A 59108-nucleotide genomic window follows, 5' to 3' on the forward strand; every position below is an offset into this window, starting at 1 on the left:
CAAAACCATGCATTAGCAAGTGGTGGTGCGGTTCTCAGCTCGTGCATGCAGCCCATAGTTTGGCACTTATATGGCCGTTGGTTCTCTACTTCTCTTATTGCTAGTAAAAGGCCGTGCATCTTCAAGCTTAATGGATTATTACTACATTCAATTCAATACTATCTGTTCCATAACTTTGAACTCCTTAGGTGGATAGTTTTTGTGTTCACGATGTAGTCACTAAACTTACGGACCAAATGATGCACGGGTCAGAACCCGAATGGATAATTCAAGTATGACATAGCGGAAACCTGCTACTTCTACTCGGGGAGATCACCGATAGAATCTCCAAGTCCGAGCTCGTATATCCAATTAACCCATGTTCACTAAAAAAAGAGTTGTGGGCCAAATATGATAAATATTTCTATATGTATATGTATGTATATATATTAATATTGTTATGAAGCTTTGCATTAACTCATTTTTATAGAGATAACTTGCAATATTATAGGGACAAACGTTAAGCATCTGATTTGCTATTTTATCAACATGCTTTACCATTGTTTTCATCGACAACATGACCATGGAAGGGCATTAATTACTAGGACTTGTTCGCCGCGGAAGATGCTGGTGGAGACTTTATAGTATATGTCGAGTGCAACTTGGTGCTGGTATTAGAGCAATATTCAACAGGAAGCTACGAATGCCTGTGTGTACCTCTTGCTAGTGCGGACACATATGTATGTCAAAATCAATATCGATTGGCACAATCTACTCAAGTGGACACATAGTACAAATGCCCTAACTTTCATAAAACAAGAACCACATCGTGAGTCCTAACGCTAATAATTAACTTGCATTTAAGTAATATTTGATTGCATCCGTATAGTTTTATCTATAGTATGCTACTTCGTGGATGTTTTATATGGTGGATACTTTGCATCTGTAAATTAATATTCTCATTCAATCCCGCGTTGTTTTAGCATTGTAGATAGCTAGTAGAACAGTAATGCACGTCATCATATTCATGTTGAGCTTGTAAAGAATTCTTCTGATCATGGCTTGTCCGATACAAAGTTTAAATTTGACTTGCATCTGATTCTTGGTGTTGCAGGAATTACTATAAGTGCTCGAGTGGAGGGTGCAACGTGAAGAAGAGGGTGGAGAGAGATAGGGACGACTCGAGGTACGTGATAACAACGTACGAGGGCGTCCACAACCACGAGAGTCCATGTCTTGTGTATTACAACTACAAGCAGATGAGGCCTGTCGTGGACGCTGTCGTTTCTGGCGCTTGGGATCCGCAGGGCCCTCCTTCACATTACTTTCCCTCCTCATAGAGGCACTTCATCAAGCCCTCCTTTTGCCATACTTCAATTGGTCTCAACATGTATCTACTCGCACGAGAGGCTCACGTGAGTAACGTCGTCTCTCTTGATGAGTATTGTGTAAAAGTTTCTTTGCCTTGACCCCGATTCGTTATAGACTCGGTGAATCGCGATATGGTTGTCTTGCCTGATCTAATGGCACTCGCATTTGAATGAGTGCGTTTCCCTTTCTCTTGTTAATCTTGAATTATAAAGTTGGAATTGGCATTTCACAATGGAATGTGTAGCTAGGAAGGGACATTTCTTCTTTGAGGGGAAAGAGTTGCGCCTATTGCATTCAAAGCCAACAAAAGGCAAAAATCAACTCTGCAATTATTTCTGACATTAGTTGTTCTCTCTCTTATACATTATATGATATCCTTTATCTCTCTTTTTTTTTTGGGTCAAAATATGATATCCTTTATCTCGCACAGTGCTCTTCTCAATGTTTTCACAAATCTCACTATATTACAACCCGCTCCTTTTCCTAAATTAAATGATTGAAAAACGTCGAATCACCAATGGGAGTACCGTGCGAAGTAAAGAACTAGTGTCTTTCTAATATGATCATTTTGTACCAAACATAATGTGATAGCTATGATTTTTTGTTTTTGGTGAATAGATCCCATCGGTGGAAGAATTTCTTGTTATGCGAGACTCTTTAACGTTTAGCCATGTAATCAATCTATAAAAAATGGTGAAGGGATTTTTCAAGTTATAGGAAGGAGGGTGTAGGAGTAGGGAACTAACGTAAGTGGGCTTTGAACTTTTTGCCCGCTGCCCACTGCCCAGTTATATTATTTTTATTTCCTTTTAATAGACTGTTCTGCTATCTTAAAATATAAGATTAATATTACGAAAATACCAAACCGATACAGCTGTGATAATTTTATCTCAAACTAATTTTTTGACCACCAAAAATCTCAAACTGGTACACCTGTGATAAATTTACCCCAAACTAATTTTTTAACCATAAAAAACCCCGAACCGATACAATTATGATAAATTTATCCTCCGTTAGTTTCCATTAAATTGAATTAATACCATAAAAAATCATAAATTGGTGCGTCTGTGACAAACGGAGGGTAAAACATAAAATTGGTACATCCGACAATTGCCGCATGTCATTTAACAAAGCAATTTGACTGTAAAATATAACGAAAATAAACTGAGGGTAAATTTGTCACAGGTGTACCAGTTTGGGGTTTTTGATGGTTAAAAAATTAGTTTAGGGTAAAATTGTTACAGGCATACAAGTTTGGGGATTTTTGCAGTATTTACCCTAAAATGTATCTTATTTAACCTTTTCTTTTCATTTTTCGGCCCTTTATTTTTTTTATTTTAATTTTTTATTGTTTTAATGTAAATTTTTAACACATAAGTAAGTTTTGACATATAAAACATGATTTCACACATATCCCATGAATGTCTAATATTTAAATCAAGATATCTCATTGTCATCGATTAAGGCTTGTCGAGGACGACGAGACGAAGATCGAGATGCAACGTGGAGCTCTGTTATGAGCGATGAGCTCGACACCAATTTGCATTGGAATTGCATGTTGGAAATTATGGGCCAATAAGCACAAGGACATAGGACAGATGAAAGATTTGCTATACCATCAGTAGAATGCAGACAAGTTTCATTTTAATAAGTGACCTAAAAAATGGAGATATATGTGCATTATCATGGTAGGTCATAAATTTTCAGTTCGATGTTCCTTACAAATATCCCAAAAAATGGAAATTAGGGTTTATCTTGCCTAAAGCACCCGTCCAAAATTGCTTGTATAAACAGTTTTTTTAAATTTGATCATGGATGAAGTTAGATCAAACGTGAATAAAGATCTTGAAATTGCATGTTGGAAACATGTCTTTCCTTCGATGATGGGTAGAATAAGTACTCGAAAATTGGGAAAAGTACCAACAAAGTTATAAATTTAATACATTTATACCAATTCAATCCTAAACCTTTGAAGTGTGGATTGAGTCATAAACATTTTAACGATTTGCCAATATAGTTCATTCGGCCAATTTTGGCCGTAAATCGCTGACATAGATACCAACTGTCCTATATGGTACAACCAGCGCTGACGTGACTAATTTTTTTCTGAGTTTTTTGTTACTTTTTTTTTGCTTTTTCTTTTCTTTCCCTTCTTTTCTTGCCAACCGTGGGTTGGCGAGGTTGCTAGCCGATCCTCACCGGCACCCTTGTGCCCTCGCAGGTCATGGGCAAGGCATTGGGCTCTTGCCCAAATCCAAGAGAGGGCCTTGACCCTCACCTGGGTTGGCAAGGGCCATGATGCCCTCACTTGGATCTAGGCAAGGGCCTGATGCCCTCGCCTGTGGCCATTAAGGGCCTTGATGCCCTCGCCTAGCTAGGCGGCCGGTGACCTTGTCGGCCTAAAGTTGTAAAAAAAAATAAAGAAAGAAAAGAAAAGAAAAGAAATTAATAAAAAAAATTCAGAAAATTGTAAAATTTGTCAGCGTCACCGTCAATCATGCCATGTAAGACGCCCGGTGTCCAAATCAGCAATTTTTAGCCAAAATTAATTGGATGGACTACATTGGTAAATATTGAAAATGTTTAGAACTCAATTGGCACAATTGAAAGGGGGAGAATTATCAAAATAGTCTTAACCTTATTACAATTGTGCCAATTCAGTCATAAACATTTTTTTTTGCCAATTGAGTTCTAAACCTTTTGCATATGTACTAATTCAATTTATCTAGCTAATTTTAGTCGAAAATGACTTACATGGACACCAAGCATCCTATGTGGCGTGGTTAGCGCTAACGTGGATATTTTTAAATAATATTTTAATTTTTTGAATTATTTATTTATTTTCTTTTTCCTTTTTTTTTCTTTTCTTTCTATTTCTTTTTTTTTCTTCCCTCCTTCTTCTAGCCGATCACTGACCGGTGATTGGCCAAAGGTGAGGGCCAGCGAGGGCCCTCACCGATGGCTGGGGGAGGCTTGACCTTGCCAAATTTGGCAAGTTCGAGCCTCGCCCAGTAAAGGCAAAGGTCTCCCTCGCCCAACGACGGCAAGGCGAACCTTGTCAGTGGCCAGCGGCCATCAAGCTCGCCATCCCTTATCTCTGGCCAGTCGCCGAGGTCCGATTGATCGACTAGAGGAAGAAGGGAAAAAAAAAAAGAGAAAGAAAAGAAAAAAAGGGAAAAAGAAATTAAAATATTCGAAAAATTATTAAAATATTATGTAAAAATGTTTATGTTAGTGCTGGCCACGCCACGTAGGACGGTCGACGTCCATGTCAACGATTTTTGGCTAAAATTGGCCTAATGGAATGAATTGGCACAAATGCAAAAGTTTTAGGATTGAATTGGCAAAAAAAAGGTTTAGGGCTAAATTGGCACAAATAAATTAGGTTTAAGACTTTTTTTATACTTTTGCCCGAAAATTGTATATATAGGCATATTTAGGCTATTTTTGTCTCAAGGAAAATGAATGAATCGGAAAACATTTTCCTAAAAACGTTCGCTTGATAAAATAGTCAATGAAAATATTTTCTTTATCGATAACAATTTATTTCTAATTATTTTTGCGGACGATATAAATATTTTCATTCATTCTTTTTTGTAAGCGATACAAGCGATTATTTTTGGAATTTTTTTTTCAAATTATTTATTTTTCGGGAAACAAACGCATACAGTGGACAATGGACTTGTTTCGTTTGATAAAGGACATAGCAAGTACTAAAAAATTTGGCACTTGGTATGGGACGTGATAGGTATAATCAATGACAGTACAAATTCAAACGTATACTTTTAAAGGAGTCTAATATGAATCTCATTACTTCTTAAATGTGTGATCGGTGTCATCCTAAAAAATAAGCCTAGGTCTCTAACTATATTGGACCGCCGATGCATATACTTGTTCGTATTCCTAAATGCTAATGTCTAATCAAATTGAGTTCAATATTGCACGCATGCCACTTCTCGAATTTGCATTTTTTATAATGTTGTCAATCATTCAACTTTCTAATCGCTCAAATCCCGCTAGGCTGAAGAACCCTTTTTTTTCTCATAAGTGATAAAGTTAGACACAAAGACCCGAAGTCTAGAACCCTATTGTCATTTACACACACTCGATCCCACTTAAAAATCTTCTGATGGCGTACAGTCTCATAGTCTCAAGGACTACATTGAGACCGGTGTATCCTGGACTTTCAGCTCCTGTCTGTTCGAATCACTTGACATTTCAAGTAATATCTCTTCAAGAAAGACAAACATCGTATTTATGATATAAACTTGGTCCTATCCAAAGCAGGAAACTCATTACGGAACATTAACCTTTCCTTATCATTCTCCAATAGGGTGCAAATTACACTACAAAAAAACAAGGGATTAGCGACGAATTTTGCGACGAAAAATTTGGAAAAATCCGTCGCAAATCAAATTTGCGACGAATTTAGCGACGGAAAAATTCCGTCGCTAATAGGTAGTCGCAATTTCCTCGCAAATAATTCGTGCAAAATTCGTTGCAAATAATTAGTCGCAAATTAGCCACGAACACTATCCGTCGCAAAATTAGTCGCAAATTTCGTCGCGAAATTCGTCGCAAATAATTCGTCGCAAATTAGCCACGAACTTTATTCGTGGCAAAATTTGTCACGAAATTCGTCGCAAAATTCGTCACAAAATTAGCCACGAACTTTATTCGTCGCAAAATTTGTCGCAAAATTTTGTCGCAAAATTGGTTGCAAAATTCGTCGCAAAATTAGCCACGAACTTTGTTCGTCGCAAAATGTATTCGTTGCAAATTAGCCACGAACTGTAATGGTCGCAAAATTCGTCTCTAAATATTCGTCGCAAATTTTACACAATTTCGGCCATCAAATCTTGTCCATATCAATAGCTACGCATTAATGTACATTATGTAATACATTGAAAACAATCAAAGGACACGAGACAACCATAGATTCCGCCTCAGAAACAGAAAACGAACAAACCAGACACAATGCCATATAATTGAAAAATATAACTGAAGGAAAGATGCTAGTCCGCAAAAAATAATGATATATGCAAAGTTGCAAAGTCTGACATGATGCTTTTTGATATCCAATCTTATAATACATTCAAAATATTCATAGGAGACGGGACAACCATAGATTCTGCTTAAAAAACGAAAAATCGACAAACCCGGACACAAGATTGGGCAGCTTTGGTACTCGGCGGGACACCAAAGCGAGTCACTTTGTCGACACACGATGAAATGTGGATACATAAATAAAGATATTCAATCAGTCCAGAATATAAAAGAAGTGTTTATGCATGGATGTGGAACTAGGTATAAAAAAATAAGTAAGAGGGTTAACAAAAAAACGTTTCAGGACGAACATCAATGTTCTTACATATGAATATGAGTCAACTTTGACATCCACTGTAGTTTTTTCACCCTTGTAAACCGTATTTCTGTCACCTAGGAAAAATTAGATCCTTGTCCAAACAGCATTCAACAGTTTAATGACTTAGAGAGGTGAATTACCAACACCAATTCCCAGGAAGAGAGGACTCAAAGTCAATTAAGGCATGTATTTCTACATTGTTCAAATATCATGATTTTTTTTAACAAGCATGTCATCATGGGATCTCTAAATTTTCAGTTTTTCGCAAGCAAAGAACCTAGTTGTAAGAAAGTTGTGCACAAAAAGTAATTGTAGGGCAGGAACATATTGGGTGAAACTTCACTTATGTCATAAAAGATTGTGAAGCAAGCTTACCCCCGATTTTGGGAATTTTAACTAGAAAGGACCGAGAAAATTATCATCATCATCAGCAATCTCAGCATCATTGTGTCGCTCATCATTATGCCCATCACCTATTGGATTGGCGGGAGGTACAGGAGGAACCTCACCGCGATTGAGGTTGAGGTGTCGCATAACGATTTGCATTTGTTGTTTCAAGTCATTTATTTCTTCGTCCCTCTCTACAATTATATTTTTCAGTTGGTTCACTTCTTGGGTCAATTGCTCGTCATGTCGTGTCCTCCTTCGACCAGCCGCATTGGATGATGAAGTTCCAGCATGATTCGGCATGTACATCCTTGACAAGGATCCCATCCCAAATATTTTTCCTTTTTTCATCCCACCCGTTGCCTCCACCCATAATGCCATACTGTCAACTGATGGCTCAGACGCAGCACAACCATCACTACCACTAGCATTGCTCATTAAAAGTTCATCATATTTTTCCTACATTAACAATATAGATGAAAATAAAATAACTTCATATATATATATCTATCATAAATATTAAAATCATTCACGGTTTTCATTCTAGTTTCCATAAAGCCCAAAGTATAACCTTACATACCTTAATAGCTTTTGCTCGATCGCCAGCCCATGTCTTATCTTTCTTTTGAAATGCGCGTTCAAATGTAGCTGCAAATGTCGGTTCCGTCCCCAATTCATGTGCCTACAAAATGTAAACATGAGTAATTGAATTAAATTAACTTATAACTTATTTAACAAACTTACCAGTCGTTTGCGATGCTCCCCAATGTTGATAGAGCCCCCAGCATATGTGGCAGACCCTTCACTAGAACTAGAAGATCGATTCTTTTTATTCTGCTCACTGATTTGCTGACTCTTTTCAGTTTCCCAAATTCTATTAATTTCCGTCCAATTGTCAGCTGTAATGAAAGCCGGCTTCACTTTCTTGATCTTCGCTCTATTCATCACATTTCGTATGTGATCACTGACTTTTTTCTAAAAAATTCTTCTCACTTCATTCTCTTCCTCTTCATCCCACCTGAACTTCCGCTGCAATCAATACAAGAAAAATTGAAAGTTATTATGATGGTCACATATCCATTACCATGCACCAGACAATTTAGCGATAGATTTTGTTAAGTTCATCTCGGGAAAAATATCTGGTCCCTTTAGTACCGAAAACTAAAGAGTTGTTCTAGTCCCTTTACATCATTCTTGACCATCAATATACTATACCGAACTTAGTTGGTGAGAAAATAGAATATCTAAAACTTACCTTGAACTCATTCCACCACAAATCTTTCACTTCTTGTGGAATACTTCTGTAATTAATATACTGCCCCATCCAATAGTTTTTGACTATTTTATTCAGTTCCCTCACAACAAATGGAGCATCCGTGAATCTACAAACATACGGATATTGTGCAACATCGATAATTCAGTTGACATCCATATCTAAAGCCATAAATATTACATATACTAAGAAACAAAATGAAGTACTTATGAATCTCCAAATGGGCATATCATGAATCGGTTGTCTTCTTCACCTGTGTTTCCGTCATTATTCGATTGTTCCGCTGAATAATAAGGTGGATCGGAAGGAGATGGATCTAAAGGAGATGGAACTGGAGGAGATTCAGTTGGCATGTGGCCAAGTCCCCTAACATGTTCTTGAGTGTTGGAAGAAGGGCCAACGTGTCCATATTGTCCATCAGCATATAGTGGTTGAGGGTTAGATGAAAGGACAGGGGAAGAGGAAAGGGACGAGGACGAGGACGAGGACGAGGACGAGGAAGGGGCTGGTCTTCTATGCATGTGACCTCCACGTTTATACTGACAAGTAGGAAGATTAGACAAATATGTAAAAAAATATGAACACGTATTACAGACACATAATGACGTACATGACGAAACTTACCATTTTGGTTCAGAAGCAGAAAATGTTCCCTCTTAATTAGCCAATGCCGAGTGTTTATGACGTGCAATTTCCTACGAACAAATATACTATGAATCGCACTCATTTTGATATCAAACATCAATATATGAGCACGATATGCCATGCTAAACCGACAATAGCCATAATTAACCACACGATCCACTTTCAAACCACACGATAATTCATCAAGTACAAGAACAACCATGAAACATCAATTTCAGCCACATGATCTTCGTTCTCGGCCACACGATCATCAATCAAAGTGGGTGGCCACATGCATTATAAGTCATTCTGTGAAGTTTTGAAATTTTTTATTTTTTTTATTTTTTAATTTTTTTGGGCACCTACAAAAATTTAAATTTCACTCAAAGTGGGTGGCCACAGGTATTCTAAGCCATTATGTAAATTTTTGAAATTTTTTTAATTTTTATTTTTTTTGGGCACCTAAAAAAAATGTAAATTTCACTAAAAGTGGGTGGCCACAGGTATTATAAGCCATTCTGTGAAGTTTTAAAATTTTTTATTTTTTTAAATTTTTTTTGAGCACCTAAAAAAATTTAAATTTCACTCAAAGTGGGTGCCCACAAGTATTCTAAGTCATTCTGTGAAGTTTTGAAATTTTTTATTTTATTATTATTTTTTAATTTTTTTTGCACCTAAAAAAATTTAAATTTCACTCAAAGTGGGTGGCCACAGGTATTTTAAGCCATTTTCTAAAGTTTTGAAATTTTTTATTTTATTATTATTTTTTAATTTTTTTGGGCACCTAAAAAAATTTAAATTTCACTCAAAGTGGGTGGCCACAGTTATTTTAAGCCATTTTGTGATATTTTGAAATTTTGATTTTTTTTTATTTTAAAAAAAATTCACCAAATTTAATATTTTCCCAAAATCTGACTTTTTTTTTAATTTTCTGGAAATATTTATGAATTTATCTAGAATTTATCAATTTTAACGCATTTTTTAAAAAAACGCTTAATCAACCACACGATCGTCATTGAACGCTTAATCGGCGACATAATCGACAAATTAACCAGGCGAACATCGATCAAAGCCACATGCAATCCTGAAATTGGCCTCTAATTTAGCCAACCAATTCGACACTAAACAATCCCTAAACAAGTCCAATTAATACTCATTATACTAAGTAGGGTTTATAGAGTCGCTTACTTGGTTCAAGGCTAAGAAAAACCAAACAATAATAATATTTTGGTAGGTCGGCCAGTGGGGGCTCGTCGCGGGCCCAGTGGTGGCTAGTCGGCCAGGCGCTCGGCTACGGCCGGGCGAACGACGGTGGAGCTGGGCGGCGACGACGTCGGGCGGCGGCTGGGCGGTGGGGACGGCGTTGGACGGCGGTTGGGCGGCGACGGCGACGGCAAGTCCTTGGGCGAGGGCCGGGCGGCGACGGCGCGCCCGGCGAGTGCTGGGCGGCTGCGAGGCGGGTGAGCGAGCCGCGCGCGGCGAGCCGGGCGGTACCGGGCGGCGACGCGGGCCGAGCGGCCGCTGGGCGGCGGTGAGCTCGGGGCGAGGCCGGGCGGCGGCGAGCTTGGGCGAGGCCGGGCGGCGATGGCTTTAGTCGGCCGGCCGTGGCTGGGCCGCGAGGCGCGCGGCGAGGCGCACGGCGAGCCGGGTAACGGCGGCGAGCTCCGCCAGGCGAGCTGCGAGCACACGCGCGGGCAGGCGACGACGGCGACGGCGATGGCGGCGACGGCGACTGCGTTGATGGCGACAACGGCGACAGGGGGCTGGCGCAAATGGTCCACTGTACTCGGTGACGACAACGGGAAGAAGAAGAAGAAGAAGAAGAGAAAAATAAAAAGAAAAAGAAAAGGAAGAAGGGACAAAGTCTGAAAAGAAGAGTGGACGTGACGTGGGCATGTGCACATGCAGGGGGAGAGAGAGAGAGAGACGGGCGAAAAAATTTGACACGTGCGCGAATGTGGTTGCGACGGAATTTGCGACGGACATCAAAAATAAAGGATCCGTCGCAAATTTGCGACGCAATTCCAAAAAATAAGGGCATTTTCGAATCCCGTCGCAAAATTGCGACGGATTTTTCTGTCCTTCGCAAATTTGTGACGGATTTTTCATTCCGTCACAAATTTGCGACGGACATTTTTTGATCCGTCGCAAATTTGCAACTGACATTTTTTGGTCCGTCGCACATTTTTTTGTCCGTCGCAAATTTTGGACGTAATTTTTTGTCCGTCCAAAATTTTGTGACTGAAAAATATGGTCCGTCGCAAATTTGCGACGGACCAAAAAATGTCCGTCGCAAATTTGCGACGGACAATATTTTTCCGTCGCAAATTTTAGACGTAATTTTTTTTCCGTCCAAAATTTTGCGACAGAAACATATTGTCCGTCGCAAATTTGCGACGGAATTATTGTCCGGCGCAAATTTGCGACGGAATTATTTTTCCGTCGTAAATTTCTGACGGATTTATTTCGGATTCCAAAAATAAAGGACATTTTCAAATCCGTCGCAAATTTGCGACGGATTCGGAAAATTGCCGTGAATTTCACTTCCGTCAATAAATCTTCGATGAACAGTAGCCACGAATAAGTTATTGTCGTAAAATGAGCGACGGAATTAGCAACGATCCAAATCCAATGGAAAATAGAATATCGCAAATGTCATCGCACGAATAATATTTGAGTTGTCGTCATTTAGCGACAAATTTTCCGACGATCAATTAAATTAATAAGAATAATCGACAACAACAATAATAACAACAACAATAATGATAATAACAATAACAATAACAATAATAACAAGAACAATAATAATAATTATGACAACCAAAATAACACTTGTCGCAATAATAATTACACATCATTAGTGTTTTGTCACAAAAATTTTAATCTTCATCTTCGTCTTCGTCTTCGTCCTAGTCTTGATCTTGATCTTCATCTTCATCTTCTTCATGAGCATCATCTTCATCATCTGTCTCAAAATCAGATTATGAACCATCTTGTACATTTAATTCGCAAATTTCAGTTGGATCCACATCTATCATTGCTCCACATGGATCTCGTAAAGTTGGAATGTTATATTCCTCAGTTTCAACCGTGTTACAAACTTCCTCTTGTTGATAGGCTCTATCCTTCTAGTGTTCCTCGATTTTTCTCCGTACTTTGATTTTACATACAGCCCACCAATCAGCTTTGTCACGTTTCAAACTAGGATATGATGCATAACATACTTGAATTGCTTGTTGTGCCAAGACAAATGGTTCATATTTCATATACCTTTTCTTGTGATTTATTTCAACCAAATTAAACTTCGTATGCACCTTCATTCCTTTGACGGGGTCGAACCACTTGCACTTAAATAACACAACTGGCATCATTAAAGGTCCAGGGTACTCTATCTCTATGATTTCATCCAACAAGCCATAAAAATCATCTTTTGAACTGCAACCATTGGATGACCGAACACACACACCACTATTCATTGTGGCTTTTCCCATTCCATATTCTTGAGTGTGAAAATTATATCCATTTATGAAATATGCTGGCCAACTTCGTACTTTTAACTGTGAACCCCATGACAGATGATATTGCAATCCTTGCTTTCCAAGTTCATCATGATTACTGTGAACCTAAGGTTACACATGTAAGGCCAATAATATATATTTCAATAAATGATGTATAAAATTTAAATAACTTGGTTTTGGTCCATAGGCAACTTACATATGTTTTGAACTATGCTGCAAATTGTTCATCGCACAAACGGTCAAACTCATTTGGTGGTAGTCCATACATTGAAGTTTGGAAAATCCTAGTAATAAATACCATTTATATATTAGCAAATATTTGACACACAATACATATATTTGCAAATTTACACTTACACGAAGTATGACTTGACTTCTGGGCAGTTCAGTAAAATATATGTATGGCTGCATGCAATTCTTCGCCTGTTAAGTAACGAAACTGACATGCACCGCTTGGTCGACCTAGATAATTGAAAATAGAGAATGCTTTGCAATTGAGATCACTGGGGCCCTCATCATTTCTGCCTGCTCTCCGCCTCTTGCACTGCATGTGCGGCTCAAAATAGTATGACGCAAATGTTGTCACTTCTTCCACAATATATGCATTACAAATTGAAGCTTCAACACATGCCTTATTCTTCACTTTTTTCTTCAAATGATATAAGAATCTAGTTGCAATAGAAAGAAGCTTATCGGAACATAATATATAATAAAGTAATTTTAACTTTATTTAAAAAAAAATTACCTCTCAAATGGATACATCCATCGAAATTGGACGGGACCTGCAAATTTGGCCTCATAAGGCAAGTGAACTAAAAGATGCTCCATCTAATCAAAAAACGATGGAGGAAATATCCTTTCTAAGTTGCAAAGAATAATTGGAATATCTCTCTCCAGTTTCTCTATGTGTGATGCTTTTAATACTGTTGAGCAAATATCATGCAGGAAATTACTTAACTCTGTAATGGCGCCCCATACAAAGTTCGGTAGAACTTCCTTGAAAGCTATTGGAATTAGTCTTTACATCAATATGTGACAATCATGACTCTTCAAACCTGTCAATTTGCATTCATTCAAATCAACACATCTCCCGAGGTTCGAAGCATATCCATCAGGAAACCGCACAGATTTCAACCATTGACAAACAACTCGCCTCTGCTCCTTATCCAATGTATAAACTGCTTTTGGTTTTGGTCCCCTGCTGCTTGCATCCACATCTAGTGTTGGCCGATCACAAATATCTCTCATATCTTTTCTTGCGTTCAAGTTGTCTTTTGTTTTTCCGGTGACATCCATCACAGTATTTATGACATTGTCGAAAACATTCTTTTCTATGTGCATGACGTCAAGATTATGATGAATAAGATGGGCCTTTCAATACGGTAGATCCCAAAATATACTGCGTTTTGTCCACTTATGTGTACTTCCGTACGCAAAAGTCGTACCGTGAGGGTTTTGAACAACAGTTGGAAAGTCCTGCACCCGCTCCCAAATTTGCTCGCCGGTCAACCTCAATGGTGGACGTGTTCTTTCAGTCCTATTCTTGATGAACTCTTTTTTATTCATTCTGAATGTATGATTTATCGGTAAAAATTATCTGTGACAGTCAAAATAGCTGGGCTTCTTTCCATGTTTTAATCTAAATGACTTTGATCTCTCCAAACATATCGGACATCCTAAGATCCCAGCTGTACTCCATCCGAGATAACATTCCGTAAGCTGGAAAGTCATTTATCGTCCAAAGAAGAGCAGCCTTCATTACAAATGTTTGATCGGTAGAAACATCATATGTAAGGACACCTTCCTCCCATAGCTGTTGTAACTCTTCAATCAATGGTTGCATATAAACATCTATTAACTTTTTTGGATTTTGCGGGCCAGTCACGATCATTGTCAAAAACATATAAGGTGTCTTCATGCACATACCAGGTGGAAGATTGTACGGCGTTAAGATAACTGGCCAACATGAATAACTTTTTCCTGATTTTCCAAATGGGGCAAATCCATCGGCACAGAGACCTAACCTGATGTTTCGAGGCTCTATCGCAAACTCAGGGTATGTTCTATCAAAATGTTTCCATGCCTCTGCATCTGAAGGATGACACATTAGACCTTCTTCTGTTTCATGATTTGCATGCCAAGTCATGTGTTCAGCAGTGGCTTGAGACGCATAAAGCCTTTGCAATCTAGGGATTAAGGGCAGATAAAACATTTGCTTGCATGGTCTACGCTTCTGATTACGACCCGGCCTCCTGTTAATCTTGTACCTGGGTTGGCTACAGAATTTGCAAGATTCTGCATTTTCATCATCTCTCCAATATAACATACAACCCCTACTACATATATCAATCCTTACAACCGGAAGACCTAAGTTATCCACTAGCTTTTTCATATCGTAAAAATCACTTGGCATGATGTTATCATGAGGCATTGTTTCCCGCATTACTTCAACAAAAGAGTTGAAGCAATCCGCAGACACATTATGCTCTGCCTTGATATTTAATAGTCTTGCTGTCACTGATAACTTAGTGTGGTTGTCACAACCTGCCCATAAAGGTTCATCTGCTGCTTTCATCACTTCCCAGAACTGATTAGATGAAAAAGCTCCATTACACACATTCTCATCAAAACCCGTTACTCATATCTCTTCCAATTGTGATGCATGACTAGTACCCACTTGTTCAAGTGTAGGAGTAAAACTAGTACTTGCATGGTTCGATTCTGAAACAAAATTCTGACCAGTTGCATCAATCACTATCCTCTCGTATGGGTTCAATTGGTCATAATAGCTACATTCTTCCCTAACTAAAAATTGGTCACTTCTTCGATATCCTTTATCAGATATAAATAGTTCACCATGGCAAGTCCAATTATAATAATTCGGAGTAAACCCAAATTTACAAAGATGGTTTCTAACTTTATCACACACATTAAATTTACCATTACTGCACTTTTTACACGAACACCTTAACTTATTTCCATCCATGAACTCATATTTAGAACTAGCAAAGTCTAAAAATAGTTCCAACCCAGTACAAAACTCATCGGTCAATCCTCGACGTCTAGATAAGTTCTTATTATACATCCAAGCCCTGTCTCTTTGCATTGTGTCTGTATTAAAATAAAAAAAAATCTCGTAAAATATTTAAAATATCATATCTACTATTCTTAATTAAAACCATAAAATTATCAAAATTAAAATTTTGTTTTTCACGCAACAATTACTTTGAAATTGAAAAAATTACCATGTAAAGAAGACTTACCCAGATATTTGACTGAAATCTTGGTAGTAGAAAGTGGTCAATTGAAGAGAATTGCAACGTTCACTTGGATTGCGAGACCTTCAATTGGACACATACCTAAATAAAAGCAAAATCACTTAACATTCATTTTTAAATAATTTTTTATTTTTTCCGAATTTTTAAAAAAAAAATTTTCTTCTTATATTTTTCTCCGGTCGCCGGCGAGGCCGAGCGGCCTCGCCATGGCCACCAGTCCGGCGACCTGCTAAAGCCGGTGAGGTCGAGCGGCCTGGCCGTGGCCGCTTGGCCTCGCCCAGATCTGGGGGAGGCCGAGCGGCCATGGCCAGGCGGCGCGGCCTCGCCGTGGCCGCTGGTTAACCTCGCCGTCGCCTAGATCTGGCCTCACCTTGGACAGATTTGTATAAAAAGAATTGAGTAGCCGTTGGATGACAAAGTTTGAATCCCGCTGATTCTGGTCGCCCATACAATCAGAATCTTGGTTTCCATAAGTAGAGTTTTATCCGTTGTAATGCATACTTGTCATAGTATTTGATTGTCAATCAATTATAGCCTTAGATTGAAACAATCAAAACTTTCCTTCTGTGAAATCCATACCAGATCACTAGCTGTTATGTTTCGTTCTGAATGAGTTTTGCTTCTGCGTCTGAAAGACTTCTGCGTCTGCGTCGGCATAACTTCTGCGTCTGCGTCTGTTTCAGAACGTAGATTAGTGTGGGTCTTCGGTAAAGTCTGAACTTCTCATTTTGAGTTTGAACTTTCTCGTTCTGAGTCTGAACTTCTCGTTCTGAGTCTGAACTTCTCGTTCTGACAGCTTGTAAAGTCTGAAAAACTTCCTTCTGAGTTTCCAGAATATATATACATACCTGGAATAAAATAGTTCAGAATAAGTATCAGATTTACAATAACATGGAGGGTTTTGTCAACTTCAAAATCAATAGGAGTTTTCCTCAATAATCTCCCCCTTTTTTTATGGTGACAAAACTTCCTTGCAGATTGAATCAATTTGAAATTAATTTGAAATAAATAAGCATATTAAGCGCATGAAGCACAGATTGAAATTGAAAGAGCAAACTCTATTGAGATCTGTGTCTTTTTTTTCCTTTGTATATAACCTGCATATGATCTGCATATTAATGTTAGTATGGCAAATCTGCATATAATTTCTCCCCCTTTTTGTCATCAGCAAAAATAATATGAAATAGAAGAAAGCATTGATATAAACCATCCAAACAGTCTAACAAAAAGAATGGTAAAAATATTACAGGACCAAATGTGAAAAAGATGGTTTTGAAAGAAAGGATAAAAAGCAAGCTATTTTTTGGAAGGGGTTCGAATGAGTTGAAAGTTTTCCAAAATAGAGACAGCTTCCTCAATCTTCGAAGAGCATTGACCCATAGCTTTGTCCATGTTGGTTGAGCACAGAGCAATAACTTCCTCAAGTTCTGCTTTGTCTTTTGCTGCCTGAAGATGTTGAGTCTTGTTGTTTTCCTCAATAATTTTCTGTAGATTCTTCACGTCTTGTTCAAGTGCAGCTTGCTTAACTTTGATTTTGAGCAGAAGAGTTAAGATGATCTGATTGTCTGAGGGCTGTTCTTGGACATTAGCTTGTTCAGTCTGATCGAACTCAGTTTTCGCTTCTGATGGAATCTCCCCCTGAAAAGGTGCATGATCTGCAGAAGCATGTTCTTCAGAATCAAGAGAAGATTGACTTACATTTGTCCGCGGTGGAGCAATGTATGGAACTATCTGAAGCAGATTAGAGTCTTCAGTTGTTGGTTCTGAAACATGAGCATCAGGTTCTGAAGAAACTTGTTGTCTCTGAACATAGTCCCGGCAAGCATTTTGTCCTAGGTCAAGATTTTCTGATTCATCTTCTTCATCTATAAGGAGAAGTTTTCGACGTTTTCTGTATACTTGAACAGATCTTGTTGGAATGAAGTCTTCCTTGACTTTCTCTTTTCCTCTGCTACTTCCTTCTTTCTTCCTTGCTGGTCTTCCTTGAGGAGATGATGCTTCAGAATGATCTCCAAGGGTTTCTCTTGGTCTTTGTCCTGGTGTCTCTCTATTTTCTCTGGCAGCAAACTGCTGGAAATTCATTTTGGCCAACATCTTTCTCCAACAAACATTAGAGGGACAAATGTCTTGCACAATTCATCAGGGACAGAAATGTGCAAATAAACAAATATCCTGGATATTAATGCACCATAGGGAAGCTGACCTTTGTCCTTTAGCACAGTTCTGTACATATGAAGAATAATTGTGTGTGGAAGAGAGAATGAGACTGCATTCAGAATTGCCCAAATAAGTTTGACCTCAAATTTGGACAAATCAGTCTTTGATGATGCTTTGGGCCTAAGACAATTGATAATGATCTTATGTAAGATCACTGTTTTCTTTGTCAAATCTGGATAAGTAATCAGCCTTTTTGAACCTCTGGAAAAGTTTGGGTTTTCTGAGGCAGCTTTAGAGGCTTCTTCTTCACTGACCTCTATAGGAAGAAACTGACGATGTGGAACCCCAATGATATCACCCAATTGAGCAGCAGATAGTTTATAGTTCTTATCCCCAACAGAGAATTGAATGCAATCAGGGGACAAAATGGACAAGTTAGAGTAGAAATATGCAGTTACTTCTGCATACATATGCGCAGACTGAAGATAGAATTCAGTCAATCCCAACCTATCAAAAAAATGTTTGACAAAAATTCCAGTCTTTTCTAGAAAATCGAAATCAACACTTTGATGGTTCATGACTCCTCTTGACAGCAACGTTTTATAAAAATCATTATGCTGTCGATTCCTGAATAGATTGCCTTTCCCTTTCACTCCATAAGCAATCCCCAATTTCTTTTCAAAATGATGAACAAGCCTGGCGTCATCATCGTCCCTTATTCTCGAAAAACTAGAATATCGGCTCGGAGACTTAGAGCTTGAGACAGAAGTGATCTTTTGAGAAGATTCACCAATTTTTGCTTTCTCTTTTTCAGAAGAACTTTTCCTTTGTTCAGAAGTAGATACATTCTGAAGAGAGGAATATTTTTCCACAAGCTGCAATTCTGACCTAAAACCATTATCCTTTAAACAAGCAAGTAAAACAGATTCGAAAGCATTACCTCCTTTCAATCTTTGGTAAGTTTTCCAAACGTGCTTCAGATCTTTAAAAAAGAAATCTGTTTTACCAGAAGTTCTTTGTGAGGGTGCTGGAGGAGTGTCGTTTGAAGAAGATTGCTTCTCCGATTCTGTCTCTGAATCAGTGATTTCCATAAACTCTGGTGGTCCGGAGTACTTTGAAACTCTATTCTGAATTCTCGATGAACGTCTGTTGGAAGCCATGGATGATCAAGCGAGAGTGTTTAGAACAGAAAGTTTTGATCTTTGAGAGGAGGAAGATGGAGAAGGAGACTGTTCCGAGAAGGTGTGAGTCGGAATAGAAAAGGTTCGTACTGGTAGGGTTTTATAAAAGGGAGAGTACGATTTTTAGAAAGAAAAGACACTTTTAGAAAAAAAATGAACCAAATATTTAGGAATTTTGGAAGGAGAAAAAATATATTGAGCACACTCAATTAATGAAATAAAATTAGAGTACGTACCTGATGTAAAAAAAAATACCAATATATCCTGCCAGAAATGCCAAAAATATACCCGTCAAAAATTTGAATTAAGGATGTACCTTTCATTTGAGTCTGAAATAGACTTTCAGATTTAGGTCATTTGAGTCTGAAAAAAAATCCTGTCTTACAAATACTTCAAGAAAATGGGTAAGTAATGCATAGTTTATTTCTTATATATTCAAATGAAGACTTATCAAGAGGTTTTGTGAATATATCAGCTAATTGATTCTTAGAATCAATTAATTGAATATTCACATCACCATTCTGAACATGATCTCTAATGAAGTGATGCTTAATTTCAATATGCTTAGCACGTGAATGAAGAATTGGGTTCTTGGTCAAATTGATAGAACTTGTGTTGTCACATTTAATTGCAACACTTGAATCTTCAATAGCAAAGTCTCGCAACTGTTACTTCATCCACAGAAGCTGTGGACAGCAACTTCCCAAAGCCACATATTCTGCTTCTGCTGTAGAAAGTGCAACTGTAATTTGCTTCTTTGAGTACCAGGATACCAACATTTTTTCAAGTAGTTGACATATTCCTGAAGTACTTTTCCTGTCCACTTTACATCCAGCTAGATCAGCATCGAATAACCCAGTAAAAAGTTGCAAGCAAGATGACAACGATTTTGTCTTAGGAACGGATTCTCGCTAAGAAATGATTCTTTTTATTCAAATCGTGCCCTGAATTGATTCCAGCATTTTAAGGCGTTTGTTAACGGCCCAAAATTCCATCACCCTGGAATAGAAAAAGAAAAAAAATACGAAATGCGTTGTAGCAAAATTTCTTTTTATTAATAATATTTTTAAAATTTTTTACCGGCCATTACCGGTAAAATATTTTTTTATTAATAATATTTTTTATTAAAATATTTTTATTAAAATATATATATTTTTATTTTTTGGCCATAGCCTGGTTGCCGGCCATGGCCGGTAAAATATTTTTTTTATTAATAATATTTTTATTAAATATATATTTTTTTATTTTTTTTGCCATGGCCTGGTCGCCGGCCATGGCTGATAAAATATTTTTTTTATTAAAGTATTTTTATTAAAATATATATTTTTCTTTTTTTGGCCATGGCCTGTAAAATATTTTTTTTAAAAATATTTTTATTAAAAATATACATTTTTATTTTTTTTGGCCATGGCCGGTAAAATATTTTTTTTATTAATAATATTTTTAATTAAAATATTTTTATTAAATATATATATATATATTTTTGCCATGGCCTGATCACCGGCCATGGTAGGTAAAATATTTTTTTCTATCAATAATATTTTTTATTAAAATATTTTTATTAAAAATATATTTTTTTTCTTTTTTATGGCCATGGCCTGGTCGCCGGCCATAGCCGGTAAAATATTTTTTATTAATAATATTTTTTATTAAAATATTTTATTCTTGTCAGATCCGGCGAGTGGCGGTCCTCGGGCTGGACATTAGAAGCTAAATTAAAAATCAAGAAAAGGAAGAAGAAAAAAAATTGATTCTCAAAATTGTTCCCAGAATCAAGAAGCTACTTTTTTTTTATTCTTGATTCTGCTCCAAAACTGATTCTGGGAACACTTTTTGACAAAATTGTGCCCAGAATCAAAAAATTAAACAAACGCATTTCTATTCCCAAACTGATTCTGAGAACAAAAGAACAGAATCAAACACTGTTTGGCAAGTTGTCATGCGCAGCCTAAGAGTAAAATCTGAATCTTTGGAATACCAAAGACCTAACATTGGATAAGTTCCAATGTATTTGATTATCCTTTTAACTGCAGAAAGGTGTGATTCCTTTGGGTCTGATTGAAATCTTGCACACATACAAACACTAAATAGAATGTCAGGTCTAGATGCAGTAAGATATAGTAATGATCCTATCATGCTTCTATATACCTTCTGATCAACCTTTTTACCATTTTCATCTTTGTCCAGTTTGGATGAATGAGACATAAGAATGTCTGTTTTCTTGCAATTTTGCAATCCAAACTTCTTGACAATCTCCTTTGCATACTTCTCTTGGCAAATGAATGTACCACCTTTGGTTTGTTTCACTTGTAGGCCGAGAAAGAATGTCAATTCGCCCATCATACTCATCTCGAACTCATTCTGCATATTCTTAGAAAATTCTTTGCAAAGCAGTTCGTTAGATGATCCAAAAATGATATCATCAACATAAATTTGAACAAGTAAAAAATCCTTACCTTTTCTCTTGACGAACAAGGTTGTATCAACCTTACCTTTTGTGAAGTCATTTTGCAGAAGGAAGTTACTTAACCTCTCATACCAAGCACGAGGTACTTGTTTCAGACCATAAATGGCCTTTTTGAGTTTATAGACATAATCAGTTTTCCTTGGTTCTTCAAAATCAGGTGGTTGTTTCACATATACTTATTCTTTGATATATCCATTCAGGAAAGCATTTTTCACGTCCATCTGAATTAATTTAAATTTATGGAAACAAGCATAAGCTAATAGTAGCCTGATAGCTTTTAACCTAGCAACTGGTGCATAGGTTTCATCATAATCTATGCCTTCTTCTTGAGAATAGCCTTTTGCTACCAGTCTTGCTTTGTTTCTTGTGACTTTCCCTTTGTCATCCAGTTTGTTTCTGAATACCCATTTTGTTCCAATTACTGAGTGATTTTTGGGTCTCGGCACAAGTGCCCATACTTTATTGATTCTGAACTGCTAAAGTTCCTCCTGCATAGCTTCGATCCAGCTTTCATATGATAATGCTTCACCAACTTCTTTTGGTTCTATTTCTGATATCAACGCCAAGTTGCTGATATTCTCTTTATGTTTAGATCTAGTCTTGATGTCATCTTCTATTACTCCAATGATAAGGTTCTTCGGATGACTGGATTTATGTTTCCAGTTTCTGTCAAATCTTTCCTTCTGAATATCATCAGACTCTGAAGGTTCTGGTTGAGTCTGGATTGTATCTTCTTTTCCTTCTTCTACAGATTCAATGATCTTTGGAGATTCTTGTTGAGCTTCAGATAACTCTTGAATGTTGGAAGATGTTTCAGATTCATCTTTGTGAGTCTGAATATTTTCATCAAACCTTACATTCATTGTTTCTTCCACAGTCTGAGAATTCTTGTTGAAGACTCTGTATGCTTTACTTGTAGTAGAATATCCAAGGAAAAATCCTTCATCTGCTTTCTCATCAAACTTACCAGAGCGGTCATTTGGATTTTTTAGTATAAAGCATTTACTACCAAATACACGAAAATATGAAATACTGGGCTTTCTACCTTTGTAAAGCTCATAGGGGGTTTTCTCAAGTATGGGTCTGAGAAAAGCTCTGCTTAATGATATACATGTTGTAAAAACTGCATCTGCCCAAAAATGAAAAGGAATCTTGCTTTCAATCAAAAGAGTAATTCGGCAAGGGGCATAATCGTAATAACGGGTAAAAAGCGGGGGCAGAAGAGTAAAAATGAAGGGGGGTCCGGTTCCCAGGGCGCGTGAGCGGCACGCGCCTGCCCTATGCTCGGGCGCGTGGCGCGCAAGCGCCTTCCTTTCAACGTGGGCGCGTGCGGCGCACACACCTTCACCTGCCGCGCGAGTGAATCCCACGCGCCTGGCAGTTGACGCGCATGGCGCGCACGCGCCTTCTTCCTCAGCGCAATCAAACCCAAATTTCCGACGTTCTTCGCTGTTCCGCCGCGCCTTCGACCGAATGGGTCTCCTCCGGTAGCCCATATTATACCAAAATAATTTATGGGTTTCGGAGACCACGTCGGTGCGACCACATGGACCCAAAATTCGGCGAAAACAACCAAGAAATTGGCTCGAATCAAGCAAAATTCCGTCAAAACGCACAAACCCTAACCCGCAACTTCCGCCGCTCAAACAGCCTCCGGCGATTACTGATATGCCAGATTAACTTAGGGCTATTCTTCTCCATGGCGGTGCGACCGTGCCGGTCCGAATTCGAGCAGTGGGTCGCCGAAATTTGGCCGGAATCGGCGATTTCCCTCTTAGCCCCAAAAAGCCGAATTACTGTTCATCTCAAAAAGCCCCGAAAAATACACCAAAAATTCAACAAGAACAAGGCAGAGGCACTAAACACGCTCTGATACCAAATGTGAGACTAAAACTGAAGGATTCTAATCATGCATAGAAGAGCAAATTTTAGGCACAATTAGAATCAAATGCGGAAAACAGGATCGAAAATAAACTGACCTCCAGCCATTGTTCAACTTTACGTTCGTCGGAAATCCACGGTAGTTCGACGTTAATTTGAGAGCGATTACGGGCGCACTCTACTAACCCAATCCCCTCGCGTACTGATGGTGTACTACCGAATGAGAGGGTTTGCGTTAGACCTTGTGTCTGCCATTATAGAATGAACGTTCATCTTTATAAACCGCTTCCCATCAAGGCGGTTACCGAAGAGGGCGGTTGTCACCGAAGGGGTACGAACAGTGGAAAAATCGTATGTGGATAACCGTCACTTAAAAGAGAAAACGTGGATCAAACCCAATGGATAAGTTTTAATTTCAAAAACTATATCCCTAAATGTGGGATCACATTGTAAATATAACAGGGAAAGCACGTCACCATCAAGTGCCGACTCTGCATGAGTCTTCTTCGTAAACCCATCAATTAACTTTAAAAGTTAGTGAAGATACTTTATGATAAGCATATAATCTGAATACCTAGCCCACCATATTCACTTTCCATCGAGAATCCGATGTAACTATTCAAGCATGAATAGTGATAGCAACTGGCCAAGTTCACTCCCACCACATCAATTTGCATGTTGGCCGCCGCCGCCTAAATAGAAATAACATGAGAGTAAAGTGCCAATCATGGAGGTCCCAGTGCCACAATTTTGTTCCAACCTAACACCACACAAAGAAGAGAACCCTAGGTCATCTTCTGGCCTCATAGTGACGTCATGCGCTTGACCCTTTCTCGATAAGTGAAGCATGCACCTTCTACGCAACCTCCTCCTGGAAAATGAGCATGAACAGAGTTTCCTTTTCTTTTAGGAGCTTCATTTGATCAAGTTTCAGATAAGATTTTATATCGAGCACCCATTGCCTCCTTTTGCACTTCTCCCTCTCCTCTCCCTGCCATATTTGTGACCATGAATGGCCCTGAAAACCCTAACCCTAATTACACTTGCTTCGAAGAGATCGTCGATCTGTCAGAATTCGAATTATCGGATTATCTCCTTCTCGAAAATGATTTCGAGGAAGATTTGTCGGCGAAAACAATGGCTAGTTCTGAGGAAAACTTCGCGGGCAGCAGCTCCAACGGATTCGCTCACCACAAAGCCAGTGAAAGAAGAAATAGTAACATGCAAGTGAATTATTGATTTACCCTCTTTTTGTGTGATTGTTATGTTGGTCCCCCTTTCTTCTTAGAAGAAGAGCGTCTGCTTCAAAACTAAATGTCAAATTAATTGGTGACTTGTTTCCTCCTTTGCCAGAAGATGCAAGAGTGGAGGGAAGAGCAAGTTAGGTACTGGATTTAGGGTTGCATTCAGGACCAAATCGGAGCTCGAGGTCATGGATGATGGATTCAAATGGCGAAAGTATGGGAAGAAATCAGTCAAGAGCAGCCCTAACCCCAGGTAATGTTTGCTTCAATTACAACATCATCGTTCTTCAAACATAAATTGATGTTCATCTTTCCATTTGTTAGTAGTTATCGAAAATTTTGACGTCAAAAAGAGATTTTTGTTTCAATTACAACAAAAAAAATTAATAATGGTGGAATCGCTCGCATTTATTGGTCTAAGCTGTTTAAGCCTCAATGCATATGGCTCGCTAGAACCACTAGATCTGAGAGGTATCATTTCATTTCCGGGGACCCATTATTGCCTTGTACATTTGGTTATATTTTCACGCTTGCAAATCTTAGAGTAGTTGATATTCGTACGTGCCTAGAGTTTCATCAACAATAGATTTTGTGATTTGTCTCCTCTGTTTGAAGGGAAAAAGAGAGAAATACTCGCTGCCACTCTGATTTTTGTCCTCATTAAAGAAAATAGAAATTATTCTAACTCAAACCGAGATAAGTCACTTTTCATGCTGGCCCGAGCGCCATCTGATCAACATGAGAAAAGGTTGCTTCGTGAGTCCACAAATTATATATGAATACAATAATTTTTTTGTCATGTGCAATATTTTATGGGAAAAGTAGTTCTTGTGTTCTCATATTGTGGTGAGAGAATGTAAAGGGTTTGTGTTGGGTATAAAGTGCTCTAGGACAAAAGGTGATTGTGCACTTTCCCCATTGACATTAATTGACCGTAACAGGATCAGAATATACACTTACCATACTTTACACTAAAATTAGAGGAAGAGCCTTTAATGTAGACCAACATAAAGTGGGGTGTCAAGTAGTTAGGGACTAATTGTCTCCAAAGTAGCGTTGATTTAATTCTCATGTTGTATTTATACCCCACCTTTTTCATTTTGCATATTGATCTCCATCCTCATCGTGTGGTTTGAGTTGTATCATGGTGTGTCAATATCCAACAGTTCGATTCTTTGGGTTCTTATTTTAGTATGCATAGTCTTCATAAAGTTTTGTTTGCACGAGTTATCATGGATGAATGTTATAGGGTTAATTTCACTTTAAAGAAGTTGACCATGCTTCCTTCAAGCTGGTAATTAATATGAGGGATTATCTATTGTGTCACATGCAAGCATGATCACACTATTGGAAGAGAAATATATTGTTTGCATGTACAAAATATACAGAGGCAAAAAGAGACGTGACAAGTCTTATCAGAAGACAAACAAAAAAAAAACATCACCCACCATCATTCAATTTGATTTTGCACACCTTTCTGATATTTGGGGTGTTGCATTCATCCCCTCCCTTGTTTCGGTGACAAGACAACCTACTTTTACTTCACCATAAAAATACTAAACCAAGAAGCATAGAGCAAGTGATGGTGTGGTTCTCTTCTCGCGCATTCAGCCCATTGTTTGGTGCTTTTACGGCCATTGGTTCTCTGCTTTTCTTATTGATGAGGGGGGAAAAAGCAGAGAGGCGCGCGTGAAATAATAAAAGGTCGTGCATCTTCAAGTTTAATAGATTATCTAAACACCAAAGGTGGGAGGTTAATTATTTGTGCTTCGTGATGCTGGGGAGTCTTGTTGGATCAACGCAACAAAACTCAATATTTTCACTCGGAAAGATCACCCAAAAAGAGATCAAGTCCCTACTCGTCATTATATGTAGTTGTACTTATGTGCATTCAAAAAATGAGTAATGGGCCAATCAGTATGTGTATATAGGTACGTTTTAAATAAATTTTTTTGAAGCTTTGCACTATCTCATCTTTGTAGAGGTAACTTATAACAATAGGGAAAAAAAGTTAAGCATCTTATTTGCTAATTTGTCAATATGCTTGACCATTATTTTCATGGACAACTTGTCCATAGAAGGAAATTAATTTGTAGGGTTTCTTTCGCCGTCTAAGATGCTTGTGGATACTTTATGACGTATATCGAGTGCAACTTGGTGTTGGTGTTGGAGAATCATTCAACAAGAAGCTATGCATGCCTGTATACTCTACAGCTAGTGCCTACAGATATGCATGTCAAAATCAATAACGACTGGCACAATTTACTTATTGTTTTCCGAGGCCCGTGATAAGCATTTAGACCTGAAAGAGAATAGTTATTGCCTTATATACAAGTGGGAGGTGGATAATATAAATGCCTCATTTCATTATCATGAAAGAGGACCCCAATTTGGATGTTTGGAACCGCTTTGAGGAAGACGTTGCATTTACAATAAGGTGTACAAATTCTGCGGTCCTGATAGTGAGTCTTAACTCTCATAATCAACTTGCATTTAAATAAGATTTTGCTTGCATTATTTATAGTTTTATTTGTTGAAATATCCCGCATCGCTTGACAATAAGCTTTATATGCTTATTATATGCGTGAGATCTCTCTCCACCTCTCACCTTAAACTTTTGGATTGGACTTTCCAACGTTGTATCAGAGCCAGATTTCGTAGCTTTCAAGTGTACGTCCAATCTCGTTCATTAAATTCCACGTGCCACTCCTAATCCGATTTGCACGTAAGAGAGAGTATTGAAATGTCTCACATTGCATGACAAGTGATCTCCTTCGACATATCAGTCTAAGTTTTTGGGTTAAACTTTCTAACGTTATTTACATAGTATGTTAAATCTTGGATGTTAATCCCATTACTATACAGTATTGACGAGATGGCACATATGCGAAGGAGATACCTAACAATAAGTTATGAACCCTTCCTACTTGAATACCAACGGACACTCATTACCATGCTTTTGCTAGACATAAGCGGGTTGAGATCAACCAATGCACTTTCTTTGTGAACCCTTCTTTCCCTATGTAAAATCATTATTGTTACGTATTTAGGACCATGGAAATCATAATTACATTGACATATACATACTTGTGCAAGCATATTTATGTTGCTGGTTAACCAAGAGGTTCTATTCTTGTCAAGCTCGTATAGAATTCTGATGATGGCTTGTCAATACAAAGTTCGATTTACTCATATCGATTCTTGGTGTTGTAGGAATTACTATAAGTGCTCGAGTGGAGGGTGCCACGTGAAGAAGAGGGTGGAGAGAGACAGGGACGACTCAAGCTACGTGATAACAACGTACGAGGGCGTTCACAACCACGAGAGTCCATGTTCTGTGTATTACAACTACAAGCAGATAAGGCCTGTCGTGGACGCCATCGTTGCTGGCGCTTGGGATCCGCCGGCCCCTCCTTCGCATTCTTCCAACTGATCTCCCCTCCTCATAGAGGTGTTTCAAGCCCTCCTTTGTCAAACCTTAATTAGTCTTGACATACTCGCATGAGAACCTCACATGGTTTATGTTGTCTCTCGATGAATATACATAGAAGCTTCTTCGCTGTGACCTTGACTCATTGTAGACCCAGTGAATCTCGATACATTAGTTTCGCCTAATCTAGTTGCATAATCAGTACATTCGGATGAGTGTGTCTCCCTTTCTCTCGTTAATCTTGGCTTATAAAGTCGGAATTGGCTTTTTACAATGGAATGTGTAGCTAAGAAAATTACCTAAAAAGTCATAAACCTATTGTAATTGTGTCAATCCAGTCCTAAACATTATTCTTTTTTTTTTTTGCCAAGTGAGTCCCAAATCTTTTTCATTTGTGCCAATTCAGTCTATCCAGCCGATTTTAGTCACATGGATGCCGGCTATCCTACATGGCACGGCTGGCATTGACATGGACAATTTTTAATAATTTTTCAAATTTTTAGTAATTTTTTATTTCTCCTTTCCTTCCTTCTTTTCTTTTGTTTTACCAGGAGGGTCGACGGAGCTTGCCGACCATTAGGCGAGGGCCACGAAGCCCTCATTGGCTGCGGGCTAAGGTGGCCTCACCCACAGCTAGCAAGGCCATGGCCGCATTCGCTCGTGGAGCACCGTGTCAACCGCTAACTGGCAGAGTTTCTAGTTGTCAGTCCAAATGAGGCCTACCGCCCCCATTTCGGTTCCCCTCCATGGTCATCATCGTCTCTTCATGTCGATTTCATGACTTTTCCTTAAAATTTATTTGACTATGTTTCTTCTTATTTATTGTTGTCAGCGTCGGAGCTAAAATCAGCGCTCTATGGAGTTGCGCTCCCATTGCTTCTCCGACGCCGGGATTGATTCCTGCCGCGTGAATCCAATCAGTGAAATTAGGGTTTGCAACGGCGAGGATTGCAAGTATTCCAGATCGTGGGTGTCCCAAGGCGTTTTGAGGTTCGAGTTTGGTGATGATGGACATGTGTAGTCGTATTACGGTGGGAAACCGAGGTTTGGTTTGAACGAGGAGGGGAGGAAGGAAGGTGGGAAGACGGAGATTAAGAAAAAGTTGAAGATGTTAAAAGGATTGACGAAGGACAAGAATTTTTATGAGTTTTGTTGGATGGAACGTCGTGGTGGTAGCGGTGGAGGCACTGCCGGAGCATGCAAATTTGGACGAGGCCGGCGAGGGCTGCGGCCCTCACCTAGTGGCCAGCGTGCTCTGACAATCCTCGCTAATCACAATGGGGAAAAACAAAAGAAAAGAAGGAAGGAAAATAAAATAAAATAAAAAAGAAAAGGAAAAATACAAATTAATTAAAATATTATTAAAAATTATCCGCGTCAACCCCGGCATAGCCGGCATCCAATTCCGCAATTTCCAGCCAAAATTGGGCAGATTGATTGAATTGGCATAAATGCAAAAGGTTTAGAACTCAATTGGCCAAAAAAAAATTTATGATTAAATTGGTACGATTTCAATATGTGTAGGACTTTCACGATGTATAGCTAAGAAGGGACATTCCTTCTTTGAGGGGAAAGAGTTGCGCCTATTCCATTCAATGTCCACAAGAGGCAAAAATCAACTTTACAATAGGAGTACTATAGAGGGTAGAGAATTCAAGTCTTTCTCATGTGATCATGTTCAAAGCACCTAATGTAATCCATGGAAGAATTTCCTGTAAAAAAAAAAAGGATGAGTAGGGGTTTTCTTCAAATTATAGGAGAGAGAGTGGAAGTAGGGAATTCATGTAAGTGGGCTTTGATTTTTTTTACCTATTGCCTGTCTGTATTATCTTTATTACCTTAATATAGATTCTTCTGTTTTTATACAATTTATTTTATATTAGCCTTTTCTTTTCATTTTTCGTCGACTTAATTTTTTTATCTTTAATATTATTATTGTGAATTAAGATTTCCAATGCATAAGCAAGTTTTAAAATATAAAACATCATTTCATATATATCCCGTCAATTTATAATTTATATCCTTCATTTAGTCAGCATTTCTTTTACGAGTCTTATTACTTAGAATTTATGAGATCAACATCGGGTCAAGATCTCTCATTGTCGTCGATTAAGGCCTGTCAAGGACAACGAGACGAAGCTCAAGATGCAACGTCGAGCTCCATTATGAGAGAGAAAGAGAGAGATTTCTACTTAGGAATTTTGAAGATCAACTAAAAGGATGTGTGTCGCAATATGATAAATGAAATTAGTGATGGGCACTTATTAGGACAAAGGATCTTCACTATTATTATTATCATTATTTACCAATGATAAAGAAATAATTCTTGTGTAATGCAGTCTAATTTTGTCGTAGTTTAGCAAAAGCTCTTTGGTTATATATGCGAGGTGACAATTATTCGATGCGAAATATGTACAGGCATATATTGTCGTTCTCTTCAACCTCGTGAAAAAAATTTGGCATCTCTATAATACAAATCTTAAAGTGATGCTCTCGTTAGTTTAGATCATGATTGAGAAAATCTTGCCTTTTTATTTATTTATTTATTTTAAGAAAAGCTTGCATTTAGAAGGCTGTAGATATGGTAAGCTTTGGTCTTTCATAAAGTGAAAGGAGCCATCAAAATACTAACTATAACGCTTTATTTGTTTCGCGAAAAATAAATAATTTGAAACATATTTTCCTAAAAATTATTCCTTGTATCGTTTACAAAAATGAATCAACAAAAAATATTTTCATCATCCCCGAAAATATTTAGACATAAATTATTGTCGATAATGAAAATATTTTACATTAACCAACTATTGAGATACAAGCAATCATTTTTAAGAAGATGTTGTCTAAATCATGTATTTTATGTGTATGTTAGATATCTGTTAAATGTGCCGCACTTTTATTTCTTTTGTATCTTTTATGAGATGTTCCTCTACGCGTCATGTCTTCCACCGCAAGAATCTTTTGCTGTCTTAACTTGCATGCTACTTCAGAGATGGTTTATATCTTTGGTCATGGACTCTTTTAGACTCAATCTTTAACTTCCGCGCACGCTTTGAATCAATCGATCTGGCCAACTATCAGGTGCACTTTGCTTGTTATGAACTTATACTTGATAAACTCATCATGCATTGCATTCCATTGATGGGTCTTGTGAATTAATTGTTCTTTGACGGCCTTTATGATCGTTGAGCTCGTTAAGCATTTTCATTGATTGGGCTTTATGAGTTTATATTTTGTAATGAACCGATTTAGACCATTAACTTCTTTATGAGGGCCCCAAATTTGAGCACGATTAGCAAACATTTTTTGGGAAAATCTTTGAGTGATTTTTTTTTATATTAAAGGCAAGGAAAGAAGTACGTGGAAGCCAATATAGGACACTGAATAACAAATTAAAATTTGCACTTCAATATGCTGGCTTTGTACCTTGGGAAGTTGGGATGAAAGAGGAATTTTCAATTATACTAATTTCCTCCATATGGTAATGCTTTTAAAAAAGCCAATTTATAATTTGCATTTTTAAAGTTTCTCAGTTATTTGTTGCAATTATTGGCGCAGCATATTTTGCCACCCACCAAGTAGAGTGCATCTTTTGCTTTTTTCGAGTACCATGAAATGATCTTTTAACTCAAACCAAAAATATAGACATCCTGCAATTATATCAAGTCAAAGGAAAATCATTTTGTTATAAAAACAAAAGAAAAAAAAATCAATTGTGTATGCAACATAACGGATGATAATATTCAATCCGTCGCCATTCCAAATGTTACTTGAATTTTGTTAACAAGCGCCGCAAGTGCGCTAGTTAAGCAGTTAATTAAGAAAAATTTTAATATCCGAGTTTGTATCGTGTTTGGACCTGATCATGAGTTTAGCGGTTTATGCCCAAGTCTTATCCGAGTCGTAGAGGTCTCATATATTTGGAGTTGGGTTGTAAATGGGTCATTAGACATATGAAGGGTCGGGAGAAAATGAGTTTGGAATATGTCCAACCTGAATGGGTCGTAAATGGGTTCGCCACCTCTCCACCGTCACCTTCATCAATCCCCTCCTCGACTACCTCCGGGGGGCCATCCGTTTCCTATTCTCTCGATCGAAGACCAAGTTTCCCCAAATCCAAAACCCCTTAGTATTCTCTGCATCCCGATCAATTGCAGATCTCCTCTTCGTTCTCTCCATGGCTTCTTCTCGCAGGGTGCATGCTTCTCATGAACTCGTACTCTCCTCAGACCTGAACGGTGATTTTGCTTTCATGGATTTGGCTGCTTCTGAGGAGTTGACTGGTTGTTGTTTAGGATTTTGCGGGGCAGCTAGTGTCAACCGCAGGTTCAGCAGCCAGTGCAAGGCGACATTGCAGGCTAGTGATGTACTTTCTGTGATTTGCTCGTAGGATTGATTCTGCCCTCTTTGACGGGACAACCGTTCATTGGGACAATCAATAGATGTGTTGGGCCGTTCATAGTTTCATACATGTGTTAGTATTTAATCTTTGAAACTGAAGTTTGATGACGATTGGGAGGCGGATGGATGGCGTCTATAGAATCCATTTATAGTTAACTCAAAACCAGAGCCCAAATCCGTTTTCATGATTTGTGGATGGCCTAGGCCGACTTTGGCCACCACCTTCATGTCCTCGTCCGTAACCCCACCCCCGAGCTCCCTCAATCACTCGACGAGCCCGTACATGGAGCCTTCTGTCCATTCTTCAGAGGCAACAATGTAGGTTGAAAATGCTAAAAATGAATCCCGAGACGGGTCGGATATGAGTCCAGAAATTTGCATTGCAAATAAATGAGTCAATTTGGGATTGGACCATTTATGACCCGACCTAAATCCAACCCGATCCACCCGTATGACAGGCCTACCGAGTCATAAGGGCTAAAGTTGCAGGCCCACAAGATGGCTTATGATTATAGGGCCCGGTCCGAGCCCCAACTCGACAATTTATTATATATTTTCTTTTGCTGATGAGCGGGTTGGGCCGATATGATGGTTCGAGCTTGCATATTATTGATCACTTTTCTCGCATATTTTTGTAATTATCGTTTTCGACAAACACATTATTCTTCCTTTTATTATGTATTTTCTTTTACTAATGAGCGGGTTTGGGTCGACACGATGGCTCGAGCCCGCATATTATTGATCGCTTTTCCCGTATATTTAGTAATTATCGCTTTCGATAAACACATTGTTCTTCCCTTTTAGTGTGCTTGACCCCGTGTTTCAACGCCGGAACAAACGTTATTTTTCCATATTAAAAACGGTTTTGTTCGTCTGTAATATAAAAAAAAAATTTATATATTTTATTTGTCCATGAATAAACCAAACGGCAAAAGAATTTATTATTTAATTTCGGGGCAAAAATTTACTCTGCCAATATTTAATTCTAGGGCAAAAGAAATTATTATTTAAAACGGTGTCCCCCTCTTGCTTGCTCTTCAAATTCACACCCCTCTCTCTCTCTCCTCTCTCTAGTTCTGCTGGTGCTTTGCTCGGGCTGCAAGGTCTGATCTTGTCCCTCTTCTCTTCCCTTTGCTGATGATTATCATGGCCTTCTTGCGTTCATACGAATTGCTGCTTCGTCTCGCTCTCTCTGATTTCTATGTATTTTTGATCCAGTGTTCGAATTCTTCTGCCCAGTGGAATTGTCGGGTCAGTCCGAATTCCGGAAAAAAACGCTTTTTTTTTTTTCAGATGGGTCATCATCATCTGCCTCTGCCATGGAAAATTTGTGCTCGTTGAGTCTGGCGAGGGGCTTCTTAGCCTCGAATTTCGCCGGTTCCGGCGATGAGAAGCCGCTTTCGGGTGGCATGATATCGCGATTTGATTCCGCGGGATTGGGCTTTAGAGTCGGTTGAGTGTTAGGTGTTTGTGGTATTGCTTCTGAGGCTCCGGGGGGTAGCGAAACACGGAGGCTTCAAGGAAGCCCGCTTTAATTTGGTCAAAACCCCGTTTAGCTTTCTTTTCTTTAGGTTCTTCATTGTCTTAGCAATCGTCTCTGTGGTTCGATCCTTGTCTGTTTAACTCTTTTGGGCTATCGATGTCGTGTTGAGACCGGAAAAGAGGCCGTCTAATGCATGGTGCCTGAATTTTAGTAGTTGAGTTTGAGACTGTTGCTGCTTTTAATTTCTTTGCTAGATACATAATCGTGTACTTTTTGTTAGTACGGGATTTGTATGCGAATGCTGAAGTGATGTGTATGGGCATTGGGAAAGGTTGGCATTCCTCCAGTGCTGTGATGGAATATTTTTATATGATGAAAGATATATTTTGCGGGTGGAATTCAATTTAAATCTAAAGATATGTAGAAGACCATGAAGTAATGGGCTAGTAGCTCGTAAATTCTCTCGTAGTTACGGTCAAGCTGTGACTAAGATTTAGGGAGCTTACTAATAGGGTGAGGCATGCACTGTAAACACTCTAAACTTAAATAGTCTACTTGTTACAAAAAAAGATGCGTCCTAACACATGAGGGTAGGGATACTGCGGGGTTTGGTTAAAAGAGGTTGAGTATAATATGTAAGTATATGGATAAATTGCAGACATTTATTGTGTGGTTGACTTTTCTTTTGTATGTGTCTACCTGTTAAATTTAATGGAATATTCCGGCCACTGCGACATGCTAGATGCTTGGCTAGGTAATCCAAGAGAAAAAAGAAAGGAAAACAGAGTGAGTATCTAGATGTTCTTTTGGGTCACAGCAATCTGTGTACCGTGTGCCTTCCAGTTGTCTGGGTCTCTTGAGGTTCAGATTATTTGGAAATTCAGAGATATCAATTATTTGCATGCTAGTTTGCAGGAAGTTAACCTTAACTAAGAGCTTCATTTTGTTCATTAGCAACATTCGAGCCTCATCCTACTATGTGAAGTTGGTTATGTATCAGTTTGGTAGTCTATCCTATTTTAATAGGATTGATGGATAATTTTAGGGTTTTGGGGATCTATGTTTGGTTCTTTTTTTCTGCCAATTTAATTGACAGTATTCAGTTATGAGTGATATTTTTCTGCTAGTGATAAATACTGCGTATATTCTTTTTCTTTTTTATGTCTTGTGCAATTGACATTGAGTGGTTTTTCTCTGCAGTATGTCTGGTGAAGAGGAAGAAAATGCTGCTGAGCTCAAAATTGGCGATGGTAACATGCACCATCTCTCTTCTGACCAAATCTCATTATATATGTACTAGTTCCATTGATAGAAGAATAAAGCGTTAAATTGGAATGCAGTAACTGAACACTTTTTCTTATGAGATTGATTGAACTGTTATCTTGGGCCAGAACTATGTAGATGTTTTAGGATAAATGAACGGTGGATCAAATAGGATCCAAGACATGTTGACTTTAGGTGGACTAAAGGGGATGTAAAGGGATATGGTCATTGTATATCTAGATAGCATTCTGAGTAGAAAAGATCTCTAACCATTTGGAAGTGAACCCAACTTCTTGTGAGCTGGCTTAAGGAATTTATTATAGGTGACCATAGCATGTGTAAAGGAATTAACTTGTCCATCTGTATAGAGGTGGTGATTCCTGACCAAACATGGAAAAATCAAATAAAGTATGACATGAGAAAACTTGAGATTAATCTCTCCACTGATTTTCTTGACATTATTAATCATATATTTTTAGAGAATCAAAGAAGCAGTACCAGGGTGATTCGTTAAATTTTTCATTGGGATATTTCTTTATGATAGTCGTTATTTGGTAGATTTAATTTCCATTTGTCTTATTTGATTGGATGTAGCTTTCAAATTGCCAATCAATACTGATGAAAAATGTACCAATCATCAGTGTTCTTGATGTTTCTTCCTTTGACTTGTAGTGAGCAATTGTTTTTCCAATCTTCAGGATATCCCTCATTAATCATGCCTTTCTGTGTTGGTGAACAAAGCTGTGGATATCTTTGTTTTGGTAGAATGCTGACTACTATGTTAATGGATGGCATTCTCAAGTGACGAGAACGATAGAACTTTGGATTTTTAGCATAGCTAATGGATTGCCTACTTGTATTTATTGCATTTTGTCCTTTTATCTTTCCTTCTGTTTTCCTTCTTTGCAGAATTTCTGAAGGCAAAGTGTTTAATGAACTGTGAAGTATCCTTGATACTTGAACATAAGTATGAACAGCTTCAACAGATGTCTGATGATCCATTGAATCAAGTTTCTCAGTGAGTGTTATTATTTTATATATTTGTTTTTTCTGTAACGAAACAGTGTGATTGGAAATTCTGGGTAAAGTCTAGGTGTGTCACTTGTTTGACTGTTTAGTTGAACTTAAAAGTTAAAACTGAAAGCTAAAATGGCATCTTCATTCTTCCAAATCCCAATGGCTAAGCAAACCTCCCAGTTCCCACGATTGGTTTACTCCTTCGGAAATCTTGATGGATTTTAGGCAGCAAGGGGTTAACATCTGCAACTCTATCAAGGGTTCGATCCCCTCAACATTAGCCTATTCTACACTAATGGTGAACATGCAATAACATCTTGAAGAGAGAGCTTGTTTACTTACTGGATTTCCACATTAGCGAAAAAGTCTGTTAGCAAATCATCATTCGCAACTAAAGGCTTCCATTCAACCGGGGCTTTATTAATTAAATTAAAAAATTAAGGGGCGTAATAGAACCAAATGAGTTCACATATCTACAGAAGTTTCAATTGCCTCCATTGCGCGAGAATATTCTCTAATGCAAATAATACTAGTGTAACAACTGTGAAGTCTTAGGAATGGTCATGATAAGAAGATTTTGCATCTCTAACTCCATACTTGTTTATATTCCAAAGATCAGACATCTACCTTCAATTCTATGCTTTTGTGTGTATTTACTTGCTTGAGCCTTATGTGCCCTGAGACGAAGAACGAGGTCTTTGAATTTTCTTTTTTAGTCCCTCTGTTGGATATCTTAGAGAATAATACAAATGTTGAGTTTACGTTGGAGTTGGTTGGAACAAATTCAGTTCGATGTTGTTGGTTTCCAGTCCTTTCTTTTGTCTTGATATGTCTCTTTCCATATGCAGAGTATTTGAGAAGTCATTGCAATATGTTAAACGCTTCAGCCGTTATAAGAATCCTGATGCTGTCAGACAAGTTAGAGAGTATCCTTCTATTTTCTATGCATGTTTGTCTTCCGCCAATTGCCCATTGAAAAGATGAATAACTGCAAATACACATGTCTAATGAGCAACTTTATTACTTGCAATAATGTCACTTACTAGTTGATTTCTTCTAATGCAAACATCTAATGAATTGAGTTCACTTGGCTGTTATCTTTATCCAGGTTTTATTTTTAACATATGGCTTAGTGTCACAGCACCTCAGACTTGTAAAGGTTACCAGTTAGCTCTTGTCCTTTCCTAGTTCTGTTTCAATGTGTGACTTAGCACGTCATTGAGCATGTTGGGAAGTCTTTAGTAATTAAGGGGAATTAAATCTAATTTGAACTCTTTTATAACATTTCCAGCTTAAGATTGCAAGTTTTTATTTTTTTTTAACCTTAACATTCAATAAGAATTCTGAGCAGATATCAATTGGCTGAATTCGAGGTAACATCACAATCCAACCGGTTGCTTTAAGAAGTATTTAAAACTGATTATCCTATAGGTTTTTCATAAAATTTTGTAATGCAGCTTTGTGTTCTTGGCAATCTTTGCCCTGAAACTGTAGAGGAAGCTATTGCTATGGTACCATCTATTAAGGTATATTTTCTTCCTGTAGGCACTAAAATTGGAACTTTCTCAGCATTGAATGGCATGCTAAAAGGATGTTACAAACCCCTTTGATGTGCAGAACCGAGGCCGTGCTCTCGATGATGAGGCAATTGAGAAGATGTTGAACGACCTGTCGTTGATAAAGAGATTCGAGTGAGGCCTCTTCATGCTTGATCATAGCAGTCAAGAGGGAGAACAGACAAGTTGCCATATTTTGCAGTGTTGACAGATGGCTCAATCACAATTCGTCATTGCACTTTGAATTGTAGCCCGAACAAAGTTCGACTTGATGAATCATGTTGCATTGCATCATGACCTATCAAAATTGTTATCATTCTCCTGCGTGCAAACTGTGAATTGGCGCTGTTATTGCTGTGTCAGTGCACAAGAATGATCTAATATGACTCTCTCTATACGCAATGATTCCTTGCTATTAATTTTTTATCACAAGGAGAATATCCTTCCTGACTTTGGTAGTTTCTAGTTAGTCAGAATATTTCAGAGTCACAATACATACCCAATAGTCAGATTTATGTCGTGTTTTTGCTGGAACAATCTCAGTAATTTGACAAAGTTCCTACTTTGCAAGAACTGGCAGACAACTAACCAAAATCACTTTGCAAGGACTGACCGATAACTAACCAAAAGCACATTTGATTCTTAATTAAGCAAATGTCTGTCGTGTCTTGACAACTACTCATCCTTCGGTAACAAAACGCGGCCAAGTCTCTCCTCCTTTTCCTCTTTTCCTTCTTCGCTCCTTCCCCTCCTGCCCACTTTCGCGTGGTTCTCTGTTTCTTTCTTTGTTTTCTCCTGGTCTGGTAGCACGAGATGAGCAGCAGTTTCTTGCAAATTCTGAAAACTCTCTCTCTCTCTCTCTCTCTCTCTCTCTCTCTCTCTCTCTCTCTCTCTCTCTCTCATGTACGTATGAATGTATATATGTATGTTGGAAGCTGGATTTGCTTGTTTGATTAAAGCTGCCATTTGTTTTTTTAATTTCTTCAAGGCCCCATTTTGGCTATTGGTAGTTTCCTTGCCTTATTAGTAGCATTTTTTTAAGTTTCTTTCTTTATTAGGTTTTTTTTTTTTTGCTTTTACTTTTGCTTTTGCTGTAAAGAGAAGATTTTTCAAACGATTTTGAGCAAAATTAGATGAAGTGGTTGAATCAATTGGAACAAAGGGGAGCAAGAAAGGAATGAAAACAAAGCTGCGTCTGTTGGTCCCATGTTCATCTGAAATCCTACTCCTTTTGGTCACTGTTTCGTCGCATTCGTAACTTGACTCGATGAAAGATAAGGATCGATTCATACGTTAATCCTCGAATTTTATGAGATAACACCGAAAATCGGGATATTTACTTGTGTAATCATGCAATTCAATGCCTGCAACGATAAACCCACGAATACATTAAATTGGACGGGCATCACCTGCGCTGGAAAATAAGAACTAGGCGGCGTCTTCTCGAAAGGCGATAGAATTTGCTAACGAGCGATCATTTTACTTGACTGAGGAAGCCATGGTGCCTGACGTGAAATATTGCCAGGCCGACCCAGGGTGATTACAATGTGCATGTCATTATAAACTGTGATTTGCTCGACACCAGAACTACATATCATGGAACTAAAAAAGGCACATTGTCATCGGTATATACATATACACAGGCATGGCCCCGGCCCAGGGGAAATGCAACTGTAGTGCCCTCTGCGTAATTGGATTTGTCGAAGATCGACAGTCTGAAATGTATGGCAAGGTCACTTAGTTCCATCTCTTCGAGTTTTTCATTCCTTTCGATTTTTGCTTAGCTGCCTGAAAAGCCTGGACTTTCTGCTTCTTCCGTGCTGCCTTCTCTGCCTGTTAAGGGTCGCACAAACAAATTCACTATTAAGATTCCATATTGAAATGCCATGAGCTGATTAGCGCCATGGCGCAAGCAATTTGGCCGGCCTAACCTTTGACATCTTGGATTTTGCTTTTACTTTAGGGGCCTTTTCCTCAACCTCTGCCTGTCGTTCTAGTTCTCTTGCCCTAGCTTCGAGGTTTTTCTCCAGATAATACTGAAAAAAAGAGTAGTAGCTCAAAACATCAGGCGATGCGATCAATTCAACCAACAGCAAAATGGGTACTAAATAGGACTTATAATGAACCGGTTTATTTCGGCATAATTGAAAATGACAACTCGTACAAGTCATCAAACGTTCAGATCTCAAGGAAGCATCGAATGATGGCTTTTCGATGGTTTAATTTTCCAAAGATCATCAACAGTAAGGAAACAAAAGCTCACTTTCATCAATTACGAACAGTTTGAAAACAAAACGCAACAAATTGACTACTAAACCAACTCGAGTTTATTTACCACCAATGTCCGAAGCGTCTAGCTGTTTGTTTTCAAGAAATACTCGTTCCAGAACATGCTATCATTTTCTAAAGATCACTAAGCAATAACTAATAAAATGAAGGATAAGTAGTCATCTCAGAGTAAGCTGCCTGAAGATAATAATAATGAGAGGAAAGGCACTTACATTATAATCCCCGGCATAGTCCCGTAAATGGGAGTCTTTGACTTCTACTACTCTGTTGACTATCTGTTTAATAAAGTATCTGTCGTGTGAAACCGTAATTACAGTGCCTTCGTACTCCCTTATTGCCTCCTGAAAAACGAAAGGAACAGGAATTACTATAAGAGGCGAGAAAGCTGAATAACATAAGAACCAAGAGCTTGGAGATGGACAAACCTCAAGCATTTCTTTTGAAGGTATATCCAAGTGGTTAGTAGGTTCATCCAAGACTAGCAAAGTCGATGGTTTTACCATGAACTTGCAAAATGCTAGACGGGCCTGAACGCAAGATTGGACATAGTAAGATCCATGACTTCAATGGAATCGCAGTTCTAGATTAATAACAGACATGTGCAAACTGCAAATACTGACTCGACCAAGAGAAAGGCTTGATCAAGATGAGAAGTACATTCATACATTCACACTGCATCAAAAATGTAAAGGACATAATTGACTTGTGTTTGATAAATCCAATCTACTCTGCTTCACAGCAACATCTCACTAAATACCCTCCAAGTCTCTTCCATCAATCAAAGAAGACAATTGCCATGCAAAGATGATTTCATTTATCTATACAATCCTCAATCTAGCTCTGACAGCTATCTAACTGAATGTCCTAACCTTTAATGATGCTATCGTGGCAGCGAGTTTTCACCATAATCCATTATAATGCAAAACTTCAGCACAAGTCAAAACGATTTGGTGTTGAACTCCTTGTGAACGTAAAATCCCTCAGTAGAGGTTGCACAGGTCTTTCCATTTTTCCCATTTGTGTATAATACAAGTGATTTAGGAGAGGGAGACCATAGTTTTAGTCTGACGCACCTTCTCACCACCACTCAAAGCCGACACCTTCCGATCAAGCATATCAGCTTTAAAATTACAGCGTCCAAGAAGTCCCTTAATGTCATCAATTCTCCAGTCCTCTGCTGCTTCAACAACAGTCTCAAGTACTGACTTTTCCAAATCAAGTGCTTCGGCCTAAAAGAAAAGAGAAAAAATCTTCAGAGACAAATGGAAACTGTGTTTCTAGAAGAGTTAAAATTAGTGAATAGCTATAATGAATGAGAAGAGCCAACAAATGAAAAGACAGTGTTGACAACAGCATTTACCCACCTGATTTTGCTCAAAGTAATTTGGGAGCACATTATGCTCCCCGAGCAAGACTTCACCTCCTTTGGGCTTCTCCAAACCCATTATGAGTTTCAGCAAAGTACTCTTTCCACATCCATTTGGACCAATGATTGCAATTTTCTCTCCTCGTTCAATTGTAAGATTTGCCCTATTAAATAACACCTGCAATAGAAGAGATTTTACTATCACGACAAGTCCCTGAGACCATCAGGGAGAGAACAAACTCAAAAGTATATAAGATAACCCACACTGTCTCCATAGCCAAAGTAAAGATTTTTAATTGTCATCACTGATCGACCACTTCTTCCCCGCTCAGGAAATCTAATCTTCATCTGTTTACGCTGGAATGGCTTCTCTACCAGCTCTTCTTCATTAAGTCTTTCCAGTTTCTGTCATGACATAGATACAAATAAGCAACTCATCCCAGATATGTCAAAGCCAAAAAAAATCCAAGAATTGCTACATCTTCTAGCATGTTCTCACCATATTATTTGTAAAATGAAGTGGAAAACACCAATGACAATCTAAGAAGGACGGTAAGAGAAATTAATCTCGAAAAGTCTACAGAATATTCAACAGAAGCAAATTCCCATTTACCTTCTCCGCAGAAGAAGCACGACCAGAATTTGCTCCTGCACCCAACCTACTTATTAAGTCTTTTGTATGCTCAATTTCCTTCTTCTGCTTCTCCCATGCAGCATATTGAGCTTCAATCCATGTCTCTTTTGAGATGACATACTGAGAATAGTTTCCCTCGAATGTTCTGGAGACACCCATATCGGTTTCCACAATTTTAGTACACAGTTGATCAAGGAATGCCCGATCATGAGATATGATGACCATTGGCACATCTTGCTTGTTTAAATAACCTTCAAGCCATTCAATTGTGTCAACATCTAGGTGGTTTGTAGGCTCATCCAGAAGCAATAAGTCCGGTTCCTGCACAAAACAAGCACGCAAATGCGACATTTAATGGGAGAGAAAGCAGCATAGTGGAGGAAGGATAGTTCACATGACTATATGCACCACCTTACCTGACACAAGGAGTATTTAGTAGATGATACGCTCAAATGGGATCAACAACCAAGGAATTTGTGTGAACAACAGGGAATATAAATTGACACCAACTTGTCAAATCTAGCCAATAGACTTCTCGCTGAACAGTATCAGTCCCATATCTGCTAATTTATCTCTATGACAAAGTAGAATATTGGAAAATCTAAATGTGATAATCACAACCAAGTGCAATTCTGGAGCTCCCAAGTTCTATTTCCAGCACTCAGCATTGAGATAATTTCGATGCACTTCACTAACTGCAGAGACTGTTACATTACGACTGAGTTAAATAAACCGAAATTTTTAAGATTGGATGAACACGAGCCTGCAGTCCATAAATTAGACGAGCGATGGTAGGCAAACATGATGACATACTAATCTACAAATCAATCGACTCGTAATAATAACAAGACTGAACTCCAAATCTAAGCCAAGTATTTCTTCTGTACCTGAAGCAGAATCTTCCCCAGAGACATCCTCATCTGCCACCCACTACTGAAAGAAGCCACAAGCCTATCTGAATCCTCAGGAGCAAACCCAAGCTCAGGCATCATTTTACTAATCTTAGCATCCACTACATCCAGATTCACATCCTGAGCCTTCCTCTGCAACAAGTCAAACTCATCCAAAAGCCTCCCCATTAACTCCAAATCATCCACAGAACCTTCAATCGCCTTCTGAACCTTCTCCAACCTCTCTGCGATTTCCATTTGCTCCTTGAAAGCATTCATGAACTCCTCCTTCACAGTCTTACTGAGCGAAACCTCGAATTCTTGATTCAAGAAGGCGATTTTCATGTTCGGCTTCGCCTTGATCACATTCCCCGAATCGGGCTCCTCTTGCCCCGATATAATCCTCAACTGGGTCGTCTTGCCCGCGCCGTTCACGCCGACTAAGCCGACCTTCTCGCCCTTCTTCACTTCCCAGCTCACGTCCTTCAGCACCGTCACACCCTTGTAGCTCTTGCTCACGTTCTCGAGCTTGACACCGGACGAGACACCCGAAGCGCCGGTGGCCGACTGCTTCTTCGCGTTCTTCCGCCCGGAATCGTCCTCCGAGTTGCTGGAAAACAGAGACTCGATGTCCTCCCTCAAATTGGTCTCCGCCACGGACGTCTCCACCGCAACCGCGGCCAACCTCCTGGCGGCCTTGCAATTAATCCTGGGTTTGGCCCAACTGGTGTTGGGTTTCACGAATTGGGAGCTTATAGGCGACGAGATTGGCCTGATGCGGAAAGCAGGCTTCGGAGCATCAAGAAGGGTCGAACCCCGGACGAAGGAGGAGCGGAGCTCGAGGCAATGGAGCTTCGTGGATAGGTCCATCGCCGGCGAGCGGGAGGGAGGCGGGATTTCTCGCCGGAGATGAACGGAGCGGAGAGCGAGTATCGCAGAGAGGGAGACACGATCAGCACTGGCGTGCGAAGCAGAGCATCAGCAGCCAGAGCAAGAACTCCTCTTCTCCTTCAACCCCACAGAGCAGAGAATTTTTCTGTGGGGGATATGATATGACCAATTTTTCCCTTTTGTCCAATTTTTTTTAATATTTTCCTCTTTTTCTAAATTCATTTCTTCCCTATTCATTTTTTATTTATTTTAGGTGTTTTTGGCAAGAGGGAAAAATGGGCAGTATTATTTTTAACTATAGTTGAGAGGACAATTACATTATTTTCATTCACCTCCCCCTTTTGTATTCGATCGGAAATAGGATCTGGAGGCAGTTTTATTTTATTTCCTTATTCGCAACTTCGTTATTTTATCCGCGACATGTTCAATTAAAATGGGGGAAAACCTTGATAAAAGAGAACCCGAATTTTAATCCCATAAAGAAAAATCACTTGATTATGTCGGTTTTTCAATTTCTGAAAACGCATTCACATACTTAAGTAGCTGATTCGTGAAACTAGTACATCTCGTGTAAGGGAAAACTTGAAAATGATTTGTCGGAAATTCTATTAGAATATTTTGCCGGACCATTTCATTCGAAAATTCGGATGATGAATGATGGTAGATACTCAACTCGGGAATTTCTATTTTCCTAGGTAAACATATTTTAAACAAGGAAATACAGGAAAATCAAAATATATCGCAATTGAGAATCGATTTAAAGAAATCGAAGCACACATATATGGGAAGTGTTATGATGAGGGGGGGGGGGGGGAAGAATAGTAATTAAGAAATATTCAGTGTTTGACTTTGAAAATTGTGAGAAATTTGTAAATTCACCAATGTGATGGGATTTCAAAATTGTTTGATTTTGCTTTTTTTTTTTGTTCAGAAAATTGTTTTATTTTGTTTGGAGAGTTAGGAAATTCCCTGGCCATGGAAATAGATTTTCAAGATGATAACGCCCCTCGCGATTACCAAATTTGTGGTGGAGACTGCCTGTCCAAAGCGGGAGGAAGAGATGCCGGCCTCTCATTCTCCGCCACGTGGAAGCTAATGCATGACCCTTAACCGCCCACGTGTTGGAGGAAGACAAAAAAAGAAAAAAGAAAGATGCGACATTTAATGGGAGAAATTGAATTGCAATTTTTAGAGGTTGGGTATGGCTTTAGAATAAGAAAAATTAAGATATTTTGGAATTAATAGAAGAACAGTAGAGTAAATACTTCTGCACAAATAATATACACCGCAGAATTTTAATTAGTGTTTTATGGCGTGTTAACACAAATAACAGCAAAAATTCTTTCATCTACATATTGAAATACAATTCTGGTAGAATAGACTTTTGCATATTAAGTGCACTAAATTTAATGGAATGAATTTTTTCTTTGTTAAAATCATAGTTGAACAGTCTTTTGGACATTCAATGCACACTAGAATATATTAAGAGAGGGATATATTAAAAAGTCTATATATATCATGACTCATGTATACAAGATAAAAACTTAACTCGGTTACATAAAAATGCAATAGAATCTCTTATCATATTCATTAAATTAGAATATGTGAAATTATAATGTAAGTTTTTACAAACCATAAAATAGCGAGAAAAATTTAGCAATAAAACCCATTCCATTTATGGGCAAGACCATTAGGATACCAAAGCCCTTTGGGGTTCTAAAAGCCTTTGGACAAATATAAGTGGCATTGGGCAAATTTTTTGGAGAGCTTTCAAATGTGCAATTATATTTTCAAAACCCTCTAAAGTCCCTTTAACTCATGGCAGGTCCATAGGAGCTTTGGACTTTATGCATTTTCGGATTCTCAATACATCTTTTTCCTTTCAATTTTTCCTGGGCTAAACTTTCCCAGTTTCATCAACTAGGGTTGCGCAACCCCAAGCAATGGTCCCACCGATGGCCTAAGCCCTTTGCCAAACGCCAACGAAGGGTTTGAGGTTTTTTATTAAAAAAATTAGCAAAAGTTCTTTTCAAGTATAGTTTATTTCATTTGAACACTATTTACATTTCGAAAAAAAAATTAATCTAAAATCCTTTGTATTTCCCCCAAAGATTTTTCCAAAAACCCAACCAAATGCAGTGTTTGGCCCAGTTTTGGGAAGGAAATTTTGAGTGAAAGTTGTGACTAAACTCCTTGAATAAAATTTGTGGCATTAGGTAAAAAGTTTGTGGACCACTTGAATGAAAGCTAGCTTGGCAAAATCAAAAGCCTAAGGTAGGTCCTTGCTTTGACTTTTCAGTATTTTCAGAAAGCCCTCTTAAGGATTAATGAATTTTATTAATTTCCTTTCCTCACCTTAAAATTTTAAATAATTGCATGAAGTTATGTCATTTTTTTAAAAAAGAGAGCGCAAAGTGGATTGAAGTCAAATCTCAAGCAAGAGCATGAGCTTCGCCGACCGGCGAACATTTGATTTTTCCGGTAGTTGGAACAAGGCATTTTTGTTCATTAAAAAACCTAGATAAAGATTAAAAAGAAAAAAAAATACTAAAAAAGCTGAAGAAAAAAAAAAGGAAATTCAAACTAGTTAGTTCTTAGACCTGGGAGTCGAGCTCCGCCGCCATGGCGTTGAAGCCCCGGGCGGAGGAAGATGGCCATGGAGTAGGACTGCCATTGGAGCTGCCGCGAGTTTGGTATGGACGAAATCCGAAGAGGTGGGGGTTTCTGGTGTGTGTGAGTGGATTGGACGAGGCAATCGCAAGAAGAAGAAGAAGAAAGGAGAGAGATTGATACCGTGAAAAGGCTCAAGAATGTGTTTTGAGAAATGGGTTTCACATAGCTTGAGATCTTTGTCTTTTTCTTCATCGTTCGTTGATGTTGTAGTTAAGGAGAGATGAGCGGAGGAGGTCAGTCATGGTGAGTTGTGATGTTGTAGTTAGGGAGAGATTAGCGGAGGAGGTCAGTCATGGTGAGTTGGGTACGACAGTTGATCATTCATTGTTCCCACTCGATCCTCCATTAGAGAGATTGATTGGTGTTTTCTCAAAGATGCCCTGCTCTGGCCGCCGAAAAAATCAAGTGGTCATCGGTCGGCCTCTTATTTGTTACTGAATTATCACTTCAGACTCTTATTTGAAACAAGTTAATCATCTTTTTAGATAATGACCCACTTTAAGCCATTATTTGAAATTTTTGATAAAATCCCATTCTGCTTGCCTCTTTTCCTTCCTCATGAACCGGCCCTCACCTCTCCCATCAGCTGGTGAGATCACTAGTGGCACGACCGGCGACCACCGTGAAAACTACAATATTGAGAACTCTGACTGGGTATCCGGAAGAGATAACTAGTGTACAAGCATCTTCTCTAATCCTTAACTCAGCCACCACTAGTATTTCCTTCATTGTAACCCCCGGCTGCCATGACGATTTCAGCTCCAATCGTTGTCGGTAGTCGATGCCCCCTCTCCATTTTCGTTAGAGCCCATCGCTCTCTCCATCCATAAAGCCATCTCTCTCTCTCTCTCTCTCTCTCTCTCTCTCTCTCTCTCTCTCTCTCTCTCTCTCTCTCTCAGGACATAGGACAAACTCTGACTCCACAAGAACAAGCATCCTGTCTTGGGTGCCTTCGCAATGGTCCCTTGGCAAGGTGAATGGTTAAAGCAATGCAGGTTGTGCCGATGAGTTTGGGGGATAGGTCTTGGGTTTTCTGGGTTAAGATTTGTATGCAAGTAGAAGTGGATGTGAAAACATGAATACTCCTTTTTGGAGGCTTCACCCACATGGAATGTGCTGGATCATTACATATGGTATTGGAGTAAAACCCCTTCAGGATATGTGGTTCATGGACGAATTAGGTTAGTACTTGATCCAACAAGGGCAAGGAGTGATCACCACCGGGAGTGAGAGGGCTCGAATAATGCGTGGCTTGTAATAGATTTCTAGATTGATTGAGAGGACAAGAGCACCGGACCACACATCAAATAGGAGGAGTGTCGCTAGGCATACTTCAATACTGAAAAAAGAATGAAAGTGTGACGGTACCATTACTCATAGGAGAGCAACGGTGCCATCTCTGCCGTGTATCCAGGAAACCGAGGAACTTGTTTGCCTTCTTTCTTAAACTTGTTTGCCTTGTTTGCTATGTATCTAGGTTAGTTCAAGTTTCGTTAGACGAGTTCCATTGTAATTTCTTGGCTTTGCCCGTTTCAATACCAAAAAAATAAAAAAGGAAACAATAAAGGAAATGAGACAGCTCCGTCGCTCATAGGAGATACTAGTGCCGTCTCCACCACTTATGATCGTGTGGTTTTTAGGGATGATCGTGAATCCCACTGGGTGGATTTGCTAGCTAGCCCATCAGTGGATTTTTTTTAAATTAGAAGAAACAATAAATCAGCCAAAATATGAATAAGGGGATAAAAAAGAAACTCATACTAAAAATATCAGCGCAAGATAATATTTCCACATTCGGTGCAAAAAAGAACGGTTTAAATATCTCTATTTCAAGACAAAATATATTGACAACATTACTGCTATAAAACATTTTTCACACTTGCAATCGTGAAAGAAAATTATTCATGATTTAATGAGATGAACATAGCTGTCAAGATTAAAACTTGAATATATGTTAGTATATGAACTCTAAACTTGAATAAACTTTTTTATATCGCCAATGTAGAAAGTGCAAACCCGTGATATATATATATATATATATATATATATATATATATATATATATATATATATATATATATATTAGTACTAAGATTCTAGGTCAAGTAACGCTTATCTGTGCGCGATCAAAGTCAAAAGAGATCAATAAATATATTTTTTTATAACTCAAGAGTACTGGTTCAAATGTACGACTAGTTGGAGGCCATGAAATACTTGCAAGTCACATGAACAAGTTAAATATGGACTTTTGGCCTATCCAAGTGGCATTGATCTATGGTGGTCTATACGTAGCAAGTGAGAGTTGATGGATGACTTTTAGTTCATGATTTGAAATTTTCGGCACCGTAATATTGCGCCAAGGTCTTTGTGTATTCTGTAGATGTAAACCGGATTCTATCGATCATTTATTCTTTGGGTATGCAATCACGGGTACCTTGTCAGTATTCTGGGTAAGAAATTGTAATCTCTCTTGGCGTAATAGATCGTGGCAAGATAACCTCCAGTGGGCTGTCAGGTCCATAGGTGGGAGCAGCTTTCGCCAGCGAATTGCTCGCTTCTCCCTTGGGGCGCTTTGTCATATTATTTGGTCGGAACGTAACCATATCCTCTTCAGGAATAGACCCCTGTTTATGCCGGCTCTTCGCGTGCACCTTTCTAAGCTCGTAAAGGACAGAGGCCTGTCCTACAAGTCTGTTCAAGACTCCCCGCGCAACAGAAGGATCCAATCTTATTGGGGCATCTCGCCTTCTATCTTTGAGTAATCCCCTTGCGGTGGTTTTGTTTTTCTCCTTTCGTTTTCTGTTGGCCGTTGTTTGGCCTTGTTTTGCAATGCTTGTGTTGCTTCTTTACGTTGACCAGTCGGTACACCCTTGCACCAGTTGGGACACCCTTCCGTGTCTCTTCATGTTCGGGGTTTTTGTGTTCGGCTACTCTTTGTATATTACGTTGAAAAGTTATAATACTACTTACCTTACCAAAAAAAAAAAACTGTGGGAAATAGAGACTACTTTGTATTTCAATGTGTAGATGAAAAGATTTTTTGTGGTTGTGTATGTTAATACGTCACAAAAGACTAATTGAAAGTTCACAATATATATTATCCATGTACAAAATATTTACTCTTCGTTTTATATTAATTCCTAGATATCATTATTCGTATTATTTTAGAGCTATATCCAACCTTTGAAAACTGCAGTGCCATCTCTCAGAGTTTTTTATTTGGCTTTTATAAAAGGGTTAATACAACAAAAAATCTCAAATTGGTACACTTGTGACAAATTTATCCCAAACTAAATTTTTTACCACAAAATAACAAATTTACCCTTCATTAGTTTTTGTTAAATTTTATCGTCAAACTGTTAAGTTGGATGACACGTGGCAGTTAACAGATGTGCCAGTTTAGGGTTTTACCCCTCTGTTTGTCACAGATTTGTCGGTTTGTGGTTTTTCGTGGTATTTATCCAATTTAGCAGAGGGTAAATTGTCATATGTATACCAGTTTGGGGTTTTGGTGGTCAAAAAATTATTTTATGACAAATTTATCACAGGTGTATCAATTTTGGGATTTTTTGTGGTAAAAAAATTAGTTTTTGGTAGATTTGTCACAGGTGTACCAATTTTGGGATTTTTCGTAGTACTAACCCTTTACTAGAGGACTTGATTTATTTCTTTCAATGATAAACGATGCTCCCTCGACATTTTTCTTCTTTTGGCCCAATCCATGAAAATGACTACATTTATTTCTTTAGATGGTTTGTTCAATCTTAGGAGGAAGGGATTCACTTGCCCTATATTTCTATTCTCTCCTTTAGATCCTGCATTGATTCAACATTTCATTCTATATCTCTTTACCAAATCCTATATAAGGAATGCAATTTAAGATTTATCAAGGTAGAATCTAGGGGACAAAAGAATTGTAGGGCAAGTCAATCTCGTCCTTCTAAAATTAAATTACAAGTAATTTAACGTAGATGAAGAGCACAAAATCAGCAATGATTTAGTCTAATCCTCTATTCAAGTAATTACCACATTTGTTAAAGTTGCTCACTTATGCTTTTGCATATAAATTGGAAAGAGTTTCACTCCACATTGCAAGGTTTACATCCAAAACCCTAGAAGGTCACAGAAAGTGACCTCAATTGTCCAAATAGTGCCATGCAAAATCTTTGAAGCTTGCCGGTCCTCTTCTAGCTGATACGATGAAGGAGAATGTTGTGGAAAACAAGCGGAATGAAATAAATTGGATATCGGATTTACGTGATTGGATCGGTGTAACCTACTCCACGGGGAGAACAGCATAAGATTACACCATAAATCAAGCGGTACAATGGAGATTATAACCATACTCAAGTCACTTAAACATGGTTAGTTTTCAATCCTCAATTATACTCAATAACTAATACTGTGTTTGACCCTCATAATTTCTGTCAAAATAATTTCTCAATCTTGTGGAGGAATTTATAAATCTTACCTCAAAATGTATTGCCTAAATACTCGTCTCTTGGATGCAGTTCACGAAGAAGCCGGACTTTGAATTCACGCCCAACTATTACACACGCAAGATACGTCGGACCTACTACATGAAGACCAAAATCCATGATTGAATTTATATATCTCCAACAATTATCGGAAACCTTGTGGCATCCAACGAAGTAATTTCTTATTTTGTTAGGAAATTTGGTCAAATTTGGAACTTGCTTTTTAAGTTTTAAATTTTCAAATTTAGATGTCCATTGGATAAAGGTCGAACATCCCAAATAGGAAATCTCTCATGTGAATTCGGATTTTCGCTTACGGGTTCAACTTTAAGACATATTCTAACAGAAAGTGAGATAATTTCTTGTCTTCTGTGATTTTCACATTAGCCATTGTTACATTTATGGATATGTACCATAAGTGAAAATCTGAATTCGCATGGGAGATTTTCTGTTTGGAATGTAAGCCTTTATCCAATGGACATCCGAATTTGGAAATTAAAAACTTAAAAGGAAAGTCCAAATTGGACTAAGTTTCCTGACAAAATAAAGAAATCACTTCCTCATTGGATTTAGAAGTTGGGCACAAGGTCTCCTTGTTTTATTGGGATATACATAATCATGGTTTTGGTCTTCATGTAGTTGGTGCAAAGTGGCGTGCCTTGCGTGTGCAATAATTTAGCTTGAATTCAAAGTTCCCGCTTCTTCGTGAATTGCATTCAAGAGACGAGACTCCAAGCCATAAATATTGTGGTGAGGTTTACGAATTCTTTTAAAGAGATAGATAGATTTTTTTGCGAGAAAATGTAAAGTTAAACAATATGTGAGTTATTGAGTGTAATTTGGGACTGTAAAATATTAAAGTGTTTGAGTTACTCGAGTATGATTGTAATCTCAATTATATCGCTTGATCATCGATGGAATCTAATGCCGCTCTTCCCATGGAGTAGGTCATATTGATCGGATCACGTAATTCCATTGTCCAATTTATTTTCTTGGGTCAGATTAGGATTTTATTTGAATGCTTATTTTTCACAACATTCTCCTTCATTGTATAAGGTAGAGGAGGACTGACAAACTCCTAAAGATTTCGCATGACCCTCTTTGGACAACTCAGGCCACTTTGTGTAAGCTTCTAGGGTTTTGCATGTAAACTTTGCAATTTTGGAGTGGAACTCTTTTCAATTTTTACGTAAAGCATAAATGAGCAATTTACACAAAAGCTGTAATTACTTGGATGGAGGATTAGAACACACAATCAAGGCAAAGCCATTTTACATCTTCCACTTTTGGTTTCTTATTAAATTATTTGCTCCGATGTCATTGCTGATTTTGTGCTTTTTATCGACTCCATGTCGAAATTTATGAAATGACTGCTTACGATTGTACATGGTATATTCAATTTTCGACTCACCCTACAATTCTTTTCTCCCCAAGATTCTACCTTAATAAAATCTTAAATTTCATTCCATAGGTAGGATTTGGTCAATAGTTTAGAATGAAATATTAACGGATAAAAAAGAAAAATAGGGCAAGTCAATCCATTCCTCCTTAGATTGAACGTGCCATTTGTGACCATTTGTTTTTTTTAACATTGCTAGCCTAACCACACCGTTGCTTTAATTCACATGTTTCATTTTCATGGATTGGGCTGGAAAAAGGTCCGCTTATCTCTAACTCATGAACGTAGCCGATACAAAGCTATATGATAACACCTAATTTTTCTGATTCGGCAATTCTATTTAGGGGTGAGCATGGTTGGGGTTGGGCCGGTCCAACACCTAACCCCAGGACTAATCTGCATATTATTGGTCATCGACGGTTTTTGGGATTGGGGATGGACCCTATTGAGCCTAGGATCGAGGATAGGACCAATCTTGTGGGTTCGGTCCGATCCAGGGCCAACTTGAACCAATCGATTCTTTTTTTGTTTCATTTTTTGTATTTCTTGAAAGGACAAACGTAGTCTTTGAAATTACATATATTGAACAACCAAACTGTAAACACCGGTATAAATAAAAAAGAAATCTAAGATAAGGCAATTACAGAAATCTTCCCTTGCCAAAAGCAACAAACCATAAAAGACGAACACGTGAAATAAAATTAAACAATAAAAGTTAACCATGAATTATATAACTTCATATTTTGTTCATTCTTAAAATATTGCTTCCAATTATGAACACTTGAAAACAAAACAAACAACAAACACAGTTAATACTTAACAATTGTTATTTGGATTCATCAAGTTCCCATTAATATTTAAGTACTAGAATGTAATTAGTAATTGCGAAATCTGTATATCATCATCATCAATGTCCGCAAAATATAACCTCATTTTCCGATACAAAAATCTAACCAACATTTATCACTTAGGTCACCTAAAGACATGTGCAACAACCAAAACCACATTTATCTAGTCAAATGAATAACTAACATAGCAAAACCAGGACGTGAGAGTATCTGCTTCAAGGAAAAGCACACAAGCAGCATATCATCATATGACTATTCGAGGTTCAAAAAACATAAAAAGAAAGATTTCTCACAAACATTGTCACCAAAAGGACTTTACTTCGTAGATCAGGAGGCATTATCATTTCCAAGAAAGAGATTTTTTTGATGAGCTTAAAGCTCTCAGATTAAGCACAAACCAAGAAGCTAAAGGAGAAAAAAAAATACCTAGCACATACTAGGGAATCACATGAGCTTGAAGCTCTCAAATAAAGCAAAAACCGAGAAGCAAAAGTGGAAAAATAAATACCCAGCTCAAATCGAGAACTCACACGAGCTTGAAGCTCTCAAATCAAGCACAAATTAGGAATTAACCAGCTGAGCTGCATTCATGGGGCAAGGGAAGAGAGGTGAGTGAGTTGCGTTCATGAGGCGGGCAAAGAGAGGCGAGTGATGTCACCAGCTGAGCTGCGTTCGTGAGGTGAGCGAGGAGAGGCAAGAGATCTAGCGAACGAAGAGAGTCAATGAGGTTTTTATTTTAAACGGCCCAAATATTCTACTATTTTCATCATTTATTATTTGCATCCATCCCATCAAAGGGCAATCTCGTCCTTAACGAAAGCCACCAGTAAACTCCTTCGTCATCTTTATTCTTACCCCAAGCCCAACAAAGACGACGTTCGTTACAGTAAACTCACGCCGTTAAGTCCCACTGATTCTTCCGTACAAAGTCACCACCTCCATCACCACTATATATCAATAGCCTAGAAGAGGAGGGGCCTAAGGCTTGGACAATACACACACTGGACCAACCCTAAAGTCTCAAGACCAGAGACCAACCGGCACAGTATCGTTCCAAGGGTCCCGAGACCAGGGACCGACCTACCCCCCCCGGAAACTTGACCAGGACCTGCCCAACTCGGCTGGTCCAGGGTCGGTTCAGGGTCCTACTCACCCCTAGTTCGATTTATGATTTCTCATTCATGGCAATTGATAATAACCTTCCATTTAGCAGCACTTTATGATGGCATAGCCTTAAAGTGAAGGGCAAGGTTCGAATGAGAAAAGGCCTACGAAGGATACCTAAACACCTGGAGATGAGAAAGGGTGTAGTAAACGACGAAATGCTTCGGGGAGTTCAATATAAGCATAGATCCGGAGATTCCCAAATAGGTTAACCTTTCGAACTGCTGCTGAATCCATCAACAGGCAAGAGACAACCTAGTGAACTGAAACATCTTAGTAGCTAGAGGAAAAGAAAGCAAAAGCAATTCCTATAGTAGCAGTGAGCGAAATGAGAGCAGCCTAAACCATGGAATGTGTTTATTTCACAAAAAATGAATGATTTGAAAAATATTTTCTCAAATATGATCGCATGTATCTCTTATATAAATGAATAAACGAAAAAATATTTTCATTGTACACGAAAATGTTTAGACATAAATTGTTGTAGATAACAAAATTATTTTTCATTGACTAATCATTTCAAATAATACAATCGATTATTCTTAGAAAATTATTTTTTAAATTATTTATTTTTCGCGAAATAAATAGAGCCTTAGCATATTAACATAATACAACATCTTATATGAATTACCTAAAATGAGCTTAGAGAGTACAATGGGGTATGAGGACAGGGGTCATCCTCGAAGATTGGTCCTCGGAGAGCTGAGATCTGCGAAAATTCCAGCGACCTAGAGAAACTTTTTCCTTCTCCAATGTCCGAACTTCGTTCACAAGAAACCATTAGCATATTTAGAGTCAACCCTTGGAAGAAATGAAAAAGAAACACTTGACTGCATTTCTCAAAAGACGGGAAATCGATCGACTCGACGAGCATCATTGAAGTTTTCTTTAACCACGGCAGCGCCAAGAATCAGAAAGCAGAGAAGAGGGAAATACAAAGAGGTCTAATCAAGATAAATAGATCATGGATATCGGTTCTCTGCAATGAGGCGGTCAGTTACCTTAAGTTGACTAAGTTTCCTCCACTTCTAGAGATATTTACCCCGAAAACCTAGATCTAATATATGTCCACATGAGCGTAGCCCTCGAAAGGGTACTCGAAGTAACCACGCAAACTGGTGACTATTTGGAGGTCGGTGCTAGCTGTGCTGTCTTCATGGATGTTTACTTGTATTCCATCAATGCTCTCCCAATTCTATGTGGATTTTGATTGTTCCCTCCATCAACCTGGAAAATCTATTAGAAGGGGCACCTTCTTCTATCCCTGTTGCCGCAGTGACACTCCACACCCTTGTCAAATCAGGTATGCACGAACATGCTAGAGGGGCTCTTGCTCTGACCATATGTAGCAACTGTTGGATCCTTAATCCAACGTTGGGTTATATGTGAAATAATAATGCAATGCATACTGTCATATAAAGTTAAGCCCTTTAAAAGTGATAAATTAAGTTAAGGTAATTTAGGGCTTTAATGTATCAAATAGGGTGTGGCCCTTTAATGTGTAGAGACTAAAAGGGGAAATTACAATTTTATGATGGGCAAAATTGTAATTTCTAAAGGGTAACATTAGGGTTACCTTATAAGAGCGGTTATGGTCCCCAGAACGTATGTAAGTTACTGATTCCTCTTCATCCCATCGAAAGAGAGAAACACAAAGAAATTCAAAGGGAACTCTCAGACAAAACGTATTGTTCTGGAAGGCTATGCGCACGACACCGAACAACAGTCTACGCTATGGATTCAGGTACGCTTCCGTGTTTATGCTTTCTCAATGAATTATACATGTATGATCTTGTTTCGTTGATGGTTTTCAACCGTTCATCGGTTTTCGGAATCTAACAAGTGGTATCAGAGCAGTATACATGTTAATTCATTGGTTTTAGGGTTCGGTTTTAACAATTTGTGAAATTAGAGTTCGTGCCGATGTTTGCGCAACGAAGCAAAATCGGTTTTTAATACTATACAGTATTTTTTCGAATTTTTAAATTTGTCAAAAGTGAATTTTGATGTTAAATCTGGAATCTTGACGGCGAGACGATTCTGAGGATGGGCGGCGCGCCTCCGTCGGAGGCCGCACGCGCCCGCACGCACTCCACGCGCCGTCGAGCACCGGCACGCGTGAGATTCACGCGCCTGAAGCACAGGCGCAACAAATTTTTTTTTTTTTGATGAAATAGCAATTAAAATTCAAATTTTGGTGGAGGAATATATATCTTGAAATAAATTGATTGAAGCAACATGTCCACAAATGGACCTCTCTTGTGTAAATTACTTTATTTTAAGATATAAAAGGTATGCGCATGTGATGCATGTGGATTTTTTAACCAGCCCAAAGGAAGGTTAATATTTAACAAAATCACATTTGCAACTACGGTGATTAACATGTGATGGTTATTTGGATTTTGTATGTGAGTAATAAATCGACCCAAAGGAAGTTTTATTGTTTGACATACTATTATTATCAATGTTTGATTACTGCAACAAGATATCACTTACTAGTTAATATTGTTGTCCAAAGACAAGGTATTAATGTGGTGCTCGATGTCTTGAGATGGGAATTACCTTGATTTGAATTGATATATATTGCTTTGAGACTTACGTGAGCATGTTTTATTGGTTGTATTTGAATTCAGCTATTACTCCTGTGAATATTACTGCCAGCATTAATTCAATTCCTATGCTAAATGGCACCAACTTCAAGTCATGGCAAGAGAACCTTCTGATAGTTCTCGGAGTCATGGATCTCGACCTTGCGTTAAGGATCGATTCTCCTACACCACTTAATGATCAAAGCACCTCTGATCAAAAGAGGGATATGGAAAGGTGGGAGAGATCAAATCGCATGTGTATGATGATCATGAAGAAAGCCATTCCAGAAGCATTCCGGGGCACAATGTCTGAAAAGATAACCACAGCTAAAGAATTCCTTACTGACATTGAAAAGAGATTTGTCAAGAGCGAAAAGGCTGAAATTGGTACGATCTTGACAAATTTAATTTCAATGCGCTACAAAGGGAAGGGCAATATTAGGGAGTACATCATGGAGATGTATCATCTTGCTTCTAAGTTAAAAGCACTTAAGCTGGAACTCACTGAGGACTTGCTGGTGCATCTGGTTTTAATATCTCTTCCGGCACAGTTTAATCAGTTTAAGGTGAGCTACAACTGTCAGAAAGAGACTTGGTCTTTGAATGAGCTCATCTCACACTGTGTCCAAGAGGAGGAAAGGCTGAAGCAAGATAAGACAGAAAGTGCTCATCTAACCTCAACTTCCAAGGATAAGGGAATGAAAAGGAAGAAGGATAAAGAAGCTGCAACCTTGGCAAACAAAAGGAAACAACAACAGAAACAGGATGATCCGGAAAGCACAGGTTGTTTCTTTTGTAAAGCCACAGGACATGTGAAGAAGAATTGCACCAATTATCACGCATGGCGTGCTAAGAAAGGTGTGCTTCTTAATTTGGTTTGTTCTGAGGTTAATTTAACTTCGGTACCTAGACACACTTGGTGGATAGATTCTGGTGCAACAACTCACATCAGTGTGTCTATGCAGGGTTGCCTGAGTTGCCGAAAGCCAAGTGATGTTGAAAGATACATTTATGTGGGCGATGGCAAGACGGTTCAAGTTGAAGCAATTGGAAAATTTAGATTATTATTAAAAACTGGATTATATTTGGATCTTGATGAGACATTTATTGTACCATCTTTTAGACGGAACTTGATTTCCATTTCTGCTTTGGACAAATCTGGTTATTCTTGTTCATTTGGGAATGGAACATTCAGTTTGTTTCAAGATTCAAAATTAGTTGGTTCCGGTTCTTTATCAGTTTATGATAATCTTTATTCACTTGATGTGATTGCTTCTTTTAATGAATCCCTGCATTTGAGTACACGAGGTACAAAGAGAAAATTAACCGATGAGAATTCAGCTGCTCTATGGCACAAGAGATTAGGTCATATCTCCAAGCAAAGGATAGAGAGACTTGTGTCGGATGAAATTCTCAATCCTTTAGACTTCACAAATTTCGAAATTTGTGTTAAATGTATAAAAGGCAAACAAACCAATAAAAGGAGATTTGTAGCCAACAAGACTTCAGACGTCTTAGAACTTATCCATACTGATATTTGTGGACCGTTTCCAACGGCTGCTTGGAATGGTCAGCAATATTTTATAATGTTCATAGACGATTTTTCAAGATATGGCTACATATATCTCATTAAAGAAAAGGCACAGTCACTGGATGTGTTCAAAACATATAAAATCGAAGTTGAGAATCAACTCAACAAGAAAATTAAAAGCGTCAGGTCTGATCGTGGTGGTGAATACTACGGCAGATATGATGGTTCAGGTGAGCACGTCCAGGACCGTTTGCTAAATTCCTAGAGGAATGCGGTATCGTCCCACAGTACACTATGCCGGGTTCGCCCACAATGAATGGTGTTGCTGAAAGACGAAATAGAACGCTTAAGGATATGGTGAGGAGTATGATTTGTTCTTCTACCTTACCAGAATCACTCTGGGGAGAAGCGCTTAAGACTGCAGCATATATCCTTAACAGGGTTCCAACTAAAGCAACTATCAAAACCCCTTATGAACTTTGGAC

General features: G+C 38.4%; 5 protein-coding genes across 5 annotated transcripts in view; 4 read left to right on the forward strand and 1 right to left on the reverse strand.

Moving 5' to 3' along the window:
* Nucleotides 1-1582, forward strand: part of LOC115681938 (probable WRKY transcription factor 51) — a 3703-nt gene extending 2121 nt beyond the window's left edge. Inside the window, exon 3 of the mRNA XM_030606052.2 lies at nt 1094-1582. Within this exon, the coding sequence (XP_030461912.2) occupies nt 1094-1319 (226 nt within the window). The 3' untranslated portion in view covers nt 1320-1582. The remainder of the gene's footprint in view (nt 1-1093) is intronic.
* Nucleotides 1583-24314: 22732 nt separating this feature from the next.
* On the forward strand, nt 24315-28364 carry LOC115681937 (probable WRKY transcription factor 51). The gene is made up of 3 exons (XM_030606051.2): nt 24315-24704; nt 24835-24978; nt 27939-28364. The coding sequence occupies exons 1-3, from the start codon at nt 24490-24492 to the stop codon at nt 28156-28158; spliced, it is 579 nt and encodes a 192-aa protein (XP_030461911.1). The 5' UTR covers nt 24315-24489; the 3' UTR covers nt 28159-28364.
* A 5193-nt stretch (nt 28365-33557) lies between these two features.
* LOC115681941 (DNA-directed RNA polymerase II subunit 4) lies at nt 33558-38318 on the forward strand. Its single transcript, XM_030606053.2, has 7 exons — nt 33558-33656; nt 35237-35286; nt 36209-36317; nt 37165-37242; nt 37656-37689; nt 37774-37842; nt 37934-38318. The coding sequence occupies exons 2-7, from the start codon at nt 35238-35240 to the stop codon at nt 38009-38011; spliced, it is 417 nt and encodes a 138-aa protein (XP_030461913.1). The 5' UTR covers nt 33558-33656; nt 35237; the 3' UTR covers nt 38012-38318.
* Nucleotides 38319-39331: 1013 nt separating this feature from the next.
* LOC115681936 (ABC transporter F family member 5) lies at nt 39332-44086 on the reverse strand. Its single transcript, XM_030606050.2, has 9 exons — nt 43049-44086; nt 42141-42482; nt 41792-41932; nt 41526-41705; nt 41235-41390; nt 40587-40688; nt 40374-40502; nt 39804-39908; nt 39332-39705 (listed from the first exon to the last, which is right to left on the reverse strand). Exons 1-9 carry the CDS (start codon nt 43919-43921, stop codon nt 39610-39612), a joined length of 2124 nt encoding a protein of 707 aa, XP_030461910.2. The 5' UTR covers nt 43922-44086; the 3' UTR covers nt 39332-39609.
* A 13071-nt stretch (nt 44087-57157) lies between these two features.
* On the forward strand, nt 57158-58394 carry LOC130135026 (uncharacterized). The gene is made up of 2 exons (XM_056303255.1): nt 57158-57950; nt 58058-58394. Exons 1-2 carry the CDS (start codon nt 57182-57184, stop codon nt 58084-58086), a joined length of 798 nt encoding a protein of 265 aa, XP_056159230.1. The 5' UTR covers nt 57158-57181; the 3' UTR covers nt 58087-58394.
* The last annotated feature ends 714 nt before the right edge of the window (nt 58395-59108 follow it).

Source organism: Syzygium oleosum, unplaced genomic scaffold, assembly GCF_021117445.2.
Source record: "Syzygium oleosum isolate NSW1041296 unplaced genomic scaffold, Sole_v2.1 Sole_v2.26, whole genome shotgun sequence".
NCBI classification, from domain to species: domain Eukaryota; kingdom Viridiplantae; phylum Streptophyta; class Magnoliopsida; order Myrtales; family Myrtaceae; genus Syzygium; species Syzygium oleosum.

Bases quoted from the DNA above. Each gene is read 5' to 3' on its own strand.
- LOC115681936 (XM_030606050.2), bottom strand. From the start codon at position 43,921: ATGGACCTATCCACGAAGCTCCATTGCCTCGAGCTCCGCTCCTCCTTC. The intron at 41,706-41,791 runs GTGGGTTATCTT...CTTCTATTGCAG, and splicing joins ACTTTGGCTATGGAGACAGT to GTGTTATTTAATAGGGCAAA. The intron at 39,706-39,803 runs GTTAGGCCGGCC...GACCCTTAACAG, and splicing joins CAAAATCCAAGATGTCAAAG to GCAGAGAAGGCAGCACGGAA.
- LOC130135026 (XM_056303255.1), top strand. From the start codon at position 57,182: ATGCTAAATGGCACCAACTTCAAGTCATGGCAAGAGAACCTTCTGATA. The intron at 57,951-58,057 runs GTGTGCTTCTTA...GTGTCTATGCAG, and splicing joins CGCATGGCGTGCTAAGAAAG to GGTTGCCTGAGTTGCCGAAA.
- LOC115681941 (XM_030606053.2), top strand. From the start codon at position 35,238: ATGTCTGGTGAAGAGGAAGAAAATGCTGCTGAGCTCAAAATTGGCGAT. The intron at 35,287-36,208 runs GTAACATGCACC...CCTTCTTTGCAG, and splicing joins TGAGCTCAAAATTGGCGATG to AATTTCTGAAGGCAAAGTGT. The intron at 37,690-37,773 runs GTAACATCACAA...TTTGTAATGCAG, and splicing joins ATCAATTGGCTGAATTCGAG to CTTTGTGTTCTTGGCAATCT.
- LOC115681937 (XM_030606051.2), top strand. From the start codon at position 24,490: ATGAATGGCCCTGAAAACCCTAACCCTAATTACACTTGCTTCGAAGAG. The intron at 24,705-24,834 runs GCAAGTGAATTA...CTCCTTTGCCAG, and splicing joins GAAAGAAGAAATAGTAACAT to AAGATGCAAGAGTGGAGGGA. The intron at 24,979-27,938 runs GTAATGTTTGCT...TTGGTGTTGTAG, and splicing joins AAGAGCAGCCCTAACCCCAG to GAATTACTATAAGTGCTCGA.